Genomic DNA, 72089 nt, shown 5'->3' with positions numbered 1-72089 from the left:
GTGTAATAACAACCCATAATGCAATAAATATCGATATAAAAGCATGATGCAAAATGGACGTATCAAATCCCCCAAGCTTAGACCTCGCTTGTCCTTAAGCGGAAGCCGATATCGAAAAGAATAGCAACATATATATTGTCATATGACTTATTATGCTGAAGTAACAATGTATTCACAATGTAAAGTATGAATCAGAAACTTCATTGAAAAACTAGCAAACTATAATCTCAGTCATTGAAGCAATTGCAATTTATCATAACATCAGAAAGAGTCAATATAAGAGCTTTTCAGCAAGTCCGCATACTCAACTATCATTTAGTCTTTCACAATTGCTAACACTCATGCAATACTTATGGGTATGAATTTTTAATCTGACGCAAAGAAAGATAGGGGCTTATAGTTTTGCCTCCCAACCTTTTACCTCAAGGGTAACGTCAACAATAATGCTTTATGAAAACCCACATCCAATTGGATATATATATATATATCAGGATCTTTCCAACACATAGTGCTTGCCAAAGGATAAAGTTTAAAAAGGAAAGGTGAAGATCACCATGACTCTTGTATAAGGTATAAGATAAAAATAAAAGATAGGCCCTTCACAGAGGGAAGCAGAGGTCGTCATGTGCTTTTATGGTTGGATGCACAAAATCTTAATGCAAAAGAACGTCACTTTATATTGCCACTTGTGATAGGGACCTTTATTATGCAGTCCGTCGCTTTTATTTCTTCCATATCACAAGCTCGTATAAAGCTTATTTTCTCCACACTAATAGATCATACATATTTAGAGAGCAATTTTTATTTCTTGCAACAATGACAACTTACTTGAAGGATCTTACTCAATCCATAGGTAGATATGGTGGACTCTCATGGCAAAACTGGGTTTAAGGATATTTGGAAGCACAAGTAGTATCTCTACTTGGTGCAAAGAATTTGGCTAGAATGACGGGGAAAGGCAAGCTCAAAATTTTGGATGATCCATTACAATATAATTTATTTCGGATATAAGAAAACATAACCCATTACGTTGTATTCCTTGTCCAACACCAACATTTTAGCATGCCATATTTTAATGAGTGCTCACAATCATAAAAGATGTCCAAGATAGTATATTTATATGTGAAAACCTCTCTTTCTTTATTACTTCTTATTAATTGCAACGATGACCAAAACTATATTTGTCAACTCTCAACAACTTTTATTCATCATACTCTTTATATATGAAGTCATTACTCTCCATAAGATCAATATGATATCTTGATTTCTTTTTATTCTTTCTTTTATTTTTATTCCCTCAAGATCATAGCAAGATAACCAAGCCCTCGACTCAAGACTAATCTTTATTATATATAGCTCACGGACTCGATTACATAGATAAGGATCAACACAAAAACTCAAAGCTAGATCATACTAACCTTTATTCTACTAGATCAAGATATAACCAAAAGGATCGAACTAAGAAAAATGGTAAAGATAGAAGTGTGATGCGATACGATACCGGGGCACCTCCCCCAAGCTTGGCAGTTGCCAAGGGGAGTGCCCATACCTATGTATTTTTGTATCTTTCTTAGGAGGTAGTGATGTGATATTCTTGGCGATGATGCCCCTTAGGATATGGTTCTCTTCCTCGAGCTTATTGACTTGCTGCTTAAGATCCATTGTTTCCTTCCGGAGTTTACCCACGACAGCTAAAGCTTATTTCATCCATGGACGTTGCATAGCTGCGGGAGAACAAGTAACACTCTTTTTCATATTTTAATAAGAAAGAAATCTAGCATTGGGAGGGATGACTGAATTTGGAATTGCTGAGCTCTAGAGTTCCTCCATCATAAATCTGGCTTGGAGATGAGAGGTAACTTCTTGATCTTCCTCCATGGCATCTATCCTTTTCACGTCGGCCTCCATCTCTTCCTTAGTTGATGGCCCAAAGTGATTGGCATCGCTATTTGCTTTTGGCCACGGTGTCGGGTGAGATACCCGGCTATCCCCGACTGACTCTTGAGAAGACATCTTGATCTAATCTGCGGCAGAAACAACTCAAAACAAAAACAGAGGATTTTGTCGTGGTACGGTGGTCAAAACCTTCGGGAGATTATATAATGAATTTTTACTGACCAAAAGAAATATCATGCAAGAAAACGGAGTCCGGAGGACACACAAGGTGCCCATGAGGCAGGGGGCGCGCCCAGGGGGGTAGGGCGCGCCCTCCACCCTCGTGGATGCCTCGTGTCCTTTCCAGACTACTTCTTGTTTTCCTATTTTCTTAAGTATTCCAAAACGGAGAAAAATTGATGTTAGAACTATTTTAGAGTCGGCTTACTTACCGTACCACATACCTATTCCTTTTCGGAGTCTGAAACGTTCTGGAAAGTGTCCCTTATGTACTCATCCGGGGTTACGGTGTCAATAACATTGGTTTCAACATTTATGGGATTACCCGAGATATAATGTTTGATTCTTTGACCGTTCACCACCTTCGGATTTGTGCCTTCGAAGTTGTTGATTTTTATGGCACCGGAACGATAGACCTCCTCGATAACGTAAGGGCCTTCCCATTTAGAGAGAAGTTTTCTACAAAAAATCTTAAACAAGAGTTGTATAACAAAACATAATCACCTACATTGAACTCAAGCTTTTGTATCCTTTTGTCATGCCATCTTGTAACTTTTTCTTTAAACAGTTTGGCATTCTCATAGGCCTGGATTCTCCACTCATCAAGTGAGCTAATGTCAAATAGTCTCTTCTCACCGGCAAGTTTGAAATCACAATTGAGCTCTTTAATGACCCAATATGCCTTATGTTCTAGTTCGAGAGGTAAGTGACATGCTTTTCCATAAACCATTTTATACGAAGACATACCCATAGTATTTTTATATGCAGTCCTATAGGCCCATAATGCATCATCAAGTTTCTTGGACCAATTCTTTCAAGATCTATTAACAGACTTTTGCAAAATTAATTTAATCTCTCTATTACTCAGTTCTACTTGACCACTAGACTGTGGGTGGTATGGAGATGCAATTATATGATTAACATCATACTTAGCAAGCATTTTACGAAAAGCACCATGAATAAAATGTGAACCACCATCAGTCATTAAGTATCTAGGGACTCCAAACCTCGAAAAAATAACTTCTTTAAGCATCTTAATAGAGGTGTTATGATCAGCACTACTAGTTGGAATAGCTTCTACCCACTTAGCAACGGAATCAACAACAACTAAAATATGTGTATACCCATTAGAGGAAGGAAACGGTCCCATATAATCAAAGCCCCAAACATCATGGTTCAATAACAAGTGAATAGTTCATAGGCATTTCTTGGCGTCTACTAATATTACCAATTCTTTGACATTCATCAGAAGACAAGACAAACTTACGAGCATCTTTGAAAAGAGTAGGCCAATAAAAACCGGATTGCATACCTTATGTACAATTCTATCTCCAGCATGGTGTCCTCCATAATCCTCGGAGTGACACTTGCGTAGGATCTGTTCCTGTTCATGCTCAGGTACACAATGTCTAATAACACCATCTACCCCTTCTTTATAAAGGTGTGGGTCATCCCAGAAGTAATGTCTCAAATCATAGAAAAACTTTTTCTTTTGCTGGTATGTGAAACTAGGTGGTATAAATTTAGCAACAATGTAATTAGCATAATCAGCATACCATGGAGCAGTACGAGAAGCATTTATGACAGCTAATTGTTCATCATGAAAACTATCATCAATAGGGAGTGGGTCATCAAGAACATTATCTAACCTAGACAAGTTGTCTGCAACGGGGTTCTCAGCTCCCTTCCTATACATAATATGCAATTCAAATTCTTGTAGCAAGAGAACCCATCTAATAAGTCTAGGCTTAGCATCTTTCTTTTCCATAAGGTATTTAATAGCGGCATGATCAGTGTGAATAGTTACTTTAGAATCAACGATATAAGGTCTGAACTTATCACAAGCAAATACAACTGCTAATTGTTTTTCAGTAGTAGCATAATTTCTCTGGGCACTGTCTAGATTTTTACTAGCATATCGGATAACATTTAATTTCTTATCAACTCTTTGTCCAAGAACAGCACCTACAGCATATTCACTAGCATCACACATAATTTCAAAGGGTAAATTCCAATCAGGTGGCTGAACAATAGGTGCAGAAATCAAGGCTTTCTTAAGTATTTCAAATGCTTCTACACAATCATCATCAAAGACAAAAGGAACATCTTTTTGTAAGAGATTAGTAAGAGGCCTAGAAATTTTTGAGAAGTCTTTAATGAACCTCCTATAAAAACCGGCATGACCAAAGAAACTTCTTATACCTTTAATGTTCTTAGGACAGGACATCTTTTCAATAGCATCAACTTTAGCTTTATCAACTTCAATACCTCTTTCAGAAATTGTATGCCCCAGGACAATACCTTCATTAACCGTAAAGTGGCACTTCTCCCAATTCAAGACAAGATTAGTTTCTTCACATCTCTGCAAAACTCGATCAAGGTTTCTTAAGCAATCATCAAAAGAAGTCCCATACACAGAGAAGTCATCCATGAAAACCTCAACAATCTTTTCACAAAAGTCAGAAAATATAGCAGTCATACATCTTTGAAAGGTAGCAGGTGCATTACATAAACCAAAAGGCATACATCTATAAGCAAAGGTACTGAAAGGGCAAGTAAAAGTGGTCTTTTCCTGATCCTCTTTTGACATAGGTATTTGAGAGAAACTAGAATAACTGTCTAGAAAGCAAAAATGTGTATGTTTGGAAAATCTTTCTAGCATTTGATCAATAAAAGGTAAAGGGTAATGATCCTTTCTAGTAGCTTTATTTAATTTGCGGAAATCAATTACCATTCTATAACCTGTAACAATTCTTTGTGGGATCAATTCGTCTTTATCATTAGGAACAACAATAATACCTCCCTTCTTACTTCTTAGGGACACAATGGACAGGACTTACCCACTGACTATCAGCAACAGGATAAATTATACCTGCCTCTAGAAGCTTTAGTATTTCATTTATTACCACTTCTTTCATCTTAGGATTTAACCATCGTTAGTGATCAACAACTGGTTTAGCGTCTTTCTCCAATTTTATTTTGTGCTGGCATAGAGTGGGAATAATGCCCTTAAGATCATCAAGAGTATATCCAATAGCAGCACGGTGCTTCTTCAGAGTTTCCAATAATGTCTCTTCTTCCTGCTCTGAAAGGTTAGCACTAATAGTAACAGGATATATCTTCTTTTCACCAAGATAAGCATATTTAAGAGTATCAGGTAATGGTTTAAGCTCAAACATGGGATCACCCTTGGGTGGAGGAGGATCCCCTAGAATTTCAATAGGCAAGTTGTGTTTCAAAATAGGTCCCTGTTTAAAGAATACTTCATCTATTTCCCTTCTTTCATTCATAAACATATCATTTTCATAGTCTAGAAAATATTGTTCTAAAGGATCATTAGGAGGCACGACAATAGAAGCAAGACCAATAATTTCATCTTTACTAGGCAATTCTTTATCATGGGGTTGTCTACAAAATTTAGCAAAATTGAAATCATGAGACATATCCCCTAAACCAACAGTAACAATATCCTTTTCGCAGTCTATCTTAGCATTAATAGTATTCAAAAGGGGTCTACCAAATATAATGGGACAAAAGTCATCTTGTGGGGAAGCAAGAACAAGAAAATCAGTAGGATATTTAATTTTCCCACACAATACTTCAACATCTCTAACAATCCCAACTGGTGAAATAGTATCTCTATTGGCAAGCTTAGTAGTAACATCAATATCTTCTATCTTAGCAAGTGCAATATCGTGCATAGTTTCTTTATATAAAGTATAAGGTATTGCACTAACACTAGCACCCATATCACATAAGCCATGATAACAGTGATCTCCTATCTTAACAGAAACAACAGGCATGCCAACAACAGGTCTATGTTTATTTTTAGTATCGGGTCTAGCAATTCTAGCAGCTTCATCATAGAAGTAAATAACATGCCCATCAATATTATCGACCAAGAGATCCTTAACCATAGCAATACTAGGTTCAACTTTAATTTGCTCAAAGGGTGTAGGTGTTCTAGCATTACTCTTATGAACCACATTTGAAGCTTTAGCATGATCCTTTATTCTAACAGGGGAAGGTGGTTTCTCAATATAAGCGATAGCAACAATAGGATCAACATTATAAGTGATAGTCTTTTCTTCAACTTTAATAGGTTCGACTACATTTACTTCAATGGAGGATGATATTTAAACCACTTCTCCTTAGGGAGATCAACATGAGTAGCAAATGATTCACTACTATCTCAAAGTCAAGTCCATATTTAGTGCTAAATTCACGAAAAGCATCGGTATCCATAAAAGATTTAACACAATCAAACTTAGGTGTTATACCTAACTCCTTACCTTCGTCGAGTTCCCAATCTTCAGAGTTGCGTCTAATTCTTTCCAATAAATCCCATATGAATTCAATAGTCTTCATCATAAAAGAACCAGTACAAGAAGTATCGAGCATGGAGCGATTATTGAGAGAAAGCCGAGCATAAAAAATTTGAATAATAATTTCTCTTGAGAGCTCATGATTGGGGCATGAATATAACATTGACTTAAGCCTCTCCCAAGCTTGAGCGATACTTTCTCCTTCGCGAGGCCAAAAATTATATATATATATATATATAATTACGATCACGATGAACCAGATGCATAGGATAAAACTTCTGATGAAATTCCAATTTCAATCGGTTGTAGTTCCATGATCCAATATCATCACATAGCCTAAACCATGTCAATGCCTAATACGTCTCCAACGTATCTATAATTTTTTATTGTTCCATGCTATTATATTATCTGTTTTCGATGTTTAATGGGCTTTAATATGCTCTTTTATATTATTTTTGGGACTAACCTATGAACCGGAGGCCTAGTGCCAGTTTCTGGGTTTTTTGCATATTTCAGTGTTTCGCAGAAAAGGAATATCAAACGGAATCCAAACGGAACAAAACCTTCGCGAGGATCTTTCTTGGAACAAACGCAATCCAGGATACTTGGAGTGGAAGTCAGAGACGCAACAAGGTGGCCACGAGGTAGGAGGGCGCGCCCAACGGGGTAGGCACACCCCCCACCCTCGTGGGCCCCTCGTAGCTCCACTGACGTACTTCTTTCACCTATATATACTCTTATACCCTAAAAACATCCAAGGGAGCCACGAAACCACTTTTCCACCGCCGCAACCTTCGGTACCCGTGAGATCCCATCTGGAGCCTTTTTTGGTGATCTGCCGGAGGGGGATTTGATCACGAAGGGCTTCTACATCAACACCATAGCCTCTCCGATGATGTGTGAGTAGTTTACCACAGACCTTCGGGTCCATAGTTATTATCTAGATGGCTTCTTCTCTCTCTTTGGTTCTCAACACAAAGTTCTCCTTGATGTTCTTGGAGATCTATTCTATGTAATATTCTTTTGCGGTGTGTTTGCCGAGATCTGATGAATTGTGAATTTATGATCAAGTTTATCTATGAACAATATTTGGTTCTTCTCTGAATTCTTATATGCATGATTTGATATCTTTGCAAGTCTCTTTGAATTATCGGTTTAGTTTGGCCTACTAGATTGATCATTCTTGCAATGGGAGAAGTGCTTAGCTTTGGGTTCAATCTTGTGGTGTCCTTTCCCAGTGACAATAGGGTCAGCAAGGCACGAATTGTATTGTTGCCACCGAGGATAAAAAGATGGGGTTTATATCATATTGCTTGATTTTATCCCTCTACATCATGTCATCTTGCCTAAAGCATTAATTTGCTCTTATGAACTTAATACTCTAGATGCATGCTCGATAGCGGTCGATGTGTGGAGTAATAGTAGTAGATGCAGAATTGTTTCGGTCTACTTAACACGGACGTGATGCCTATATTTCATAATCATTGCCTAGATATTCTCATAACTATGCGCTTTTCTATCAATTGCTCGGCAGTAATTTGTTCACCCAGCGTAATACATTCTATCATGAGAGGAGCCACTAGTGAAACCTATGGCCCACGGGTCTATTTTATATCATATAAGTTTCCGGTCTACAATTCTAGTTTACTATTTATTTTATTTTGCAATCTTTACTTTTCAATCTATACAACAAAAATACCAAAAATATTTATCTAATTATCTTTATGAGATCTCACTTTTGCAAGTGGCCGTGAAGGGATTGACAACCCCTTTATCGCGTTGGTTGCAAGGTTCTTAATTATTTGTGCAGGTACTAGGCGACTTGTGTGTAGTCTCCTACTGGATTGATACCTTGGTTCTCAAAAACTAAGGGAAATACTTACGCTACTTTGCTGCATCACCCTTTCCTCTTCAAGGGAAAACAAACGCATGCTCAAGAGGTAGCCAGAAGGATTTCTGGCGCCGTTGTTGGGGAGATCTATGCTCAAGTCACGACATACCAAGTACCCATCACAAACTCTTCTCCCTCGCATTACATTATTTGCCATTTGCCTCTTGTTTTCCTCTCCCCCACTACACCTTTGCCGTTTTATTCGCCCATTTTTCCGTTCGCCTCTTTTTGCATCCCTCTTGTGTGTCCGTGTGTTAGATCGTTTGTTTCGTCTTCATGGCGAGCCCTTCATCTCTTCCTTTGTCTCCCGATTTTGAAGTTCTTCACTTCAAACAAAAACAAGGGGAAAACTTAAAAGATACTTGGTACAAGATGATAGAGTCCTATCATAATTGCACTATAGAGGGAGATTTCAAGATTTTACTTCGCAATTTTTATGTTGGGCTAACCATGTCCCATAGACAACTCTTGGATTTTGCCGCTAAAGGGAGTTTTATTGATATTGATCCCAGTATTGCGTATGAGATTATAGAGGGAATAGTAGGAGTACTACCCCCACAAAAGGGACTCCATCATACTCAAGAAGGAACCCAAGTTTTTGAGAAAATATGCGTAGTAACTAAAATTTTGCAAAAATCTCTTGAACCTCTTAAAAATGTTAGTGGGAACCTTCACCGCATGAATATGTTGATCACTATTTGCAATAAGCGGTTGGATGCTCTAGATCTAAAGATCTCCGAGTGTGAAGGGAAACATAAGGAACCTCCCAGATTCGATCATAACCCTATTAAAAAGATAAATACCAAAGATGGCAATACCTAGATCTATTCTTGCTTTTATGCCTAGCTAGGGGTGTTAAACGATAGCGCTCGTTGGGGGCAACCCAATTTTATTTTTGTTCCTTGATTTTTGTTCCTCCTTAGCAATAAATAAATCATCTATACTCTGTTATGATTGTGTTTTTTATGTTTTAATTAGTGTTTGTGCCAAGTAAAGCCTTTAGGATCTTCTTGGGTGATTGTTGTTTGATCTTGCTGAAAAAAACCGAAAGTATGAGCTCACGAGAATAATTTTAGTTTTTTACCAGAGAGCGATAAAATACCAATTCCAACTACAGTAGATCAATATACAGATTATTTAAGTCGTCCTAAGTTTTCAGAATTTTTGGAGTTACAGAAGTATTCGAAAGTTCTAGATTGCTACAGACTGTTCTGTTTTTGACAGATTCTGTTTTTCGTGTGTTGTTTGCTTATTTTGATGAATCTATGGCTAGTATCGGGGGGTGTGAACCATAGAGAATTTGGAATACAGTAGCTTTAACACAAATATAAATAAAGAATGAGTTCATTACAATACCTTAAAGTGGTTGTTTTCTTTCTTATACTAACGGAGCTCATGAGATTTTCTGTTGAGTTTTGTGTTGTGAAGTTTTCAAGTTTTTGGGTAAAGATTTGATGGATTTTGGAACAAGGAGTAGCAAGAGCCTAATCTTGGGGATGCCCAAGGCACCCCAAGGTAAAACTCAAGGACAACCAAAAGCCTAAGCTTGGGGATGCCCCGGAAGGCATCCCCTCTTTCGTCTTCATCTATCGGTAGCTTTACTTGAGGCTATATTTTTATTCACCACATGATATGTGTTTTGCTTGGAGCGTCTTGTATGATTCGAGTATTTGATTTTTAGTTTACCACAATCATCCTTGCTTTACACACCTTTTGGGAGAGACACACATGAATCGAAATTTATTAAAATACTCTATGTGCTTCACTTATATCTTTTGAGCTAGATAATTTTGCTCTAGTGCTTCACTTATATCTTTTTAGAGCACGGTGGTGGTTTTATTTTATAAAAATTATTGATCTCTCATGATTCACTTATATTATTTTGAGAGTCTTTTAGAACAGCATGGTAATTTTCTTTGATTATGAAATTAGTCCTAATATGATAGGCATCCAAAATGGGTATAATAAAAGCTTTCATATAGAGTGCATCGAATACTACGAGAAGTTTGATACTTGATGATTGTTTTGAGATATAAAGATGGTGATATTAGATTCATGCTAGTTGAGTATTTGTGAATTTGAGAAATACTTGTGTTGAGGTTTGCAAGTCCCGTAGCATGCACGTATGGTAACCGTTGTGTAACAAATTTGAAGCATGAGGTGTTTCTTTGATTGTCCTCCTTATGAGTGGCGGTCGAGGACGAGCGATGGTCTTTTCCTACTAATCTATCCACCTAGGAGCATGCGCATAGTGCTTGGTTTTGATGACTTGTAGATTTTTGCAATAAGTATGTGATTTCTTTATGAATAATGTTGAGTCCATGGATTATACGCACTCTCACCCTTCCATCATTGCTAGCCTCTTTGGTACCGTGCATTGCCCTTTCTCACCTCGAGAGTTGGTGCAAACTTCGCCGGTGCATCCAAACCCCGTGATATGATACACTCTATCACACATAAGCCTCCTTATATCTTCCTCAAAACAGCCACCATACCTACCTATTATGGCATTTCCATAGCCATTCCAAGATATATTGCCATGCAACTTTCCACGTTCCGTTTATTATGACACGCTTCATCATTGTCATATTGCCTTGCATGATCATGTAGTTGACATCGTATTTATGGCAAAGCCACCGCTCATAATTATTTATACATGTCACTCTTGAATCATTGCACATTCCGGTACAACGCCGGAGGCATTCATATAGAGTCATATTTTGTTCTAGTATCGAGTTGTAATTTGTGAGTTGTAAATAAATAAAGTGTGATGATCATCATTATTAGAGCATTGTCCCGTCTAAGGAAAAGAAAAGAAAAAAGATAGAAAGGTCAAATAAAAAAAGAGAAGGCCCAAAAAAATGAGAGAAAAATAGAGAAGGGACAATGTTACTATCCTTTTTCCACACTTGTGCTTCAAAGTAGCACCATGATCTTGATGATAGAGAGTCTCTTATTTTGTCACTTTCATATACTAGTGGGAATTTTCATTATTGTAACATCCCAATTTTCAATTTGGATGTTTATAATAGATCATTCATATGCATCCATGATTTATGCATTTTTGCCCCATTTGTTTTATTTGATTTTTGATCCAAGGAACTTTGAGCAACTCAAGGACCAAAAGAGAGAGTTGGAAGTTTCCCCAAAACCCACTTTTGAAATTTCAAAGTTGGGATATGGATCAAATTGGATTTCACCAAAAATTCATTTCCATTATATCAAAAATAAAATAAAGAGAGAAGATAAAATGACTTCTTCAAAATCAGAAAAGAAAATATTGGAAATTGAATTTGGAAACAAAATATTTTTTTGAGTTTTATTTGCAATTTATTTTATTAGCATAGCAAAAAGTTTATTTTTGAAACTTGCATTTTAGGCTAGATAAAAGTTCACTAGGTCATATATAAGACCATATAATTATGTGAATTTTTCTGGCATTTCTAGACTTATATTTATTTGTATTTTCGGTGATTCATTGCTTCTGTAAAAAAAACGTTTTTAAAAAGAACGCAGCCCAGCAGGCCCAGGCCCAGGCGCTATCTCCTTCTTCCTCCTCTCTGTACGTGAACACTGACATAAGGTTCATCCATGGCGCCTCTACCTCTTCCTCCCCTCATCTTCCTCTCCCCCGCTCCAAAACGCATCTGAACGGAACCCCCTCGCCTCCCTCGACCCCTCCCATCCCCTGGTGCGCCTCAAAGACAACCATAATGGCCATCATGAGCGCTTGAAACTGCAGCCATTAACACATCTCGCCCCACCCAACTCTAGACCTCCCCTGCCCTATATAAAGCACCCCTGGGAGCCCCTCTCAACCCTCGTCGGAAGCCCTCTACTTCTGGAGTTTTTGCCCCTCCCTAACGTCGCCAATTGCTCGCCGGAGTTCGTGAATTCCGGCGATCTCTCACCGTGCGTACAGGAAGCAATCTACCACCACAACTTGTTCAAGTGGTTCACCTCATCCTCCTCTACATCGTTCTGCACGCGTCCTTCGACGAAGCACACCGGAGTCACCTTCTTCCTCGTCTCCAGCGACAAGTCCGGTGAGCACCCAGCCAGCGAATCACAGAGCGCCACTTGTCTCTGGCCGATTTTTTTTCTTTTTCAGGAATTTTTCCAAATTTAGATTCTTTACCAAATCTTCTTTCTTGTATATCTTTTAGTCTATAAATCTGATTTAGTTGATTATTTTTCCTACTAGTTCATAGAAATCCCATCTATCCAGAGAACCAAACGAAAAATATTTTTGAAATTTTTAAAATTTGAATTCAAACTTTGTTAGACCATAAATTGAGTTTCGTAACTCAGTTTTAGGTGATTCTTTTTGCAAATCGAAGCCCATAACATGTAATTTCTGTTAGATCCAAACGCACATATTTTTGCTACTGTAAAAATTATGTTATGTACAAAAACTTTATTTGGTTATTTTGGAGTTTTTCGAAGTCTTTCATTTGTTTTCTTTTTGGATCTTTGCTTGTATGCTTATGTATGTTATTGCTTGCTTACGTTCGATCATCTGGAGTGCGAAGCTTGCTACCACGAATCTTTACAGTTCAGTGAACGTCAGCAAGGCAAGTTCACACTTTGATCATATTTTTCAATACCCTGTTTTTACTATGCATTAGTTTCACCCTCAAAGATTGCATGAGTAGGATTGGGGACATGTGGTTATGCTTTGTAGTTCTTGTGGTAGGAACCTATGACCTTTGATCACCCCGGGAATATTCATTATATCATATATTGCTTAGCCATGCTCGTAGACAAGGATTGGTATGTGTGATCCATGCAAGTTGTGAGAGATAATAATTTTGGGACAACATAAGGTGGCAACTTTAATACACATCTGGGTGGATTGTTTGGGGCACCTGGAGTAACCAGTGCTTGCCCAAGGGGAATCCCGGAGTACCCGTGTGATTACCCTAGGTCCGCCACCCAGGCTCAAAGGGATCATAAAATATTTCATGCCTAGAAACTTTCATGTGCAGCCACAAGCCATTATGGGCTCTAGCATAGTTGAGTAAGTTGTGTGACCTCTTTCCGTGGTAGACTAGCTGATGTAGGGGAAAGTAGGTGTACCGGTCTACCCAGGGTTTGGAGGAAATACTTCAGAAAGGCTATGTCTCGATCTTCCGAACATGGAGGTGGTCGAGTCTTGTGGGGAAAAGTGCGCAAACCTCTGCAGAGTGTACAAACTAATCATGATTAGTCGTGTCCCCGGTTATGGACATCTTGAGTATCTAGAAATGAATTATTGGTTGATCTCATCACTCTATTTAATGAAATTATTGGGTTACTAATAACTTGGGAATTTTGGGTTTGAGTTGGAGGAACCTTCTCAGTAATGACATTTTAACTTAGTAGTAATAAAAAATTATTCCTTTGCTGTAGGGTAAAATTTGCTTTATGCAAAAATTAAACTTAGAGCCTCCACCAGCTAAATTTGCATATAGAGATAGTTTTTTTTCATTATTATTCTACAGTGTGAAATTGCCAGCATATTCCATGTGCTAACCTACACGGCTGCAACGTCTCATGTTGCAGACTTTTCCGATGAAGATTAAAGGTGCGATAGGTCGTTGTTCTACACTCAGTTTGCCGTGGAGTTGGATGGACTCATTTACCTTTGAAGCTTCCGTGGTTATTTTTATTGAGATGGCCTTTGGCCATATTATTGTAATAAATACTCTTTTGAGGATCTCGATGTAATAAAGTGTGTGATTGAACTCTATTATAATTCCTCGAGTACTGTGTGTGTCAGCATATCGATCCAGGGATGGCACTTAAGCACAGAGACTTCGATCCATTTTGGGTCGGGTCGCTACAATTATAGAACTTGGCTTGTATATTCCAACAATGGGCTTCCTCAAAATGCCCTAGGTCTTCGTGAGCAAGCAAGTTGGATGCACACCCACTTAGTTTCTTTTGTTGAGCTTTCATACATTTATAGCTCTAGTGCATCCGTTGCATGGCAATCCCTACTCCTTGCATTAACATCAATTGATGGGCATCTCCATAGCCCATTGATTAGCCGCGTCAATGTGAGACTTTCTCCTTTTGTCTTCTCCACACAACCCCCATCATTATATTCTATTCCACCCATAGTGCTATATCCATGGCTCACGCTCATGTATTGCGTGAAAGTTGAAAAAAGTTTGAGATTACTAAAGTATGAAACAATTGCTTGGCTTATCATCGGGGTTGTGCATGATGATAGCATTTTTGTGTGACGAAAATGAAGCATAGCCAAACTATATGATTTTGTAGGGATAACTTTCTTTGACCATGTTATTTTGATAAGACATAATTGCTTAGTTAGTATGCTTGAAGTATTATTATTTTTATGTCAATATTAAACTTTTATCTTGAATCTTTCGGATCTGAACATTCATGCCACAATAAAGAAAATTACATTGAGAATAATGCTAGGTAGCATTCCACATCAAAAATTCTGTTTTTATCATTTACCTACTCGAGTACGAGCATGAATTAAGCTTGGGGATGCTGATACGTCTCCAAGGTATCTACAATTTTTTATTGTTCCATGCTATTATATTATCTATTTTGGATGTTTAATGGGCCTTAATATGCTCTTTTATATTATTTTTGGGACTAACCTATTAACCGGAGGCCCAATGCCAGTTTTTGTTTTTTGCCTATTTCGGTGTTTCACAGAAAAGGAATATCAAACGGAATCCAAACGGAACGAAACCTTCGTGAGGATCTTTCTTGGAACAAACGCAATCCAGGAGACTTGAAGTGGAAGTTAGAGACGCAACAAGGCAGCCACGAGGTAGGAGGGCACGCCCCCACCCTCGTGGGCCCCTCGTAGCTCCACCGACGTACTTCTTTCACCTATATATACTCTTATACCCTAAAAACATCCAGGGGAGCCACGAAACCACTTTTCCACCGCCGCAACCTTCTGTACCCATGAGATCCCATTTGGGGCCTTTTCCGGTGATCTGCCGAAGGGGGATTCAATCACGAAGGGCTTCTACATCAACACCATAGCCTCGATGATGTGTGAGTAGTTTACCACAGACCTTCGGGTCCATAGTTATTAGCTAGATGGCTTCTTCTCTCTCTTTGGTTCTCAATACAAAGTTCTCTTTGATGTTCTTGGAGATCTATTTGATGTAATATTCTTTTGCGGTGTGTTTGCCGAGATCCGATGAATTGTGGATTTATGATCAAGTTTATCTATGAACAATATTTGGTTCTTCTCTGAATTCTTATATGCATGATTTGATATCTTTGCAAGTCTATCTGAATTATCGGTTTAGTTTGGCCTACTAGATTGATCTTTCTTGCAATGGGAGAAGTGCTTAGCTTTGGGTTCAATCTTGCGGTGTCATTTCCCAGTGACAATAGCGGCAACAAGGCACGTATTGTATTGTTGCCATCAAGGATAAAAAGATGGGGTTTATATCATATTGCTTGAGTTTATCCCTCTACATCATGTCATCTTGCCTAAAGCATTACTCTGTTCTTATGAACTTAATACTCTAGATCCATGTTGGATAGCGGTCGATGTGTGGAGTAATAGTAGTAGATGCAGAATCGTTTCGGTCTACTTAACACGGAAGTGATGCCTATATTTCATAATCATTGCCTAGATATTCTCATAACTATGCGCTTTTCTATCAATTGCTCGGCAGTAATTTGTTCACCCACCGTAATACATGCTATCATGAGAGGCGCCACTAGTGAAACCTATGGCCCCCGGGTCTATTTTATATCATATAAGTTTCTGATCTACAATTCTAGTGTACTATTTATTTTATTTTGCAATCTTTACTTTTCAATCTATACAACAAAAATACCAAAAATATTTATCTTATTATCTTTATCAGATCTCACTTTTGCAAGTGTCCGTGAAGGGATTGACAACCCCTTTATCGTGTTGGTTGCAGGTTTCTTGATTGTTTGTGCAGGTAAATGGCAACTTGCATGTAGTCTCCTACTGGATTGATACCTTGGTTCTCAAAAATTGAGGGAAATACTTACGCTACTTTGCTGCATCACCCTTTCCTCTTCAAGTGAAAACGAACACATGCTCAAGAGCTAGCAATGCCTTTCCCTTCAAAGATAAAGGGAAGACCTTCTTCTTGATAACATCCTCGGGCATACCTGCAAGCTTAAATAATCCACAAACTTCATCCACATAGATTAGGTGCATATCGGGATGTAATGGTCCATCTCCTGTAAAAGGATTAGCTTGCAGTTTCTCTATCATGCCCGAAGGAATTTCAAAGTAAACATTTTCAGTAGGTTCAGTAGGTTGAGGAGCAACTCTTTGCTCTACTGGTCGGGGTCAAGATACCCCGAACAAGCCCCTCAAAGGATTATTTTCCATAGTAACAAGTGACAGTAAATTTCAGCACACTATATAAATTTTTCCTTACCAAATTCCACCTACCAAAGGCACTTCACTCCCCTGCAACGACGCCATAAAAGAGTCTTGATGACCCACAAGTATAGGGGATCTATCGTAGTCCTTTCGATAAGTAAGAGTGTCGAACCCAACGAGGAGCAGAAGGAAATGACAAGCAGTTTTCAGTAAGGTATTCTCTGCAAGCACTGAAATTATCGGTAACAGATAGTTTTGTGATAAGGTAATTCGTAACGGGTAACAAGTAACAAAAGTAAACAAGGTGCAGCAAGGTGGCCCAATCCTTTTTGTAGCAAAGGACAAGCCTGGACAAACTCTTATATAAAGGAAAGCGCTCCCGAGGACGCATGGGAATTATCGTCAAGCTAGTTTTCATTATGCTCATATGATTCACGTTCGTTACTTTGATAATTTGTTATGTGGGTGAACCGATGCTTGGGTACTGCCCTTCCTTGGACAAGCATCCCACTTATGATTAAACCCCCTCGCAAGCATCCGCAGCTACGAAAGAAGAATTAAGGTAAACCTAACCATAGCATGAAACATATGGAAGCAAATCAGCCCCTTACGAAGCAGCGCGTAAACTAGGGTTTAAACTTCTGTCACTCTAGCAACCCATCATCTACTTATTACTTCCAAATGCCTTCCCCTAGGCCCAAACGATGGTGAAGTGTCATGTAGTCGATGTTCACATAACACCACTAGAGGAAAGACAACATACATCTCATCAAAATATCAAACGAATACCAAATTCACATGACTACTTATAACAAGACTTCTCCCATGTCCTCGGGAACAAGCGTAACTACTCATGAATCATATTCGTGTTCATAATCAGAGGTGTATTAATGTGCATAAAGGATCTGAACATATAATGTTCCACCGAATAAACCAACTAGCATCAACTACAAGGAGTAATCAACACTACTAGTGTAACGCCCCGAGACCGATGTGCCAGGTGTCCGCCAGTTATTCGCTGTTGTTGCCTTGTCATTTGGCTTGCGTGTTGCATCTTATCATGTCATCATGTGCATTGCATCATCATGTTTTAAAACTTGCATTCGTCCGGGTTCTCCGAGTTCTCTCTGTTGTCCGTTCTGAGCCCAGACACCCTTGCACGCGCCCGCGACATGCCCGAAATATTATTTTATAAGTGGCCAGAAAATGTTCTCGGAATGGGATGAGATTTGACGTGTGGTCTTATTATAGTGTAGACAGACCGCCTGTCAAGTTTCATCGCAATCGGAGTTCGTTTGACGCCCCAACGGATAAATATAGCGGCAATAGTAGCCGGTCAAAACATCGGACGTTTTCGGTCTCCGGAAACCATGCCGGGCTGCATCTCTCCCCTCTTCTCTCAGACCGACCCGCTCTTCACAATCCTCCAGACCCAACCTAATCTCTCTCGTCAGCCCGCAGCCCCCCTCGCGCGCGTCCGAAAGTTGTCCCGAACCCGACCCGGACTGTCGCCACCGTTGTGTCCGGATCATCCCCAAACATCTACAAAACGTCACCGTTTTCTCATTTGGTCTCCCTAGCTTTTATTTCGCGACCGTCCGTTTAAGATCGGAGGGACCAAATGCCCCTATCCAAAAATCCACTTACTTATATATAAGACGCCTCCCCTGTCATTTTTGGCCTCCTACCTACCCCTCCTCCATTTCCGCGTTGCCCCAATCAACAGTCACCGAATCCCCTCCTCCTCGATTTCAGCTACCAACCAACCAGCGCCACCCTCTCGATCCAAGGAGCGAGCTCCCCTGCCTGAGGTCGCCGACTTCGACAGGCCTCGCCCAGGCATCCAGCCTCGTCCCCGCACCGATCTGCCGGAGTGCGCCTCTCCTTGAAGCCGACCCCGCCTCCTCTGCTTGCCCCTCGTCTGCCCGAGCACCGCCGCGCCGGCTGGCGAGCCGACGCAGACGAGCACCAGCAGGACGCCCTCGTCGCCCCTGTCCTCCTTCTTCCCCTTCTCCTTTCCTCCTTCCCTCACATGCCTCTCTCTCTCTCTGTGTGACTTGCCGCAGCAGGGAACCGCCGCCGCCCGAGGCTTCCTCGACCCCGTCACCGACCAGATCCGTGACTGCCTTCGCCGCCGGAGACCAAGCAGCGCCACCCCGCCTTCATCACGCCTCTCCCCATGCCTGGATCCGCCACCGCACGCACCTGGGCCGCCTCCTCTTCCACCGTTGACCGCGGCCCCCGCACCCCCTTGCTCGATCCAGGCGGGATCGAGGAGCGGGACGAGCCCAGGCCTCAACCGCCTCCCAGGCCCAGATCGCGCCGCCCCCGCCTCGGCCTGCCTCCTCTCCACGTCCGGGCCAAGAGCCCAATGGGTGAGCCACACCCCAGCGCCCGCCTCTGTTTTTTTCCCTTCCTGCTGTGGGCTTGCCCCAGATTCGGCCCGATATGTTTTTTCCTCTGTTGCGAATTTAGCTATTATCTAGAGATTGCTAGTTTTACAGATTAGACCCTCATGTTCATGCATTTAATAACTCATGAACCGTGCATCGGATTAAAATGATTTATATAGGAAACTTGCTCAGAATTTTGTGTAGACTAATAATATCAAACTTTCATCCATGTTTAAAATATTTAAAATGTTGTTTGCATTAATTTTCTCCTATGCCATGCTAAAATGATTTAATTCATAACTAATTAACCGTAACTCCGATTTTAATAAACTTTATATGTAAATGGGGTAGAATTTTGCCTAGTTTAACATGTTGGCCTTATTTTGCATGCTTAACAACTCTAAAATTATGTTTAGGGCAGAACAGTACCAAACCTAAAATATGCACATGAGGAGTTTCCGGATTTGTTGTTCGTTGCTTCCGGCCTCATTTAACCTTGACTAGATAGGTAGTTTTCATTTGCTTCACCCTCTTGCCCTGTTTAATAACATTTAATATTGTTGGGTACAAAAACAAGAGAGAACTAAATAATTGATGTGGTGTTTTGTCAATATGCATCCCGATGCATATTGAGCTCCACTTAATTTGTAGGATTGCTTGTGCACTTTGCCATGACATGTATCATTAAACCGGACATGCATCATACTTGTTTGTGCATCATGCCATGTCTATGTGGTGGTTGCTTACCATGATTGTTTGCTTCTTTCTGGTGTTGCTTCTTCGGGTTGGTTCCGGTAACGTCGTGTTGTGAGGATCCGTTCGTCTACGTCCGTTTATCTTCTTCATGGACTCGTTCTTCTTCCTTGCGGGATTTCAGGCAAGATGATCATACCCTTGAAATCACTACTATCTTTGCTATGCTAGTTTGCTCGCTCTCGCTATGCCAATGCTACGATGCCTACCATTTGCTTGTCAGCCTCCCAAGTTGCCATGTCAAACCTCTAACCCACCATGTCCTAGCAAACCGTTGATTGGCTATGTTACCGCTTTGCTCAGCCCCTCTTATAGCGTTGCTAGTTGCAGGTGAAGATTGGAGGCCGTTCCTTGTTGGAACATTTACTTACTTGTTGGGATATCACTATATATCTTATTTAATTAATGCATCTATATACTTGGTAAAGGGTGGAAGGCTCGGCCTTATGCCTGGTGTTTTGTTCCACTCTTGCCGCCCTAGTTTCCGTCATATCGGTGTTATGTTCCCGGATTTTGCGTCCCTTACGCGGTTGGGCTATAATGGGAACCCCTTGACAGTTCGCCTTAAGTAAAGGTTTTCCAGCAATGCCCAACATTGGTTTTACCATTTGCCACCTAGCCTTTTTCCCTTGGGAGTCGCGCATCCCGAGGGTCATCTTTATTTTACCCCCCCGGGCCAGTGCTTGTCTAAGCGTTGGTCCAAACTAGAGCCCCTTGCAGCGCCACCTCGGGGAAACTCGAGGGCTGGTTTTAGTTGTACGGATTGCTTATCCGGTGTTGCCCTGAGAACGAGATATGTGCAGCTCCTATCAGGATGTCGGCACATCGGGCGGTGTTGCTGGTTTAGTTTTACCCTGTCGAAATGTCTTGTTGTACCGGGATACCGAGTCTGATCGGAACGTCTCGGGTGGAGGTCTATTCCTTCGTTGACCGTGAGAGCTTGTGATGGGCTAAGTTGGGACACCCTGCAGGGATTTGAACTTTCGAAAGCCGTGCCCGCGGTTTTGGGCAGATGGGAATTTGTTAACGTCCGGTTGTAGAAAACCTGAAGTCGACCTTAATTAAAATGAATCAACAGCGTGTGTAACCGTGATGGTCTCTTTCCGGCGGAGTCCGGGAAGTGAACACGGTTGTTGGAGTTATGCTTGCCGTAGGTAGTCCACGATCACTTCTTGATCATACTTTTATCGATCGTGCTTTGCCTTCTCTTCTCGCTCTCATTTGCGTATGTTAGCCACCATATGTGCTAGTCGCTTGCTGCAGCTCCACCTCATACCTTTACCTTACCCATAAGCTTAAATAGTCTTGATCGCGAGGGGGCGAGATTGCTGAGTCCCTGTGGCTCACAGATACTTCCAAAACCAGCTTGCAGGTGCCAATGAGTCCGTGCAGATGTCGCAACCAGGCTCAGGTGGAGCTCGATGAAGATCTTGTCCTTTGTGGTGTTTCGTTCTAGTGGATCAGTAGTGGAGCCCAGTTGGGGTCGATCGGGGACCTTTGTCGCATTTGGGGTTCTTCTTTTATTTGGTTCCGTAGTCGGACCATGAGTGTATTTGATTGATGTAATGTTTATTCATGTAATTGTGTGAAGTGGCGATTGTAAGCCAACTATGTATCTCTTTCCTTTATATATTACATGGGTTGTGTGAAGATTACCTCACTTGCGACATATGCCCTCAATGCGATTATGCCTCTAAGTCGTGCCTCGACACGTGGGAGATATAGTCGCATCGAGGGGTTACAACTAGCAACCCACAGGTACCAATCTGAGGTTTTGAGACAAAGATTGGATACAAGAGATGAACTAGGGTTTGAGAGGAGATGGTGCTGGTGAAGGTGTTGATGGGGATTGACCCCATCCCGATGAGAGGTCCATGGTGATGACGATGGTGACGATTTCCCCCTCAGAACAGCTCTGCCGGAGCCCTAGATTGGTTCCGCCTTGAGACAGTGGCACTTCATCCCAAAAGCTTCCTTCTGATTTTTTTTCAGGGCAAAAGACACCTTATACCAGAAGATGGGCATCAGGGGGCTTCCAGGTGGCCCACGAGGACAGTGGGTGCCCCCCTCTGGTGCTTTCTTCGCCCAATATTTTTAATACATTCCAAAACTGACTTTCGTGGAGTTTCAGGACTTTTGGAGTTGTGCAGAATAGGTCTGTAATATTTGCTCCTTTTCCAGCCAGAATTTCAGCTGCCGACATTCTCCCTCTTCATGTAAACCTTGTAAAATAACAGAGAAAAGGCATAAGTATTGTGACATAATGTGTAATAACAGCCCGTAATGCAATAAATATCGATATAAAAGCATGATGCAAAATGGACGTATCAAAATACAGTTTTGACATCCATTTGCTAAATTTCATAATCATAAAATGCGGCAATTGCTAACATGATTCGGACAGACTTAAGCATCGCTATGGGTGAGAAGGTCTCATCATAGTCAACTCCTTGAACATGTCGAAAAAATTCCGCAACAAGTCAAGCTTTGTAGACAGTAACATTACCTTCAGTGTCAGTCTTCTTCTTGAAGATCCATTTATTCTCTATGGCTTGCCGATCATTGGGCAAGTCAACCAAAGTCCACACTTTGTTCTCGTACATGGATCCCATCTCAGATTTCATGGCCTCAAGCCATTTCGCGGAATCTGGGCTCATCATCGCTTCCTCGTAGTTCGTAGGTTCGTCATGGTCAAGTAACATGACTTCCAGAACAGGATTACCGTACCACTCTGGTGCGGAACGTACTCTGGTTGACCTACGATGTTCGTTAGTAACTTGATCTGAAGTTTCATGATCATCATCATTAACTTCCTCGCTAATTGGTGTAGGCATCACTGGAACTGATTTCTGTGATGAACTACTTTCAAATTCGGGAGAAGGTACAATTAACTCATCAAGTTCTACTTTCCTCCCACTCACTTCTTTCGAGAGAAACTCCTTCTCTAGAAAGGACCCATTCTTAGCAACGAATATCTTGCCTTCGGATCTGTGATAGAAGGTGTACCCAACAGTTTCCTTTGGGTATCCTATGAAGACGCATTTTTTTGATTTTGGTTCGAGCTTATTAGGTTGAAGCTTTTTCACATAAGCATCGCACACTACTGTAGGATGCTGCTAATGAGACACTACGATCAGAGATCCTTTGACGAAATTGTGTGCGATGCATTAATCACAAACGGGGGTGTAAAAAAACCGTCAAAAAGGTGCAAAACGTTTGCGATGGAGGATGCATCAAACACGGTTCAGATTTTAGTTGCGAGTGCGATGCAGGGCACACGGTTAACCCATTCGAACTGTTTTCGATGAGGCGGAACAACAGAAACGGGTAACCATATCAACGTGTGTGCGATATACGGCATACAGTTCACTCCGACGAACCATTTTCTATTAGGGAGTGCAACATAAATGGTTAGCCAGATCAAGGTGTGTGTGTGATATAGGGCATGCGGTTCACTCGGACGAACTATTTTTGATTAGCGAACGCAACAAAAACGGTTCAACTTAACAAGATGTGTGTGATACGTGGCAGACAGCCGACTCGGATGAACTGTTTGCGATGAGAATTTACAACACAGACGATTAATACAGTTAGTTCGTTTTTGATTCTGTGTGTACAAAAAACTTTGAAAAATGCATACTAGTTGCTTGCGGTGACTAGGAGTATCGCACACAATGCGTCTACGCGTACTCATGTGTGATGATTAGAAAGTTACACATACATTTCCTTATGTTAACACTTGTGTGATAAATAACACGTGGCAACTACGTGGTCAACCTTCTACCATCAATAAATTTTGACCTTGTTTCTCGTCACATTTCTAATTACAACGCAATAAGTAATTGCAAATTTGTTCACACTTACCAAACTGATATGTGTTCACACTTAGCACCGGGCTATAAAAACTACCCACTCAAAAGTTACTTCACAGTTCCTCTCCTCATCACTCACAAAACTGGTTTTTTCTGTCAAGTCGTTCCGCCATGACCAGTAGGAGGAGTTTAGGGTGGACATATAACCAGGCAGCAAAGACCAAGGCCGCGGAAGCACTACAGAGGTCCCACCGCGAAGCCGCGGCCGTAGCAGAGATGTCCCGGCGCACCGCGGAGCCCTCGAACAAGCTCTCACGGGCACGCGAGGGCTCTCACAAGCGCATTCGCGGCGTCCGCCATCACGACGAGCCGGTGTTCCTAAAGTCCTTCGCCAGCGATGATGACATTCTTGCTGGTGTTACTATGCAGCAGGAGCTGGTCGACGGCTTGGTGAAGCTGCTCAAGATCAGCAATGCCTCAGTTGACAAGGCAACTAGCCTTGTCGAGCAACTCATGGGTGACAATGCGAAGCTCCTCAAGTTGGTCGCCGAGAAGGAGGAGGAGGCCGCCGGCTGGAAGATGCTGCATGAGCAGAGCACTGCCTCGGAGATGACGTTGAAAGCGGTCGTCGAGGAACTGATGGGTGCCTTGAGGAAGCTCCGGATCGAGCGCGAGCAGGAGGTGGAGGAATCCGTGGCTGCTTTCAAGCAAAGTCATGAGGAATTGAAGAAGGAGCTGGAGGATTTCGTCGCCCGGTGATCCATCGATGAGTAGAGACAGTAACGACCCAGATCGTTGTTTGCAATTTCCGTCTTCTCTTGCCCCCGTGTCTTCCGGGCTTTGTTGCATGTGGCATTTTGAATTATCCGGAATATGTAAGACAATTATTATCTGCGCCATTGTAAATTTGTCGTCGTATTATCCGTTGCCATTTTATTTGTGGTCGTATTATCCGTTGCCCTATGTGGCAATTTAAATTAGGGTGGAATACAAGTTGAAAACACGAACAAAGCAAATGCTGCCATGGGATCACAAGCAAACACCCTCCATCTAGGTGCTTTAATTAACCCATTAATGGAGAAGTTGTGAGCGAGGCGGGCGGCGGCTGGTGCATGGAGGTCAAAGAGCTCGCTTCCCGCTGAGCATGGGCGGCCTTGCTGCTCGCATGTGTCTCGTCGAGCCTACGAGGTGGACATGATGCACGCGTCCCGTCGAGCCTGCATGGCGGACTGCTCGCACGCGTCCCGTCGAGCCTACACGGCGGACTTCTCGCACTCGTCCCATCTAATTAAACAGTTGCACCCACGACATTGAGTATGGTTAAATTTTGACATGGTAAATGTAGTACAACAGTTTGCGATATTAACGTGTCAGCTTTTTGTTTCAAAAGGACTTTGTTGGCTACTAATGTGTGCGCCTCTTCTCAAACTGGACGATTTTTTACCATGGCATATATGTGCCATGTCATGAAACCATTCCAAGTTTCTTGTTGGGTGACTTCTTGGTTTACTGGGATTTAAAAACCAAGATTCTCAATGTTTCAGGACGACGACAAGTTTGTTATTCATTCTCATTCCTCAAACGAGACATAAACATGCACCCAATGACACATGTACGTTTTCCCACCCATTTTGCTTCACTAGAGCATGTGGTTGTAGTTCAAATTTGAATTATGGACTATATTAAATGCATAGAAAACTTAGTAATTAGTAATATATATACAATGGCCAAACGAACCCTGAACAGTTCAAATTTCAGCCCGACACTCATGTTATTGTATGTTGCCTGTAGAAAACAAAGTTCAAGGCGAGAAGAGGCAGTGATTATCGTTTAAATTTCAGCAAAGATATCCTGTTTTTCCATGTTGCCCGTAGAAAAAAATACAAGGCGAAAATAGGCAGTAATTACGTTTCACCCACAAGGGGAACATGTTTCCCTATCGGAACCACGAGGCTTCTTTGAGAGAAGCTCCAGTTTTTGTAAGAGGTTTGTAATAAAGCTTGGCCCAAATTGGAAAATGTTTTTACCACGACATATATGCGCCATGACGTGACACCATGCCACCTTTGATAACTTTCTGGTGAGTTTAGGATTTATGGGGACTTAAAAACCGAGATTCGAAATGTTTGAGGACGAGCAATGACACCGGTACGGTTGTAATTCGTTCTCATTCCTGGCATGGGACCTAAACATGCACCCAAGGACACATGTATAATTTTTCTAGCCATTTTGGTGAATTGGAGCAATGTATTTGTAGTTCAGATTTGAATTATGGACATTAAATGCCTAGGAAACTCAATTAGTGTATAAAAAGGCCAAACGAACCCTGAATCAGTTTAAATTTCAGCATGGATATACTGTCGTTCCATGTTGCCCCTGGAAGAAAATACAAGATGAAAAGAGGCAGTGATTACGTTTCGCCCACAAGGGGAACACGTTTCCCTATTGGAACCATGAGGCTTCTTTGACAGAACCTCCAGTTTTTGTAAGAGGTCTGTAATAAAGCTTGGCCCAAATTGGACAATGTTTTTACCATGACATATATGTGCCATGACGTGACATCATGCCACCTTTGATGACTTTCTGGTGAGTTTAGGATTTATGGGGACTTAAAAACCGAGATTAGAAATGTTTGAGGACAAGCCATGACACTGGTACGGTTGTAATTCATTCTCATTCCTGGCATGGGACCTAAACATGCACCCAAGGACACATGTATAATTTTTCTAGCCATTTTGGTGAACTAGAGCATGTATTTGTAGTTAAGATTTGAATTATGGACATTAAATGCCTAGGAAACTCATTTAGTGTATAAAAAGGCCAATAGAACCCTGGATAAGTTTAAATTTCAGCACGGATATCCTGTCGTTCCATGTTGCCCGTAGAAGAAAATACAAGACGAAAAGAGGCAGTGATTATGTTTCGCCCACATGGGGGACACGTTTCCCTATCGGAACCACGAGGCTTCTTTGAGAGAAGCTCCGGTTTGTAAGAGGCTTGTAATAAAACTTGCGCCACAATGGACGAAAAAATTCCTCGACATATAAGTGCCATGTCATGAAACCATGGCAGGTTTCACGATTTTCAGCTTAGTTTTGGATTTGCGGGGATTTAAAAATTGAGATTCTTCTCACGAAACGTTTTCAAATAGCACACGGTTCACTCACGAAAGCCGATATTCAATGAAAACTTCGTGGAAACCATATTTTAAAGTTTCATAAAAAACTGAAAAAATGTGGGATGTTAAGAAGCTGATGTTTTATTACGACACAAAATTTCAAGTTGAAAAACATTACGAGATGTGAGCTATGAAAAAGACAAATTCTACCCTGAATAGTGACATTAATATTTGGCACTATTCAACACTGATTTTGTCTTTTTCATAGCTCACATATTGTAATGTGTTTCAACTTGAAGTTTTGTGTGGCAATAAAACATCATCCTCTTAACATCCCACATTTTTTTGGAATTTTTTTTTGAAACTTCAAAACATTTTTTCTCGTGGGTTTCACCAGTTTCCACCGAATGTTGGTTTCCATATGATATCCCACCCCCCCCCCGCTACGCGCACGATCTGAGTCGTGCGTTCTGACTGGACAGCACCCCCACGGATCATACATGTGCATGTTGGATGCTCCCAGATCGAACTGCAACCCTGAGCCCTTTCGACAGCACATGCAGTACATGGGTAAGCACTGTGAGCATGCGTCGTCTAGCTCACGCTTCCTTCTCTACTAGGTTTTCATTCAAAACAGGCTACCGTTTCTCGCCACTCCTCTCATCGGTTTCCCGCCTCTTCTCCCAGATATGCATGATGTAGATGTTCGTTTAATTCTTGTAGTTCATCTCATCCAAAACAATTAGTTTTATAAAAACTATTTTAAGATTCATGGAATTGTGCATTGTAAAGGTAAAACAAAACGTGACAATTCATTTAGAAAAAAAGGTTTGGGTAATTAAGATATGGAAGATTCTAGAGAACAAAGGATAAGTGCTTGTGTTTTGAGGTTTGTGCATTATGCTTAAGTTCAACCATGGAGTCTTCTAGATTGTACATGTGGCAGAGTCTGGTGGAATGTAGATGATATACAAAGGCCAGTAGTGCTCGGATTTGCCATCTCTATACCGTCGGATTGGCTTCATCCAATGAGCAACTTCCAAAGTTATTCGCACACTATATAGGTGTATAGATATAGATGTATAGATATATATAGATATGTCCCATGCTAGACAAAATAAAGTTTGAGCGCATGCGTGGGATGACCCCCCCCCCCCCCCCCGCCGCCGTCGCCTCGAAGTTGGGAAACTGACATCATAAGTATTGAACCAGGCTTGGAGTCACGTACGGTGTTCGGTTTGTAATGTAGTTGGTGTGGCCCATTGAACTTGTGCATTTGGGATTTAAACACATCATACACCATCGTACCCATACATATTTTCGGGCTACATGCAGTGTATACGGGTCTTCTGATCGACCACATCTCCCTTGTGCGGTTTTTTGCGACGACATGGATATCTGTGGCCTCCCCGAGTGTATATATATCATCCCTTTGACCAATAATGAGGGGTATGTGTTGGCCATGAATGGATTCCTCCTAGTTCGTGTTAGGGTCAGTCACCATCAAATGTCGGTCAACCAAAGCTCGAGCTCATGCGTTGTCAGGATTCCCTCCCAGATGCTCGGATTGCTGGGTTCGACCTGCATCAAACCCTGCGTACGTATCTCGTCCTTAACTACCATGCCTTCATGGTTGTTATCTGTATCGAGAGGTAGGCACCACATCTAAATTGTACATTATTCTATATTGAAAACACACGTCACCCCTTCCCAACGTACATCATTTTGGGCCGCATGCAAGAGGTGCTGGTTTTGTGGTCCCTCTCGTGTGATTTTTATGATGGTTCAATCTATTGGCCCAAGCGGTTTATCGACAACAACAACTGTCATTTGACCAAACGATAGATTCATTGGTCCGTCTTATGGTAGGTCATGGCGACATGCATGTATAACCAAAGTATCGATCATTACGTGCATCTGCCCCACTGACACGAAGTGGGAGGTGGTGGGCCAAGCATCCTAGCTAGGTACGACATTATGTCATTATATATATCCTAGCTACGTGGTTGTTAGGGTGCTTTCGAGTTTGCGAGGCAGGTGCCACCAAAGTTATGCATTGTGTATTTAAATTTTTAAACATCGACAATATTTGTACATATATTTGGCCACTTCCAGGTGGTTCTTGACTTCTGGCCCCTCTCATCGATCTTCAACGACGCGCCCAACCGTGGGCCTGCGGGGTCAAAGTTGTGCATTGAAATTTTGAACATCACAGACCGCCCTTTTCACTCATATATATTTGGGCCACATGCTAGTGTGGCTGTCTTTTGACCCTCTCTAACGTTATTTTTTGCTGCAAAGACTCTGATGACCCTCAACGGACACGGGGTATAATATCTTAACCGTGTGCGATACAAGTGCAATGTGAATCACCACGCCTGCACAAGCGCGAGCAAATTAAGGTGGAGATACTGGCTCAACCGTGTGCGATGCAAGTGCGCTGAAATCACCACGACTATGGAAGCACGAGCAAATTAAGGTGGAGGTACTGGCTCAACCGTGTGCGATGCAAGTGCGCTGAAATCACCACGACCGCGCAAGCGCGAGCAAAGGGTGGAGGTACTGGCTTAACCGTGTGCGATGCAAGTGCGCTGTAAAACCACCACCTATGCAAGCTAAAGGCGGGTAAGTTTATTTGGAAATTAGGACAAACCATGTGCGATAGACCAGCTAGCTAGAAATATAAAAAACAAACTACCCACCTTGAGCGTTGCAAAAATCGGCGGATCCGCGCCACTTTTCCTTATTAGCATACACGCATATTGTTATTGGACCGTGCGCGATCTTGGGCACTCCCACCTGTCGGTGTACTAGAGTAGGGGTACCCTAGTATCCCGAACTTGTGCACGGGCAGTCGCAGCATCCCGCGGCAAGGCTTGCCGGGAGACCGCCAAGGTCCTCCGTGGTTCCTTTGGAGCCATTCAAGAACAAAGTATCCAAGTCAAGGAGACAAGACCCTGGCAAGAGGAGCTTGCCGGGAAGGCCAACCAAGGCATCTCGAGGCCCCAGCAAGAGGAGCTTGCCGGGAAGGCCACCCAAGGCATCTCAAGGAACTTGCCGCGACGCGCCGCGCGTCCCGGCAAGGCCCGGTGAGCGACAAGCTCCCGGACGCGACAAGACAACGACCGCGGCAAGGCGCTTGCCGGCAAGCCACCACTCCTGTGCCCGCGCTCCAGCACATCCACCAACGTGTCGCTCTGGCCCTTCCAGGCGTACGTGGCGGGAGGCTGTGCAGCCAGCGGTGCGGTGGCAAGCGGCGCTGACAAGATTGCCATCGTGGCGAACGGTGGCGTCCTGACGGTCCCTTTTACACTGTTTAGGCGACGCAGACGGGCATTTAAGCCCTTGTCCCCTGCCGTCAGGGTTAGGTATGATACACTGTAGCAGGTAGCTGTACCTACCGCAGCACCTTTCCATTTTTACCCTTTGCTCCGTTGCCACCTGTCGGTGACCCCTTGAGCATATAAAAGGAGGCCCATGCGCAACGTAGAGGGGGTTAGCGGGAACACTCACGCTCGGTCTCGCTAGCTGCTGGTGTGTACTGTAGCACTCCGCGCTCCCGAGCAAGAAATCAATACAAACCACAAAGCAGGAGTAGGGTTTTACGCATCCGTGCGGCCCGAACTGGGTAAATCGCTCGCGTGCATCGCCTCGATTTGCTCTTTGCACGATCTCCGCCCCCGCCGAACCGAAAGGGACCCGGTCCGCCGGTCCCATAGGTGCCCGTGGATCAGTACCCCGGCATCTTTGGCGCGCCAGGTAGGGGGCGTCGAGGTTGTGTGAACCAGATCCGGCGTTCTCGCGAGCTAGATCTTCATCATCTTCATCAACATGCCGCCGAAGAAGAAGGTTTCGGAGGCGGCTGCTCCGTCCGCGCCGAACCCACCACCGCCGGAGCAAACGGCTGATGGGGCAGGCGCCGGCGGAAGAACGGGCGTCGACGAGGGAGCTCACGGTGCTGCCAGGTCCAAGGACAAGGCTGCGCTGCCCATCGGCGGCGTAGCCGGCTCCCACAACGACCGGGCGCACTCCAAGACTCGGGCGTCCGTACAAGCACCGCGCCCATCTCAGGAGGCGCGGGACCGGCAGCGTCATGGTACTCACGGTACCATGCGTTTGCTAGACCAAGATCGAGCTGGTGGATCTCGAAGTGCTCAAGACCACCATGCATGCCAACCTGCTGGCGCGAGCGAGACACGGTCGCCTGGATGGGATACTGCTCCTTCTAACATGGTTAGAAGTCTGAGCATATCCCGCTCCTCGCACCGTTCGCCACCGCCACCCGCCACTGCAGCAGAAGCTTTGGCGCGAGCTCAACTGCTCCTAGACTACCCTCCAACGGCAGACAAGATCGACGACTGGAGGGCCACCATCCAGAGTCTCATCGGCTTCGCCAACGGCGACACTCAGCAGCACCCGAGCACGTCGCAGCCGCACCTAGTCAGCCAGGCACGAGCCGGTGGCGACAAGACCGGTGGGGGTGCAACCTCTGTGCACTCTCCACCCCGAAGGCCAAGATCGCCGACTCGCCGGATCCACCTCGACAGCGACTCCACCGCGTCATCAGATCCACGAGCTCGCCGCGATCAGCACCAAGTTCTTCACGAACGACAGCAAGAGGACGCTCGTACTCGCATCGAGCGCCGAAGAGAAGCGCGACGTCAATCAGACCAGCGCGCTGGGCCCTCTGTCGACATGCATGTGCCAGGGGAACCAGGCGACTTGCCGTATGCGATAGGTTGCCCTGCGTTCACCCGTGAGCTGCGGCAAGTCCAGTGGCCCAGTATGAAGAACTTCAAGCCAGACGTGCCAGAGAAGTACGACGGCAAGTCGCATCCGTCGGAGTTCCTCAGCATCTACACCATCGTGGTGCAGGCTGCCGGGGGACGAGACGACAAGATCCTTGCCAACTACTTCCCGCTGGTGCTCAAGCCCAACGTCAGGTCCTGGCTCATGCACTTGCCGGACAACTCCATATCCTCTTGGGCAGATCTATGTCATCAGTTTGTCGGCGCCTTTACAGGCGGCCACAAACCTCATGGCCAAGAGAGTGACCTTCATCTGCTCGCCCAGAAGGAAGGAGAGCCTCTGCGCAAGTACATTCAGAGATTCAGCCGTCTGCAGCACAACATCCCAGATGTCCACCCTGTCGCGGTTATCAGCGCGTTCCATCAGAACGTGCATAACCGCAGGATGAGGGAGGAGATGGCGATGTGCAAGATCAGGGACGTCAGCGAGCTGTATGCCCTGGCCGACAAGTGTGCACATGCTGAGGAAGGGAGGAAACTCCCCGGAGAGAATGTAGGAGCAGGAGGATCTGACAATGAGGATGCTGCCCCGGCAAAGAAAAACCAGCGGCGGAACAGGAAGAAGAAAAGCAAAGAGGTGCTAGTCGTTGAGCAGTCCGGCAACGAAGGTGGCGCCAAGAAAGCCAAAGTTGGTAGCTCCGGCAAGGAGGTTGCCGCATGCACCAACTGTCAGGCTGTGGCGGTCGCCGACAAACAGGACGGCACCGACAAGCAGTACTGCAAGATTCACCGCACCAAGGGCCATGACCTCCAGAGCTGCAAGAAGGTCGAGCAGCTTGTCCAGCAGCAAAAGGCTGAGTACGAGCGACGAGACAAGGAGAGGGCCCAAGGAGGCGCTAGAGAATCTGGCAAGAAGCGCGCCGGCCGGGGAGGACGCCGCGGCAAAGCCAAGCAGCGGCAAGGAGACAGACCTCCCCGCGGCCGCGACAACGATGAAGACGACGACGACGAAGACATGGATGATGTTGAGACCAGTGAGCAGGAGTTCCAGAAAGCCACAGAGGTATTGTGCGTTGACGGCGGTGCTTCCCTACATACTTCACACCGCCAACTCAAGCAGTGGGTGCGGGAAGTCAATGCAGCGGAACCACCTGTCGAATCGCGCAAGCTTCTGAAATGGTCCAGCACGCCTATCATCTTTGACATTGAGGACCACCCTGATCGCACAACCGCGGTCGGGTGCTTGCCGATGTTGGTTTCACCAACTATCCGCAACCTCAAGGTCACTAAGATGCTAGTTGACGGCGGGGCCGGCTTGAACCTGATCTCCTCTGCTGTACTCTAGAAACTCCAGATCCCTGACAGCGAGCTTGAAGAAACCGGCACATTCCAAGGAATCAACCCGGGAAGGAGAAAGCCGAAGGGGAAGGTCACGTTGCTAGTCACATTTGGCAGCAAGCTGAACTTCAGGACTGAGAGGGTCACTTTTGATGTTGCCGATATTCCATTGCCTTACAATGGGATACTTGGCCGTCCAGCACTCGCCAAGTTCATGGCAGCCTCTCACTACGCATACAACATGCTGAAGATGCCAGGCCCGATAAGCGTCATCTCTGTCCCTGGCGACAAGAAGGATGCTCTTATCTACGCCGACAAGATCTACCGGGAAGCAGCAGCCGCAGCAGATCACAAGTCACTTGCCGCTGAAGCTCCCGGGGGGAAGAAGAAGACCAAGTCTGGCAAGAGTTCTGATGCCCACTCCGGCAAGCGCACCTCTTCGGAGTGCTGCGCTGCCGTCGAGGACGCACCATCGAGCTCCACCGCAAGTGTAAGAAGACAATGGCAGCTCCGCCAGAGACGAAGAAGGTGTCCGCCAAGGAGGACGGCCCTGGTGGTACCTTCACCATCAGTGCCACTCTCGACCCTAAATAGGAAAGCGCGCTCATTGCTTTCCTACGGGCGAATGTCGACGTGTTTGCGTGGCAACCGTCTGACATCCCCGGTGTTCCCAGGAAAGTTATTGAGCACCACCTTGCCGTTTGTCCTCATGCGCGGCCCGTCAAGCAGAAGGTCAGGAAGCAAGCAGTGGAGCACCAAGAATTCATTGCAGAAGAGATCAAGAAGTTGGAAGCAGCAGGCCTTGTCAGAGGAGTACTCCATCCTACGTGGTTGGCCAATCCTGTAGTCGTGTGCAAGGCAAACGGGAAATGGAGACTTTGTATCGATTTTACCGACGTTAACAAAGCTTGTCCCAAAGACCCATTTCCTTTGCCGCGCATTGACCAGATTGTTGAATCCACAGCCGGATGTGATTTGCTTTCATTTCTTGACGCATACTCAGGATACCATCAGATCTTCATGGCAGAAGAGGATGAGGAGAAGACCGCATTTATTACTCCATGTGGCACGTACTGTTTTGTACGAATGCCTTTCGGATTAAAAAATGCAGGTTCAACATTTGCAAGAGTAGTCCATGTCGCTCTTGAGCCACAAATACACAGAAATGTGGAAGCTTACATGGATGACATAGTGGTCAAGAGCAAGGACAGAGCAACTTTGATCCAAGATTTAGACGAAACCTTTGCGAATCTGCGCAAGATCAGCCTCAAGCTCAACCCCGAGAAGTGTGTGTTTGGAGTCCCCTCCGGCAAGCTTCTCGGGTTCTTCGTGTCTCAGCGGGGAATTGAAGCCAATCCCGACAAGATCAAGGCCATTGAGCAGATTGAAGCACCAAGGCGCGTCAAGGATGTGCAAAGACTTGCCGGTTGCGTGGCTGCTCTCAGCAGGTTTATCTCTAGGTCTGCTGAGCGCGCCCTGCCATTTTTCAAATTATTGAAAAAGGCAGGTCCAATGAAATGGACTCCGGAAGCGGAGGCTGCGCTGCAAGACTTGAAGAGATATCTGTCCTCCCCTCCAATACTTGTCGCACCTAAGCCACAAGAGAAGTTGCTGCTGTATATAGCGGCAACCAATCAAGTGGTTAGTGTTGCGTTAGTAGCAGAGAGGGAGGCAGATGACGAGCCAACAACCACGGCAAGCACATCCAGCGACAAGCAGGGAGCTTCTCCGACAAGCTCTGGTCCCGACAAAGATGGATCTGCGCAGATGCATGAGGAGACACAGAAGAAGATGGTGCAGCGCCTAGTTTACTTTGTCAGTTCCCTTCTGCAGGGGGCTAGGTCAAGGTACTCTGGCGTGCAGAAATTGCTTTTCGGCCTTCTCATGGCCTCGAGAAAGCTGCGCCATTACTTCCAAGCACATGAGATCACAGTTGTCACTCGCTTTCCGCTGAAGAGGATACTACAGAATCCAGAAGCAACAGGCAGGATTGTTGAGTGGGCACTGGAACTGTCAAGCTTTGGCCTCAAGTTTGAGAGCACTTCAACTATTTAGAGCAGAGCATTGGCAGAGTTTATAGTAGAATGGACGCCAACACCAGATGAAGAAATTCCAGAAACGAGCATCCCCGACAAGGAAGTAAGCAAAGAATGGCTGATGTACTTTGATGGTGCCTTTTCGCTGCAAGGCGCCGACACTGGCGTGCTGCTTGTCGCACCCACTGGAGAGCACCTCAAGTACGTAGTCCAGATGCACTTTCCCAAGGAGCAAGCAACAAACAATACTGCAGAGTATGAAGGCTTGCTTGCCGGTCTCAGGATCGCGGCAGACCTTGGGATCAAGAAGCTCATTGTCAGGGGTGACTCACAGCTTGTCGTCCGCCAAGTAAACAAGAATTATCAGAGTCCGTTGATGGAAGCTTACGTCGACGAGGTAAGAAAGCTAGAAGAGCACTTTGAAGGCCTACAGATGGAGCACGTTCCAAGAGCCCAGAACGCCATTGCCGATGGCCTATCAAAGTGCGCCGCACTTAAGTTACCTGTGGAACCAGGGATCTTTGTGCTCAAGCTGACTCAACCGTCCGTAACGCCATCAACTGGACAGAGCAAGAAGAGGAAGTTGATTTATGGTGACTATTTGCCGGCAGAGCTTCCCGAAGCCGCCGCCAAGAAGGTCCCCAAGATCAACGCCAAGAGTGCTGAGGAGCAGTCTGCTCCGGCAAGCCCTAGGGTTTGTTCCGTTGTAGCAGAAGCTCCCGACAAGTTTTGTTCCGGCAAGCTTGCCGGGGAACATCAAGCTCCGGCAGAGGCCCAGGTTCTCGCCGTAGAAGCAGACGTTCCCGCAGCCGTAGATTTGCCTTTAGTCCTTGTTGTCGAGCCACAAGCTCCAGCATGGGCACAGCAGATTGTCCATTTCCTTCAAACAGGAGAGCTTCCCGAAGAGCAAGAAGAAGCGGAAAGAGTAGCCCGGCAGTCAAGTATGTACCAGTTTGTCGACAAGACACTGTACAGAAGAAGACTGAACGGTGTGAAATTGAAGTGTATTCCCCGGAAAGACGGACAAAAACTGTTGGCAGAGATACATGGAGGCATATGTGGTCACCACATTGGCGCAAGAGCACTTGTCGGCAAAGCATTCCGGCAAGGTTTCTTTTGGCCGACAGCCCTCCAGGATGCAACTGCACAAGTAACCAAGTGTGAAGCGTGCCAGTTCCATTCCAAGAAGATACACCAACCAGCTCAAGCTCTCCAGACGATCCCTTTATCCTGGCCATTTTCGGTCTGGGGGCTCGACATCCTCGGCCCCTTTCCCCGAGCTGTCGGGGGCTTTGAGTACTTGTACGTTGCAATCGACAAGTTCACAAAGTGGCCGGAAGTGGAACCAGTGAGGAAGGTGACCGCACAGTCAGCAGTCAAGTTCTTCAGGTCGATTGTTTGCCGCTTCGGGATCCCTAACAGGATAATCACCGACAACGGTACACAATTCACGAGCCGCACCTTCATGCAGTACGTCCAAGATCTTGGCGCCAAGGTCTGCTTCGCTTCTGTTGCTCACCCGAGAAGCAACGGTCAAGCGGAGAGGGCAAATGCTGAAGTGCTGCGCGGGCTCAAGACCAGAACTTTCGACAGGCTGCACAAGAGCAGAAGAAACTGGATCGAGGAGCTGCTGGTGGTTCTTTGGTCGATCAGAACGACGCCAAATCGAGCCACTGGCCAGACACCTTTCGCTCTAGTCTACGGAGCAGAGGCAATTATCCCCACGGAACTCGTATACGGGTCACCTCGAGTGCTCGCTTATGATGAGCTCGAGCAAGAGCATCTGCGACAAGATGACGCGCTGCTCCTTGAGGAAGACCGTCTTCAGGCTGCTGTGCGAGCTGCTCGCTACCAGCAAGCTTTGCGCCGCTACCATAGCCGCAAAGTTAATGCCAGAAGTCTCGAGGAAGGCGACCTTGTTCTTCGGCGTGTTCAGTCCGCCAAGAATTCCAACAAGTTGACGCCGAAGTGGGAAGGCCCTTACCGGGTGAAACGAGTCACTAGGCCTGGCGTTGTCCGCCTTGAGACCGAAGATGGCATTCCGGTGAGCAACTCCTGGAACATTGAGCATCTTCGTAAGTTTTACCCGTAAGGCGCGGTTGCCAGAACCTGTTCCGGCAACCACCTTTTGTACAAGTCTTGCCGCTGTTGCATGTAATCCTTTGTACAAAGCCGGGCGCAGACCCCGTGCATAAGTAAAGCTCATGTGCTCCGCACATTTTGTCGACTTCATGCTTTCTATTTTTGGCATATATGATCTGACACTTTGTGCAGCACCTACTCCATGGTAAGCAATAGCGAGCCGTAAAGCTCCATATCTGTATTGTCTCTTCTTTCTTTTGAAAGGAAGGTTCCCCTCGCCCACAAGTTTGCCGGGGGGAAAGGAGAAGACGATGGTATGGACCAAGCGTCGTTCAAGAAAGTTTCGCCTTGCCGGGAAGCAAACAACAGAAAAGCTAAGTTGCCAAAGTTTGAGCAATCAGATTTTTTAAATTTTTAAGTTATCTCCCTTGAACGACCGCACTTTGTATGGAAAACCTGTGCGCGGAGGAACCAACTCGTAGCTAGTTGCGCCCTTACTTTGTTTCAAGTCCGCTCAACAACTTAAGCGAGCTGCGACTAGTTGCGACAAGGTTTCTTGTCGGTAGCGGCACCGCCAGCAGGCTGCTGACGTCCCGCACTCAGCGCTCGCGGCTCAGGTGCCTGCACCGACAAGTTCCCTAAAAGCGTAGGGCAAAGACATACAAAGGGAGAAATCAAGTAAAGGGAATAACATTGCAATCATTCCATAGAACAAAGTTATATTACAAAGATAGCTTGTCGCGGCTCCAATAGATTGTTCTCATAACATGTCAAACAGCGACAAGAAAAGAAGAAATAGGCGGCCTAATCTACGCGATCGCCTTCGATCCTCTTGATCCCGCTCACCTTGTCCACAATGGGTGCGACAAGGGCCTTGAGCGCCTCCAGATCGGCATCTGGCGGCAAGGTCTTGAGGACGTTGGTGAGGTTGAGGCCCGGATTGCGGAAGGCCACCTTCACCAACACTTTCTGGAGGGCTCCTGCGCAGATCTTGCGCGACTCGTCGGCCAGCTGCTTCGGGATCTTCTCCCGGAGCCGCTGGAGGGCCGTCGCCACGCCCTTGAAGAACAAGACGAGCTTGGCGCTGGGTTGGAGCTTCTCGTCGGAGGGATACCCGAGATCCTCCATCCCCAGCTGCGCCAGCTCCTTGTCGATGTCTGTGGCGGCATTCACAAGACTCTCTGTCCAGTGCGTCATAGTCTCCCTGAAAGCGTTCTGGGCGGCGGCAGCACTCTCCAACAGCGCCTTGTCGGCCTTGATTTCCTCCTTCAAGGCCGCCTCCCGCTTCTTGGCGCTGTCCAGAGTCTTGGTCAAAGTGGTTAGCTTCAACTCAAGATCCACGTTCGAGACCTTGGCGGCGCTGAGCTCTCTGCCCTTCTCGGCGAGATCGGCTTCTAGCTGCGCCACCTTCGTCTTCAACTCCTCCTTGGCAGCCTCGGCGGCGGCGGCGGTGTCTTCCGCTTGTTTGAGGGCTCCGCCGAGTTTTTCCTCGCGCGCGGCAAGCTCCTCCTCGTCGGCGTCGAGATTGACCTTCCGCTGCGCCAGCTCGCCCTCCTCCGCGGCTAGCTTCACAGCGGCAAGTCGCTGCCGCTCTTCGACTTCGGCCTTCTCAAGGAGGAAGGCCTTCTGCGCTTCAGCGAGCTGCTCTCGCTCCTCCGCCAGGGATCGGAGGGCTTCCCGATGGAAACCCCCGAGCTCTTCTGCGCGCTTCTCGATATCTTCTCCCGCCTTCGCGACTAGCGCCTCGCGGGACTCCAGCTTGGCTTGCCGCACGCGGTAGAGCGACATCAGTTTCCGCAGCAGCCGCTCCTCCTCAGGCTCGTTGCTGCTGCTTGGCGCGTCAACCACCGTCAACCCAGCGGAGGCGAGCACCTCCCCGTCGAAGGTCTCTCCCTCGACCGGCGCCCTGGAGCTTGACGCCCAGGGGAGGTTGATGAAGACGTCGTCGCCGGCCTTCAAGTAGACGCCCGGCTGGGGATCCTCGGTGCTTGGCGCTGCGGCTTCGGCGGACGGGTCGGCGGTCGGCGTAGCGCCTGGCGCTCCTGCGGCCTCTGGGCCGTCAGTACGATCGCCAGACCCCTCGCCAGTTGCTGCGGCGGCAGCCTTGGCGGCCTCGGCGCCGGCGGGATCACCAGCGCCGGCTGCGTCTTTGGCGGCGACCTCAGTCTCCATCTGCTCCGCAGCAGATGGGTCTGACAGCCGGCAAAGGGGAAGAGTCAAGCAAAAATCCAACAAAAAGAAGATCAAAAGAAGAAGAACCCAAGGGAAGTTTTGGAGCAAGAGGAGTACCTGCACCAGGTTCTGCAGTCGTGGTCTCCGCCGTCGGGGGGCCGCTGGTGCTATCCCTTGCCGGAGAACCCTCCCTTGCCGGAGAATTCTCCCTTGTCGGGGGATTCTCCCTTGGCTCCTGGTGGGGCTGCTCGGCTCCTACACAAGTCAACAAGCAGATATCAGCAAAGACAAGTACCCATGCGTGCCTCACAGCGGAAAGTAAATCATACACTTACGCTGGGGGCTGCTCTGGACAAAATTCGCCGGGTCCAGCAAGGTTGTCTCGGGCGCGCCACCTGCTGTCGCAGTGGGCTCGTCCTCGATGACGATCACCGGGACCTTAGCTCTCTTTGCCGCTCTCTGGGCCAGAGTCCTAAAGAGGAACAAGTTCAGAGAAAAGCAAGTGAGAAACAAGACAAACAACAAGGATTGAAGAACTACAAGTACAGCAAGAGAAGCTTACTCTTCTTCTTCTTCCTCGTCGGAGCTGAACGCGGAGAAGTCGAAGTCTGGCTCACGTCCGGCGCGAGGAGGCGGAGGGGTGGCTTCCCTTGGCCGCTTGGCGGGAGCAGTGGCGGTGGTCTGAGACGACCCCGCTCCAGCTGGAGTAGAAGCGGTGGTCCGGGAGGGCCCCGCTCCAGTTCCCGTTGCAGCGTGAGATGCTCCCGCGGCAGCGGTGCTTGTCGCGGTGGAGCGTGTCGCACGGCGCGGCGGCTGTTCACTCGCCTGCTGCTCCGCCACGTCACCGGCCTTGCGGAGACGCCTTCTTGGTGGAGATGGAGGCTCTGCTTGCGGCGAGCTGCCTGAAGATGAGGAGGAAGAGGAGTTGATTTCCAGCGAGCCGCTCGTGTCCTTGGCGGGCTCGCTCGGCTCAGCGTCACCCCCGGCAAGCTCCTTCTTGCCGGCGGGCTCCCCTCGCTCGGCACGGCTTGCCGCCTCCGCTGCATCTGCCTCCTCCACGGTGAATCCAAACTCGCCCGCGGCTGCAGCTGCCGCTGCCTCTTCCAGCCTAGTGGCAATGAGCGCCATCTCTGCATCGGTGGTGTCGCGGGTGAGGCTATCCTTCTCGTCAGAGCGGATTGGCACTTCCACCAAGTCATCGAAGAACTGTTGCACGACGTCGTCCGCAGGCTCCTACCAAGTTGGCACAATTCCATGCGAGTCGCACTCCGGCATCATTGCACGGATGCGGTCGAGCGCAGAATTGTTGCACAACGGGACGACACCCCCCGGCAACCTGAACACTTCGGGATGTTGGGGGTCATACTTGAAGAGCTCCTGGAGCATCGCGTTGAGCTCCAAAACTGTGAAGTTAAAGATGAGGCCCGGCCGCAGCCTCATGATGTCTGCCGCGTTCTTGAACTCCCAAGTGGGCCTCCCCCGTTCCTGCAGGGGGGCGATGCGGCGGTGAAGGAAGTCCGCGCCAACAGCGCCTACAGTGAGCCCGGCAAGCCTGAGGCGCAGGATCCTGGTGACGGCAATCTTCAGCCTATCGTCTTCCGGGGCCACGTCACTCCAATCGCTGCCGCGTGCTACTGGGGTTTGGCGCCGGGTGGTGAATGGCTGCGGGTTCTCCTTGTCAATCCAGCACCAATCTGCTCTCCACTCCTCCCACTTGCCGTGGAACTCTCCCTCCAGATAGGTTTCTTTCTTGCCGGCCCTTGAGATCCAGGCGATTCCGCCGGATAGAGGCTCTCCCCTCTCTACTCGGGGTATGAAGAAGTGGTGGAAGAGGGCTACGTTGGGAAGGACTCCGACAAAGTTTTCACAGAGATGTGCGAAAACTGCCATTGTCAGGACGGCATTGGGGGTGAAGTCAAGGAGGTGGAATCCGTAGGTATTCATGATATCGCAGAAGAATTCAGAGAAAGGTGGGCAGAGCCCGCAGTAGAAGAACAGAGCAAAGAAGGGGTATCCATTTGGAGCCTTCTTCCAAGCGGCGGCGGGGAGTACCTTCGTGCGCGGATGCGCCCGCGTCTCCGCCGACCAGAAAAGGTAGTAGTTCTCCCTCAGCTCCTTCACGCCAAGCTTGGGAGGGAAGACAGCCCGCTCCTTCCACAGCGCCGCGAGCCGCTGCGCCTCGGTCGACTTCACGACCTTCCCCTTGTCGGCTTTCGGAGCCATGGCGGAAGCAGTGGACGAGGTTGACGGCGTTGGTGGTGCTGGTGGCGATGGGGGGCGGAGCGTTGCTCTCTCTCTCTCAGCTTTGGGAAGGCGAGGGAGCGGCGGAGATTTCTGAGGTTGGAACAGCAACGGGCGAGTGGGCGAACTGCCCCTGTTTCCCCTGCTTATAAAGAGGGAGGGGGCGGACGTTCCGCATTTCCGAATAAAGTAACCACCCACGACCTCTCCCACGACGCCGCATTCAACGCGTGTCGTTCGGGGAGGGTGCGGTGGATACGGAGTGAGATACGGCGTAACCTAGGCCGCGCGTGCCCGTGCCCTGTTTTGGGCCTGGCCCAACAGCGCTCGGCACCGTGTATGGCCCAGGCCCGGGGGCTCCTGTCGGTGTACTAGAGTAGGGGTACCCTAGTATCCCGAACTTGTGCACGGGCAGTCGCAGCATCCCGCGGCAAGGCTTGCCGGGAGACCGCCAAGGTCCTCCGTGGTTCCTTTGGAGCCATTCAAGAACAAAGTATCCAAGTCAAGGAGACAAGACCCTGGCAAGAGGAGCTTGCCAGGAAGGCCAACCAAGGCATCTCGAGGCCCCGGCAAGAGGAGCTTGCCGGGAAGGCCACCCAAGGCATCTCAAGGAACTTGCCGCGACGCGCCGCGCGTCCCGGCAAGGCCCGGTGAGCGACAAGCTCCCGGACGCGACAAGACAACGACCGCGGCAAGGCGCTTGCCGCGACAAGCTACCTCTCCGTGCCCGCGCTCCAGCACATCCACCAACGTGTCGCTCTGGGGCCCTTCCAGGCGTACGTGGCGGGAGGCTGTGTAGCCAGCGGCGTGCGGTGGCAAGCGGCGCTGACAAGTTTGCCATCGTGGCGAACGGTGGCGTCCCTGACGGTCCCTTTTACACTGTTTAGGCGACGCAGACGGGCATTTAAGGCCCTTGTCCCCTGCCGTCAGGGTTAGGTATGATACACTGTAACAGGTAGCTATGCCTACCGCAGCACCTTTCCATTTTTACCCTTTGCCTCCGTTGCCACCTGTTGGTGACCCCTTGAGCATATAAAAGGAGGCCCATGCGCAACGTAGAGGGGGGTTAGCTGGTTCAGATACACTCACGCTCGGTCTCGCTAGCTGCTGGTGTGTACTGTAGCACTCCGCGCTCCCGAGCAAGAAAGCAATACAAACCACAAAGCAGGAGTAGGGTTTTACGCATCCGTGCGGCCCGAACCTGGGTAAATCACTCGCGTGCATCGCCTCGATTTGCTCTTTCCACGATCTCCGCCCCCGCCGAACCGAAAGGGACTCGGCCCGCCGGTCCCATAGGTGCCCGTGGATCAGTACCCTGGCACCACCCCGCGTCAATTCCTTTACCAAAATTTTAGTAGCCATCGTACTTCAACCGTCGCCCACACTCCTCCAGCACCGACCTTATAGTAAAATTGCAGTAGCCGAGGCATTTGAACCGTCGCCCTCCCTCGTCCACCACCATCTCCACCCACCATGACTAAAATTTTCAGTAGCCGTGGCGTATCCTCAAACACCCCCCTCCATAGTCCCCCACCCGCCCCCTCCCCCCTCGAACCCTAGCTCACGGCTGCCGTCGACGCCGCCGCCAACCCTTGCCGGTTTGCCCATTCTTCCTAGCTTAGATAATAAAGTTCAGGTTACCCAGCGATCCCCATACCGTCGCCCCACTCCCCTGAGTTTTTAGATGAGGCATGCGGTGTCCCTCCCCGCCAGATCCACATCCCCTGCTCCAGAATGTCGTAGCCTAAGCTGACCACGTATCCCAAGGAGCCCGACGAGCGTTCGGCCAATAAGAGGTTTATCATGGCCTCTCCGGCGGATGTAGGCGAGGTGGCTGCCGTTCGCCCCGACCTATCGATCCCGGAGCAACACATTGCTGCGGAAGCTGGCGAAGACGTTGACTACGTTGCCATGCCGAAGGCTTCATCTCAGCGGGCTAGAGTATTACTGTATCTCGGGAAAGCTGGCTACGACATCAAGCTCGTCCACACCGACGGCTTCACGCGGGCCATGTCATAGGTTAAGTGGTACATCCCAACCCCTCTAGTTCAACCTCCGTCGATCTCTTCGACGGCCCTGCCGCTGATCTCCTCCGCCAAGTAGTCAAGGATTTGCGAGCTTTATATGCCATCGAGCCCATTTTGTCACTTGTGAAGGACACGTTCTACGGCGGCGGCTTGGGATCCTCAATTGCCAAGTCAGATCTCATCGACCACAACCACGACCATGAGGAGGGCACCCACAAAGGTTCTTCCAAGGTGAAACAGCCCATCTGTGACATTAGAGAGCGCACCATGGGTCTGTGCTCTTCCAACTGGAAGGATCCCGTCCATGAAATGTGAGGCAACATTCTATCAGCAAATCTTACCTTTTCTAGCTTGCCAACTCGTACCCTTTGTTGTAGCAGCATTTGTCGTGCGGTGCTTTAACTATGCCGTGTTTAATTATTTCAGTTACGCAAAAATTTATTGTTCAATAGGTCTATGTGATGTTTAAGTATGAATTGTCCACTTCAGTTTCATGAATGGCTATATTTGGTTGTCTATAGTGAGTAGATGCCTTGCTTATCTGTATTTGGTTGTTAGGTTGGTTGGAGTGAGCATTTTTCCAGTTATTGAACATATGCCTTGTTTATCTGTATTTGGTTCTTAGTTTGGCTGCAGTGAGTATTTGTCCAGTTATCAAGCAGATGCCTTGTTTATCTGTATTTGGTTGTTAGCTTGCTTTTTTTAGCATTTTTCCAGTTATCAAGCAGATGCCTTGTTTATCTTTATCTGCTTGTTAGGTTGGTTGCAGTGAGCATTTGTCCAGTTTTCAAGCATATGCCCTGTTTATCTGTATTTTCTTGTTAGGTTGGTTGCAGTGAGACTCTGTCCAGTTTCCAATGGCTATATTTGGTTGTTATACTGGTCATTTATGCCTTGTTTATTTCAGTCATTCACAATGTGTTGTTCATTATGTGCAAGTCGGAACTGTGCCGCTCGACTACATCAATACCAGTTTGAACGGCTATATTTGGCTCCAGTTATTCCTGGTGTAGTTAACACATGCCCTTTATTTCAGTTTTACACATTTATCTAGTGTGATGTTTAAGCATTACCTTCCTTCTATTCATTTTCAACAATACCAGTTTGAATTGCAATATTTGATGGTTGTTAAGCCTGTTGTCGGTAACATTGACTTCCATTTTATATCTGCTTTAACAGCATGTTGAAACCAACACATTCAAGCTATCATTTGGAGATGATGTTGTTTACCTTTGCTATATTTGTTTGATGTTAAGATTGATGTACTTATCATGCCTTTCCACTACTTATGCAGGACAACAACGGGAGTGGCCACCATTTTCCGCCGAGGTTAGCTTCATCCCTCGGCTTGTACTCCCCCCATCGTTCCATAATGTAGTGCATATAGATCCAGGCCTGGACACTAGTTAGCTTCTAATATTGACTTGTTGCTTGTAGGTACATATGCCCTTGGCAAGGATCCATGCATCGACCCTTTTTGCGTATGGGGCAATGAGATATTGATGAACAAGAATCAAGTGAGGAAACTAATAAGGATTATTAGAAAAAAGATACGAATGTGGCAAGCAAATTATTTGTTTATGCTCTATCCAACACAACAGTGAGCTGTGGGATGGTAACTACAATGTCTGAATCTTTTTCGTTCCCAGTGGTTCCCGAAGCAGTTCACTCAAGATTACCTTGCAAAGTACATGATTGGTGGACACGCAATGAAGGTTAAAGTATTTCATCTAGACTATAATGAGCATCGAGAAGTCCTAATGAAGACAGTGGAGGATGGACGGGCAGCCATCACAAGGGGTTGGCCTAGAGTCGTGCACGCATTACGCATGGAGGAGGGCACAATATGGGCATTCCGCTTCACCTTCTCCAGCAACAAGAATGTCTTTCGCCTCTCTCTTTACATTCTTTAGTACAACTATGGTTCATCATTCTTTACTTGGTGCTTCTGTAGTTCTTCAGTATATGTACATGTGCATCGAATTATGGATTCGTGGTTGAACCTATATTTGTAATAAACATGGTTGGATATGAAATAAGTGATTGCCTGCTTTCAAATTCAAAACATGTGATTTTTAAATTAGGGATTAATTAGGGATTACACTGCACACAGTTTGCGAAAGAGAAATTTCTGCGATATACGTGGAGATCAGAAACGTTTCTATGATCCACTACGGGTGCGATCAATCTCCACTGCACACACGACTTTCTCTTGAGAACTATTTGCATTAGGCCACCTTGTGCAAACGTTTACCACATAAAAAGTGTGTGTGATGGATAGCCTTTGCCACACAGTTTCTTCTACGCACCGTGTGTGATGCATTCAATAACGCAAATGATAAAATTATTAATATCGTGTGCAATGGCAACACTACCACAAACGATTTAACGGGAAAAATTGTGTGTGATTTACCTGTGAACGGAAACATTTTCCTTGGAGCGGATGTGTGGGATGTACATACGGACGGAAACATTTGGCGGGGACTGACTGTGTGGGATGTACTTGCGACCGGAAACAATTTCACCGTATAATTGTATTTTTTAGCTCTACTATACGTATTTCCGTATTTGAGCACTCGTCGGTCGCACATGACCTCATTTTTCCGAGCGTGTGTGCCAGGAGGGCATCCCCGACGGTTTCTGGTTCGTGTGGGAAGGACCCCCTATCGCCAAAACTCACTTGGCGATGGTTCCAAATGCCGTTGCGGAAAGGGGTTAAAAACCGTTTGTTTAGGACCGACGCGCACCAGTGGCAGCCCCAAACTTTAAGAAATGACAGCTTAGGTTTGTTGGCAAACCATAGTTCATATGGTGTCGTCTCAACGGATTTAGATGGTGCCCTATTTAACATGAATGCAGTCGTCTCTAAAGCATAACCCCAAAATGATAGTGGTAAATCGATAAGAGACATCATAGATCGCACCATATCTAATAAAGTACGGTTACGACATTCGGACACACCATTACGCTGTGGTGTTCCAAGTGGCGTGAGTTACGAAACTATTCCACATTGTTTCAAATGAAGACCAAACTCGTAACTCAAATATTCTCCTCCACGATCAGATCAGAGAAACTTTATTTTCTTTTTACGATGATTTTCCACTTCACTCTAAAATTCTTTGAACTTTCCAAATGTTTCAGACTTATGTTTCAATAAGTAGATATACCCATATCTGCTCAAATCATCTGTGAAGGTTAGAAAATAACGATACCCACTGCGAGCCTCAACACTCATCGGACCGCATACATCAATATGAATTATTTCCAATAAGTCAGTGGCTTGCTCCATTGTTCCGGAGAACGGAGTCTTAGTCATCTTTCCCATGAGGCATGGTTCGTAAGCATCAAGTGATTCCAAAAGCCCATCAGCATGGAGTTTCTTCATGCGCTTTACACCAATATGACCTAAATGGCAGTGCCACAAATAATTGCACTATCATTATTAACTTTGCATCTTTTGGCTTCAATATTATGAATATGTGTATCACTACAATCGAGATTCAACAAAAACAGACCACTCATCAAGGGTGCATGACCATACAAGATATTACTCATATAAATAGAACAACCATTATTCTTTGATTTAAATGAATAACCATCTCGCATCAAACAAGATCCAGATATAATGTTCATGCTCAACGTTGGCACCAAATAACAATTATTCAGGTCTAAAACTAATCCTGATGGTAGATGTAGAGGTAGCGTGCCGACGGCGATCACATCAACCTTGGAACCATTTCCGATGCGCATTGTCACCTTGTCCTTAGCCAATCTTTGTTTAATTCGTAGCCCCTGTTTCGAGTTGCAAATATGAGCAATAGAACCAGTATCAAATACCCAGGCGCTACTACGAGCATTAGTAAGGTACACAACAATAACATGTATATCAAATATACCTTTCACTTTGCCATCCTTCTTATCCGCCAAATACTTGGGGCAATTCTGCTTCTAGTGACCAGTCCCTTTACAGTAGAAGCACTCAGTTTCAGGCTAAGGTCCAAACTTGGGCTTCTTCCCTTGAGCAGCAACTTGCTTGCTATTCTTCTTGAAGTTCCCCTTCTTCCCTTTGCCCTTTTTCTTGAAACTAGTGGTCTTGTTAACCATCAACACTTGATGCTCCTTCTTGATTTCTACCTCCGCAGCCTTTAGCATCGCGAAGAGCTCGAGAATTGTATTTTCCATCCCTTGCATATTATAGTTCATCATGGAGCCTTTATAGCTTGGTGGCAGTGATAGAAGAACTCTGTCAATGACACTATCATCAGGAAGATTAACTCCCAGCTGAGTCAAGTGGTTATGGTACCCAGACATTCTGAGTATGTGTTCATTGACAGAACTATTATCCTCCATCTTGCGGTTGTAGAACTTGTTGGAGACTTCATATCTCTCAACTCGGGCATTTGCTTGAAATATTAATTTCAACTCCTGGAACATCTCATATGCTCCATGACATTCAAAATGTCTTTGAAGTCCTGATTCTAAGCCGTAAAGCATGGCACACTGAACTATCGAGTAGTCATCATCTTTAGTCTGCTAGACGTTCATAACGTCCGGAGTTGCTCCTGCAGCGGGTCTTGCACCTAGCGGTGCTTCCAGGACATAATTCTTTTGTGCGGCAATGAGGATAATCCTCAAGTTATGGACCCAGTCCGTGTAGTTGCTACCATCATCTTTCAACTTAGCTTTCTCTAGGAACGCATTAAAATTCAAGGGAACGGTAGCACAGGCCATTGATCAACAACATAGATATGCAAAAACTATTAGGACTAAGTTCATGATAATTAAAGTTCAATTAATCATATTAGTTAAGAAATCCCACTTAGATAGACATCCCTCTAGTCATCTAAATGATCATGTGATCCATATCAACTAAACCATGTCTGATCATCACGTGAGATGGAGTTTCAATGGTGAACATCTCTATGTTAATCATCTACTATATGATTCACGTTCAACCTTTCGGTCTCAGTGTTTCGAGGCCATATCTGCATATGCTAGGCTCGTCAAGTTTAACCCGAGTATTCTGCACGTGCAAAACTGGCTTGCACCTGTTGTATGTGAACGTAGAGCTTATCACACCCGATCATCACGTGGTGTCTCGGCACGACGAACTATAGCAACGGTGCATACTCAGGGAGAACACTTATACCTTGAAATTTAGTGAGGGATCATCCTATAATGCTACCACCGTACTAAGCAAAATAAGATGCATAAAAGATAAACATCACATGCAATCAAAATATGTGACATGATATGTCCATCATCATCTTGTGCCTTTGATCTCCATCTCCAAAGCACCGTCATGATCTCCATCGTCACCGGTTTGACACCTTGATCTCCATCGTAGAGTCGTTGTCATCTCGCTAACTATTGCTTCTACGACTATCGCTACCGCTTGTTGATAAAGTAAAGCAATTACATGGCGATTGCATTTCATACAATAAAGCGATAGCCATAAGGCTCCTGCCAGTTGCTGATAACTTTTACAAAACATGATCATCTAATACAACAATTTATATCTCATCACGTCTTGACCATGTCACATCACAACATGCCCTGCAAAAACAAGTTAGATGCCCTCTACTTTGTTGTTGCAAGTTTTACGTGGCTGCTACGGGCTTCTAGAAAGAACCATTCTTACCTACGCATCAAAACCACAACGATTTTTCATCAAGTGTGCTGTTTTAACCTTCAACAAGGACCGGACGTAGTCAAACTCGATTCAACTAAAGTTGGAGAAACAGACACCCGCCAGCCACCTGTGTGCAAAGCACGTCGGTAGAACCGGTCTCATGAACGTGGTCATGTAATGTTGGTTCGGGCCGCTTTATCCAACAATACCGCCAAATCAAAGTAAGACATTGGTGGTAAGCAGTATGACTATTATCGCCCACGACTCTTTGTGTTCTACTCGTGCATATCATCTACGCATAGACCTGGCTCAGATGCCACTATTGGGGAACGTAGCATGCAATTTCAGAAAATTTCCTACGATCATGCAAGATCTATCTAGGAGATGCATAGTAACAAGACGGGGAGAGTGTGTCCATGTACCCTCGTAGACCAAAAGCGGAAGCGTTAGGTTAACGCGGTTGATGTAGTCGAACGTCTTCACGATCCAACCGATCCAAGTACTGAACGTACGGAACCTCCGTGTTCAGCACACGTTCAGCTCGATGACATCCCTCGAACTCTTGGTCCAGTAGAGGGTTGAGGGAGAGTTCCGTCAGCACGACGGTGTGGTGACGGTGATGGTGATGTGATCCGCGCAGGGCTTCGCCTAAGCACTACGACGCTATGACCGAAGGAGTAAACTGTGGAGGGGGCACCGCACATGGATAAGAGAACAATTGATGTGCCTTTGGGGTGCCCCCCGCCCCCGTATATAAAGGAGGGGAGGAGGTGGCCGGCGCTAGGTGTGGAGCGCCATGGGGGGAGTCCTACTAGGACTCCACTCCTAGTAGGATTCGCCCCCTTCCTTCCAACGGAGAGGGGAAGGGGAAAGAGGGGAGAGAGAGAAGGAAAGGGGGGCGCCCCCACCCCTTGTACAATCCGGATTGGGTAGGGGGGAGGCACGCGCCTCCTCTTGTGGCCTTCCTCCCTCTCTCCACTATGGCCCAAGAGGCCCATTAACTTTCCCGCGGGGTTTCGGTAACCTCCCGGTACTCCGAAAAATCCCCGAACCTCTTCGGAACCATTCCGGTGTCCGTATATAACCTTCCAATATATGAATCTTTACCTCTCAATTATTTCGAGACTCCTCATCATGTCCGTGATATCATCCGGGACTCCGAGCAAACTTTGATCACCAAAACACATAACTCATAATACAAATCGTCATCGAACGTTAAGTGTGCGGACCCTACGGGTTCGAGAACTATGTAGACATGACCGAGACACATCTCCGGTCAATAACCAATAGCGGAAACTGGATGCTCATATTGGTTCCTACATATTCTACGAAGATCTTTATCGGTCAAACCGCATAACAACATACGTCATTCCCTTTGTCATCGGTATATATGTTACTTGCCCGAGATTCGATAGTTGGTATCATCATAGCTAGTTCAATCTCGTTGACGGCAAGTCTCTTTACTTGTTCCATAATGCATCATCCTGCAACTAACTCATTAGTCACATTTCTTGCAAGGCTTATAGTGATGTGCATTATCGAGAGGGCCCAGAGATACCTCTCCGATACACGAAGTGACAAATCCTAATCTTGATATATGCCAACCCAACAAACACCTTCGGATACATCTATAGAGCATCGTTATAATCACCCAGTTACGTTGTGACATTTGATAGCACAAAGGTGTTCCTCTGGTATTCGGGAGTTGCATAATCTCATAGTCAGAGGAATATGTATAAGTCATGAAGAAAGCAATAGCAATAAAACTAAATGATCATAATGCAAAGCTAACGGATAGGTCTTGTCCATCACATCATTCTCTAATGATGTGATCCCATTCATAAAATGACAACACATGTCTATGGTCAGGAAACTTAACCATCTTTGATTAACGAGCTAGTCAAGTAGAGGCATACTAGGGACACTCTATTTGTCTATGTATTCACACATGTACTAAGTTTCCCGTTAATACAATTCTAGCATGAATAATAAACATTTATCATGATATAAGGAAATATAAATAACAACTTTATTATTTCCTCTATGGCATATTTCCTTCATCTAGTTGGCCAAACTAAACCGATAGTTCGAAGAGAATTACAAAGATATCAAATCATGCACATAAGAATTCGGAGAAGATTCAAATAATATTCATATATTATCTGATCATAAATCCACAATTCATCGGATCTCGACAGACACACCGCAAAAGAAGATTACATCGGATAGATCTCCAAGAACATCGAGGAGAACATGGTATTGAGAATCAAAGAGAGAGAGAGAGGAAGCCATCTAGCTACTAGCTATGGACCCGTAGGTCTGAGGTAAATTACTCACGCTTCATCGGAAGGGCAATAGAGTTGATGTCGATGCCCTTCATGATCGAATCCCCCTCCAGCAGGATGCCAGAAAAGGCCCCAAGATGGGATCTCACGGGAACAGAAGATTGCGATGATGGAAAAGTGTTTTCGTGGATGCCTCTGGCGGTTCGGGAATATATGTGAATATACAGGAGGAAGAACTAGGTCAGGGGAGTCAGGAGGGGCCCACAAGGTAGGGGTGCGCCCTCCACCCTTGTCGCCGCCTCGTGGCTCTTCTGACTTGAACTCCAAGTCTCATGGGTGTCTTTTGCTCCAAGAAAAATCACCACGAAAGTTTTATTCCGTTTGGACTCCGTTTGATATTCCTTTTCCGCGAAGCTAAAAAACAAGGAAAAAAACAAAAGCTGGCACTAGGCTCTGGGTTAATAGGTTAGTCCCAAAAATAATACTCCCTCCGTTCGGAATTACTTGTCTCGGAAATGGATGTATCTAGAACTGAAATACGTCTAGATACATCCATTTCTGCGACAAGTAATTTCAAACAGAGGGAGTATAAAATAGCATATTAATGCATATAAAACATCCAAAACAGATAATATAATAGCATGGATCAATCCAAAATTATAGATACGTTGGAGACGTACCAAGCATCCCCAAGCTTAATTCCTGCTCGTCCTCATGTAGGTAAATGGTAAAAATGGAATTTTTGATGTGGAATGCTACCTAACATATTTATCCATGTAATTTTATTTATTGTGGCATGAATGTTCAGATCCATAAGATTCAAGAAAAAAGTTTAATATTGACATAAAAACAATAATACTTCAAGCATACTAACAAGGCAATTATGTCTTCTCAAAATAACATGGCCAAAGAAAGTTATCCCTACCAAATCATATAGTCTGGCTATGCTCCATCTTCATCACACAAAATATTAAATTATGCACAACCCTGATGACAAGCCAGACAATTGTTTCATACTTTTGGTGTTCTCAAACCTTTTCAACTTTCACGTAACACATGAGAGTGAGCCATGGACATAGCACTATAGGTGGAATAGAATATGGTGGTTGTGGAGAAGACAAAAACAAGGAGATAGTCTCACATCAACTAGGCGTATCAAGGGGCTATGGAGGTGACCATCAATAGATATCAATGTGAGTGAGTAGGGATTGACATGCAACGGATGCACTAGAGTTATAAGTGTATGAAAGCTCAAAAAGAAACTAAGTGGGTGTGCATCCAACTTGCTTGCTCACGAAGACCTAGGGCAATTTGCGGAAGCCTATCATTGTAATATACAAGTCAAGTTCTATAATGAAAAATTCCCACTAGTATATGAAAGTGACAACATAGGAGACTCTCTATCATGAAGATCATGGTGCTACTTTGAAGCACAAGTGTGGAAAAAGGATAGTAACATTGCCCCTTCTCTCTTTTATCTCAATTTTTTTGTGTGGGCTTCTTTGGCCTCTTTTATTTTTTGTAAAGTCTGGAGACTCATCCAAACTTGTGAGAAAATGATAGCTTCCATCATCCTTTCCTCACATGGGACAATGCTCTAATAATGATGATCATCACACTTTTATTTACTTACAACTCAAGAATTACAACTCGATACTTAGAACAAAATATGACTCTATATGAATGCCTCCGACGGTGTACCGGGATGTGCAAGGACTCAAGAGCGACATGTATAAAAAATGATGAATGGTGGCTTTGCCACAAATATGATGTCAACTACATGATCATGCAAAGCAATATGACAATGATGAAGTGTGTCATAATAAACGGAACGGTGGAAAGTTGCATGGCAATATATCTCGGAATGGCTATGTAGCGACCAGACCTCAAACGGTCCGATCTCTGTGCTCCAGTGTCATCGCTGGATCAGAAATGCTGGCACGGCACAGTACTTGAAGGATTTATAACAGAGTAGCAATCACACACTTATTACATCGAGTGTCTCAAGAGAGAACTTATTACAATAAATATGGCTTAAGGCCATCTAATAACGATAACAGCGCAAGGCTTGGAAGATAAGTGAGTCCATCAACTCCAACGGCATCACTGAGTATAGAACCACGACCTAAGGCACCTTACTCGTCGTCTGAAAAGTCTGCAACATGAACGTTGCAGCCCGAAATGGGTCAGCACATGGAATATGCTGGCAATGTAACACATAGAGAGCAATGAAAGAATAAGGCTATACTACATGCATATTTGGCTGGTGGAAAGCTCTATGGTTACAGTTTTGCGTAAAGCCAATTTTTCCCTACTGCAAAGGAATAAATTTTATTTAACTATCATGGTAGTTGTTAACCATTGAGAGTGTAGACACCCTCTCAATCCCAATTAAGCATCATCATTAAAAACCCAACAATTTAAATAGAGTAACATGATGAGATTCACATGATATTCCAAGTACTAGGTACTCAAGATGTCCATAACCAGGGACACGGCTAACCATGATTAGTTTATACACTCTGCAGAGGTTTGCGCACTTTTCCCCACAAGACTCGATCTACTCCGTTGGGATTCTCGCACTACATGGTGTTTGAGAAACGGATGACCGAGACATAGTCTTTCAGAAGCGCTAGCACCTTACGATCGGGTAGACCGTTACACATACTTTCCCCTACATCTGCTAGTCTACCACTGTAAGAGTTCGCACGACTTAATCAACTATGCTAGAGCCCATAGTAGCTTGTGGCTGCACACGGAAGTTTCTAGTATGAATAATCTCATGATCCCTTTGAGCCTGGGTGGCGGTCCAAAATAAAAACAGGCAATCGCTGGAATACCCAGGTGCCTCAATCCACCTAGATGTGTGTTTAAGTTGCCACCTTAAGTAAACCATTAATTTAACAATCTCACATCTGTCATGGAAACACTCACCCAATCCACGTCTACTAGCATAGCATGGCAATATAAGCAAACGTAGAAGTAACTCCCAAAGGTTTGATAATAAAACAGGTAGTAGGTACTACCTCATCTACTTCCCAAAACCCACAATTTAATTAGATCCTAAGCATGCAATGTTTGAGGATTGATCTAATGCAATAAAAACTAGGTAGTAGGAGGTATGATCAAAGTGTTACTTGCCTTGCTGATGATCCACGAAACCTAGCGATTCGAAGTAGCAAGCGACGCACTCCGGGTACTCTATCGCAAACAAACAAGCATACAATAAGTACTCATCTAATGCACAGGTAAAACTCAAATAAGAGATCTAACCAGAAAGTTTAACTTAAGAACACTCCGGTTGGCAAAAAGAAACAAATCGAACGAAGCAACGAAAGACAAACGGCAAAAGAAACAAGCTTCATTTACTATTCTGGATCTAGGTCAAATTTTACAGAAGCAAAAACTTGTTTGAGTTGGTTAAACGGAAAGAGGGTTTTGAGATGAAACTCCAGGCGCTTGAATCGCCTGATTCCGATAAAACGAGCGAAAAGTTATACTAGAATGAAAATCGGATTAGAAATCGTGATCAGAAATAATCGCGGATTAATCCGAGAAAAAGAAAAATGACGAACAGATTAACGAACGAACGTTCGTTATCGGAATCTAAATGATGAACGTGTTCGTTAAAACGAACGAACGAGCGAACGCTCACTAAATAAACTAAACCGGAAAAAACCCGATCTATCTAAAAAAACAGATCTAAAAAAATCGACCAAAAACCGACGAAAAACCGAACGGTTTTTCTAAAAAAACGGCGGCGGCGGGGTCAACCTCGGCGCGCGGGGCGGCGGGATCCGGCGTTGGCGGCGGGGTGGGGCGCGGCGGGATCCGGCGTCGGCGGCGGCGTGGGGCGCGGCGCCGCTAGGGTTCCTGGCGGCGGCGGCTTGGGCTTTGGCGGCCCGGGCGGCGCTATTTAAAGGGGTCCGGCCGAAGGAGTCCCGGCCGATCCCGGCCCGAATTCGGTTCGTTTTTTTTAAATAATTACGCGCAGAAAAACAAACAAAAGAAATACTAAACGGACTCCAAAAATCCCGAAATAAATTTTCCCCGGCTTCTAAAATCAAGCCGCACAGGATGAACATTTATTTGGGGCCTAAATGCAATTTGGAAAAATGCACATTTTTCCTAAATTCAAATAAAATAGCAAATAAAACCAAAATAAAATCTTGTTTGATTTTATTATTAAATCCTCAATATTTATTTATTTTGGGAAATTCATTTTATTCCCTCTCTCATATTTTTATGATAGAAATAAATTAAAGATAAAATAAATAAAATGAAATGATCCTATTTTCAAAATTTGAGAAAACTCAAATATGAAAATAACAAAATCCCCAACTCTCTCCAAGGGTCCTTGAGTTGCGTGAAATTTCTAGGATCAACCAAAATGCAATAAAATATGATATGCAATGATGATCTAATGTATAACATTCCAAATTAAAAATTTGGGATGTTACAAACCTACCCCCCTTAAGATGAATCTCGCCCTCGAGATTCGGGTTGGCTAGAAAATAGGTGAGGGTGGTCCTTCAGCAGATCTTCCTCTCGCTCCCAGGTGGCTTCATCCTCGGTGTGGTGGCTCCACTGAACTTTACAAAACTTGATAACCTTGCTGCGGGTGACTCGGCTGGCATAATCGAGAATCTTAACTGGTTTCTCCTCATTGGTCAAATCACTATCCAACTGAATCGCTTCCAGCGGCACTGTATCTCTTAGCGGTATATCAGCCATCTCGGCATGGCACTTTTCAACTGGGAAACGTGGAACACATCGTGAACTCCTGACAATCCTTCGGGCAACTCCAATTTGTAAGCAACTTCTCCCATACGCTCCAAAACCTTGTATGGTCCTACAAAATGTGGCGCTAACTTTCCCTTAACTCCAAAGCGCTTAACTCCTCGAAGTGGAGATACTCGAAGATAAACTCGGTCTCCGACTTCGTAAACTCTCTCCTTGTGTTTCGAATCTGTGTAGCTCTTCTGCCTAGACTGGGCTACCTTGAGCCTATCGCGAATCAATTTCACCTTCTGTTCAGACTCCTTAATCAGATCCGGTCCAAACAACTGGCGATCTCCAACTTCATCCCACAACAATGGGGTCCTGCACCTCCTTCCGTACAAGGCTTCGAAAGGGGCCATCTTCAAACTGGATTGATAACTGTTGTTGTAAGCGAACTTTGTGTACAGCAAATTGTCGTCCCAACTAGATCCATAATCTAGCGCACAAGCTCTCAGCATATCTTCCAAAATCTGATTGACTCTCTCGGTCTGGCCATATGTCTGCGGATGGAAAGATGTACTGAACTCTAGCCTGATACCCAAGGTTTCGTGCAACTGATTCCAGAACTTTGAGGTAAACTGGGTTCCTCTATCTGATACAATGCTCCTTGGAACTCCATGCAGACAGACGATCCTGGTCATGTATATCTTTGCCAACTTAGCACTGGTGTAGGTAGTCTTCACTGGGATGAAATGAGCTACCTTTGTCAAATGATCGACTACTACCCAAATCGAGTCATAGCCTGAACGAGTTCTGGGTAATCCTGTAATAAAATCCATGCCTAACTTATCCCACTTCCATTCGGGTATTGGCAATGGTTGTAACAATCCTGCTGGCTTCTGATGCTCTACCTTTACTCTTTGACATACATCACAAACTGCTACATACTCCGCAATATCTTTCTTCATTCCGGTCCACCAGAAAGTATCCTTCAAATCCAAATACATTTTGGTATTTCCTGGGTGAATCGAATATGGTGAATCATGGGCCTCTTGCAGAATTAACTTCCTGATCTCCGGGTCGTTGGGCACATAAACACGGTCTTCAAACCATAAGGTATCGTGCTCATCCTCACGAAATCCTTTAGCTTTTCCTTTGCTCATTTTCTCCTTAATAGAAGCAATCTCCTTATCAGTCTTCTGAGCTTCTCTGATCTTATTCATCGAAGTAGACTGAATCTCCAATGCTGCTACATAGCCTCTCGGGACTATCTCCAAACATAGATCATGAAGATCCTCGGCTAACTCCCTTGGTAAATCTCCTATCATTAGGGTGTTGACATGGCTCTTACGGCTCAATGCGTCAGCTACTACGTTAGCCTTCCCGGGATGATAATGCCATCTCATATCATAATCCTTGATGAGCTCCAACCATCTCCTTTGCCTGAGATTCAACTCCTTCTGCATGAAAATATACTTCAAACTCTTGTGATCCATGTACACCGCACAATGGTTTCCAGTGAGAAAATGTCTCCAAGTCTTTAATGCATGCACTATGGCTGCTAACTCCAAATCATGTGTGGCATAATTCAACTCATGTGGCTTAAGTTGTCGTGAAGCATACAAAACAACTCTTCCTTCCTGCATAAGCACTGCTCCAAGTCCTCGACGTGAAGCGTCACAATACACCTCATAATCCTTGTTCTGATCCGGCAAAATCAACACTGGTGATGTAACCAAACGTTTCTTCAACTCTTGGAAACTGGTCTCACATTCCTCAGTCCATTTGAACTTGGTATCCTTCTTCAACAACTCCGTCATAAGTTTTGCAATCTTTGAGAAATTTTCAATGAATCTCCGGTAGTATCCTGCGAGTCCAAGAAAACTCTGGATCTCTCCAACTGTTGTTGGTGCTTCCCAATTTGTCACAGTGTCAACCTTGGTGGGATCTACTGCTATGCCTTCTCCGGATATAACGTGTCCGAGGAATCCAACTTCCTTCAACAAAAATTCACATTTGCTAAACTTGGCATATAACTGATGTTCTCTGAGCTTCTCAAGTACCAAACGCAAATGCTCCTTATGCTCCTCTTCATTCTTCGAGTAAACTAGAATATCATCAATGAATACTACGACGAACTTATCCAAAAACTCCATAAATACTTTGTTCATCATGTTCATAAAATATGCAGGTGCGTTAGTCAGTCCAAATGACATAACGGTGTACTCGTACAGCCCATACCTGGTGGTAAAAGCTGTCTTAGGTATATCCTGTTCTCGAATCTTCAACTGATGGTATCCTGATCGCAGATCGATCTTGGAAAATACCTTAGCTCCTTGTAATCGGTCAAACAGATCATTGATCATCGGTAGTGGGTACTTGTTCTTGATTGTTACTTCGTTCAATCCTCGATAATCAACAACCATCCTTAACGATCCATCCTTTTTCTCCACTAGAAGTAATGGCGATCCCCAAGGCGAAGAACTTGGCGAATATAACCTTTATCTAGTAACTCCTTAATCTGCTTCTTAATCTCCTCCAAATATTTTGCGGGCATCCTGTATGGTCTCTTAGATATTGGCCCTGTGCCTGGCAAAAGCTCAATTAAAAACTCAATGTCTCTATCCGGTGGCATGCCTGGCAATTCCTCTAGAAACACATCAGGGAAATCCTTTACTACTAGTACTTCCTCTTGCACAACTCCTGTTAACGAATTTACTTGAGTCCTCTTCGGCACATGCCGGGATACATACTTGATCCTTCTTCCTTCTGGGGTGGTGAGCAAAATCAACTTACTAACGCAATCGATGTTTCCTCCATACATCGACAGCCAATCCATACCCAGAATTACATCAAAATCTTGCGATTCCAAAATGATTAAATCCGAGGGAAACACATGCCTACCTATACTCAATGGCACTTGAAAACATCCTTTACTGGCCATATACTCCGCTCCTGATGAGCTTACTAACATAGGTGTTCTAAGAACTTTGGTGGGCAGGTTATACTTATCCACGAATCCCCTTGATATGTATGAATGCGATGCACCCGTATCAAAAAGAACGATTGCAGTAAATGACTTAACCAAAAACTTACCGATTACTACATCCGGTTGCTCTTCAACCTCCTCCACGTTAACGTGGTTCACCTGTCCCCTATTGAAAGGGTTCGGCTTCTTCCCAGAGCTTCCATTGCCATTTCCATTCTGGGCTTCAGGACATTCATTGGCATAATGTCCATTCTACTGGTGTAGGGCCTCCCATGAATATTCCGATCTTCTTGATCAGGTCGTCATTCTTCTCCACTAATACTTCGATTTCCTCCTCATAATCTTCACGTGTATCCTTGAGTTCTTCCTCCAGTTCTGTGATTCTTGTCCTCGCCTTCTTCAGATCTATCATGTCTGCGCACATCTGGTTCTCCTGTCATCGAATGTGCTAGTTTAACTCCTGGATGAAAGCTGCGATTGATCTATCCTTCTTGGTGCTGATCATCTCCCAGTGCTCATCTCGGCGCCCACAAATCTGGTAGATAGTATCCTTGAGATCATTGCGGTAAACTTCTCCAATGTGTCCCATGGCGATGTGAGCTGCCATGCTCTTTCCTAGACTCCAAGTTGGTGCATCAAAGGAAAACTCTATGGGCTCAGTGACTGGCATGAACGTCCTTCCTGGAACTTGAACTTGAATCATCCAGCGCTCTTCTTCAGGTAAAGTGGCGTTGTAAGTCCCGGTGAAGCTTGGTACTCCTATGTTCAGATATCTAGTGACTTCCTTCAAATGATGTCCAAAGGGTGTATCTTCATCCGGTTGCGTGAACTTGTTCCTTGCATCCGCCATCCTAAAAGAGTAGAAAAGATGAGAAGTCAGAATGAGAAGAGAGTAGTGATCTAGGGATTTAGCTTAGTGGTCGTGTCCTACAGTCAGCGTGTGCTCTGATACCATCTTGTAGCGACCAGACCTCAAACGGTCCAATCTCTATGCTCCGGTGTCATCCCTGGATCAGTAATGCTGACACCACACAGTACTTGAAGGATTTATAACAGAGTAGCAATCACACACTTATTACATCGAGTGTCTCAAGAGAGAACTTATTACAATAAATATGGCTTAAGGCCATCTAATGACGATAACAACGGAAGGCTTGGAAGGTAAGTAAGTCCATCAACTCCAACAGCATCACTGAGTATAGAACCACGACCTAAGGCACCTTACTCGTCGTCTGAAAAGTCTGCAACATGAACGTTGCAGCCCGAAACGGGTCAGCACATGGAATATGCTGGCAATGTAACACATAGAGAGCAATGAAAGAATAAGGCTATACTACATGCATATTTGGCTGGTGAAAAGCTCTATGGTTACAGTTTTGCGTAAAGCCAATTTTTCCCTACTGCAAAGGAATAAATTTTATTTAACTATCATGGTAGTTGTTAACCATTGAGAGTGTAGACACCCTCTCAATCCCAATTAAGCATCATCATTAAAAACCCAACAATTTAATTAGAGTAACATGATGAGATTCACATGATAATCCAAGTACTAGATACTCAAGATGTCCATAACCGGGGACATGGCTAACCATGATTAGTTTATACACTCTACAGAGGTTTGCACACTTTTCCCCACAAGACTCGATCTACTCCGTTGGGATTCTCGCACTACATGGTGTTTGAGAAACGGATGACCGAGACATAGTCTTTCAGAAGCGCTAATATCTTACGATAGGGTAGACCGTTACACCTACTCCCCCCTACATCTGCTAGTCTACCACTGTAAGAGTTCGCACGACTTAATCAACTATGCTAGAGCCCATAGTAGCTTGTGGCTGCACACGGAAGTTTCTACTATGAATAATCTCATGATCCCTTTGAGTCTGGGTGGCAGTCCAAAATAAAAACAGGCAATCGCTGGAATACCCAGGTGCCTCAATCCACCCAGATGTGTGTTTAAGTTGCCACCTTAAGTAAACCATTGATTTAACAATCTCACATGTGTCATGGAAACACTCACCCAATCCACGTCTACTAGCATAGCATGGCAATATAAGCAAACGTAGAAGTAAGTCCCAAAGGTTTGATAATAAAACAGGTAATAGGTACTACCTCATCTACTTCCCAAAACCCACAATTTAATTAGATCCTAATCATGCAATGTTTGAGTATTGATCTAATGCAATAAAAACTAGATAGTAGGAGGTATGATCAAAGTATTACTTGCATTGCTGATGATTCGCGAAACCTAGCGATTCGAAGTAGCAAGCAGCGCACTCCGGGTACTCTATCGCAAACAAACAAGCATACAATAAGTACTCATCTAATGCACAGGTAAAACTCAAATAAGAGATCTAACCAGAAAGTTCAACTTAAGAACTCCGGTTGGCAAAAAGAAACAAATCGAACGAAGCAACGAAAGATAAACGGCAAAAGAAACAAGCTTCGTTTACTATTCTGGATCTAGGTCAAATTTTACAGAAGCAAAAACTTGTTTCAGTTGGTTAAACGGAAAGAGGGTTTCGAGACGAAACTCTAGGCGCTTGAATCGCCTGATTCCGATAAACGAGCGAAAAGTTATACTAGAACGAAAATCGGATCAGAAATAATCACAGATTAATCCGAGAAAAAGAAAAACGACGAACAGATTAACGAACGAACGTTCCTTATCGGGATCTAAACAATGAACGTGTTCGTTAAAACGAACGAACGAGCGAACGCTCGCTAAATAAACTAAACCAAAAAAACCGATCTATCTCAAAAAACGGATCTAAAAAAATCGACGGAAAAACCGAACGGTTTTTCTAAAAAAAAAGGCGGCGGGGGGGTCAACCTTGGCGTGCGGGGCGGCGGGATCCGGCATCGGCGGCGGCGTGGGGCGGCATGGGGCACGGCGCGACTGGGGTTCCTGGCGGCGGTGGCAGCTTGGGCTTTGGCGGCCCGGGGCGGCGCTATTTAAAGGGGCCCGACCGGAGGAGTCCCGGCCGATCCCGGCCCAAAGTCGATTCATTTTTTTAAATAATTACGCGCAGAAAAACAAACAAAAGAAATACTAAACGGACTTCAAAAATCCCGAAATAAATTTTCCCCGGCTTCTAAAATCAAGCCGCACAGGATGAACATTTATTTGGGGCCTAAATGCAATTTTTAAAAAACACGCATTTTTCCTAAATTCAAATAAAATAGTAAATAAAACCAAAATAAAATATTATTTGATTTTATTATTAATTCCTCAATATTTCTTTATTTTGGGAAAGTCATTTTATTCCCTCTCTCGTAAATAAAATCAAATGATCCTATTTTCAAATTTTGAGAAAACTCAAATATGAAAATAACGAAATCCCCAACTCTCTCCGAGGGTCCTTGAGTTGCGTGAAATTTCTAGGATCAACCAAAATGCAATAAAATATGATATGCAATGATGATCTAATGCATAACATTCCAAATTGAAAATTTGGGATGTTACAGGCTATGGAAATGCCATAATAGGTCTGTATGGTGGCTATTTTGAGGAAGGTATATGGTGGGTGTAAGGTACAGGCGAAAGTTGCGCGGTACTAGAAAGTCTAGCAATGGTGGAAGGGTGAGAGTGCGTATAATCCATGGACCCAACATTAGTCATAAAGAACTCACATACTTATTGCAAAAATCTATTAGTTATCGAAACAGATTACTACGTGAATGCTCCTAGGGGGGTAGATTGGTAGGAAAATACCATTGCTCGTCCCCAACTGCCACTCATAAGGAAGACAATCAATAATTAAATCATGCTCCGACTTCATCACATAACGGTTCACCATATGTGCATGCTACGGGAATCACGAACTTTAACACAGTATTTCTCCAATCCCTAGTTACTCACTAGCATGACTCTAATATCACCATCTTTATATCTCAAAACAATCATAAGGAATCAAACTTCTCATAGTATTCAATGCACTTTATATGAAAGTTTTTATTATATCCCTCTTGGATGCCTATCATATTAGGACTAAATTCATAACCAAAGCAAATTACCATGCTATTTAAAGAGTCTCTCAGAATAATATAAGTGAAGCATGAGAGTTAAAGAATTTCTATAAAATAAAACCACCACTGTGCTCTAAAAAGATATAAGTGAAGCACTAGAGCAAAATTGCCTAGATCAAAAGATATAAGTGAAGCACATAGAGTATTCTAATAAATCAAGATTCATGTGTGTCCCTCTCAAAAGGTGTGTACAGCAAGGATGATTGTGGAAAACTAAAAAGCAAAGACTCATATCATACAAGACGCTCCAAGCAAAACACATATTATGTGGTGAATAAAAATATAGCCTCAAGTAAAGTTACTGATAGACGAAGACGAAAGAAAGCTTAGGCTCTTGGTTGTCCTTGAATATTACCTTGGGGTGCCTTGGGCATCCCCAATCTTAGGCTCTTGCCACTCCTTATTCCATAGTCCATCAAATCTTTACCCAAAAGTTGGAAACTTCACAACAGAAAACTCAACAGAAAATCTCATGAGATCCGTTAGTATAAGAAAATAAATCACCACATATGGTACTGTTGTGAACTAATTCTTTATTTATATTGGCGTAATATCTACTGTATTCCAACTTCTTCATGGTTCATACCCCCTCGATACTAAATAAGCAAACAACACAAAGAAAATAGAATCTGTGAAAAACAGAACGTTTGTAGCAATCTGTAACTCTCGAATACTTTTGTAACTCCAAAAGTTCTAAAAATTTAGGAAAACATAGTAAATTTCTATATTAATCTTCTGCAAAAAGAATCAGTATTTTATCACACTTCTACTAAAAATTAGAATTGTTTTCCTGAGCGCAAAAGTTTCTGTTTTTCAGCAAGATCAAATCAACTATCACCGTAAGCTATCCCAAAGGTCTTACTTGGCACAAACACTAATTAAAACACAAAAACACATATAACTAGAGGCTAGATGAATTATTTATTGCAAAACAGGACCCAAAAAAGCAAGAACAGAAATAAAATTGGGTTGCCTCCCACCAAGCACTATTGTTTAACGCCCTTAGCTAGGCATAAAAACGTAGATCTAGGTATTGTCATCTTTGGTATGCAATCCATAAGTAGCTCTCATAATAGATTCATATGGCAACTTAATTTTCTTTATAGGAAAGTGTTCCACACCCTTCCTTAATGGAAATTGAAATCCAATGTTTCCTTCTTTCATATCAATAATGGCACCAATCGTTCTAAGAAAAGGTCTACCAAGAATAATAGGACATGTAGGATTGCAATCTATATCAAGAACAATGAAATCTACGGGCACATAATTCCTATTTGCAACAATAAGAATATCATTAATCCTTCTCATAGGTTTCTTAATAGTGGAATCCACAAGATGCAAATTTAAAGAACGATCATCAAATTCACGGAAACCTAACACATCACATAGAGTTTTTGGAATTGTGAAAACGCTAGCACCCGAATCACACAAAGCATGGCACTCATAATCTTTAATCTTAATCTTAATAGTAGGTTCCCACTCATCATAAAGTTTTCTAGGAATATAAACTTCTAATTCAAGCTTTTCTTCAAAAGATTTCATCATAGCATCAACAATATGTTTAGTAAAAGATTTATTTTGATTATAAGCATGAGGAGAATTCAACATGGATTGCAACAACGAAATACAATCTATTAAAGAACAATTATCATAATTAAATTCCTTGAAATCCAAAAGAGTGGGTTCATTGCTACTTAAAGTTTTGACTTCTCCAATCCCACTTTTATCAAATTTTGCATCAAGATCTATAAACTCCGAATCACTAGGACGCCTTCTACCTAAAGTTGACTCATCTCCAGTCCCATATTTATCAAGATTTATTTTAGAAAATAAAGATTCAATAGGAGTCACATCAATCACTTTAAGATCTTCATCATTATTTTCACAAAAACTAGAAGAACACGCTTTTACAAACCAATCTCGCTTAGCACACATCTTAGCGGTTCTTTCTTTAGACTCATCAATGGAAATTCTCATAGCTTTAAGAGACTCATTAATATCATGCTTGGATGGAATAGATCTAAGTTTCAAAGAATCAATCTCAAGAGAAATTATATCCACGCTCCTAGCCAAATCATCAATCTTAAGCATTTTTCTTCAACCATAGCATTGAAATTCTTTTGCGAACTCATAAATTATTTAATACTACTCTCAAGATCAGAGGGCATCTTATTATAATTTCCATAAGAATTTTTGTAGGAATTACCATAATTATTAGAGGAATTACTAGGAAACGGCCTAGGATTAAAATTACCTCTATACGCGTTGTTACCAAAATTGTTCCTACCAACAAAATTCACATCCATAGATTCATTATTATTCTCAATCAAAGTGGAAAAAGGTATATCATTAGGATCAATAGAAGGACTCTTTCTAGCAAATAATTTCATAAGTTCATCCATCTTTCCACTCAAAACATTAATCTCTTCAATCGCATGCACTTTTTACTAGTGGAAGATCTTTCAGTATGCCATTGAGAATAATTAACCATAATATTATCTAGGAGTTTAGTAGCTTCTCCTCAAGTAGTTTCCGTAAAAGTACCCCCGCGGCCGAATCTAAAAGATTTCTAGAAGCAAAATTCAATCTGGCGTAAAAAAATTGTATATTCATCCACAAATTCAAACCATGAGTAGGGCAATTATGTATCATCAATTTCATCCTCTCCCAAGATTGTGTAACATGTTCATGATCAAGTTTCTTAAAATTCATAATATTGTTCCTAAGGGAGATGATCTTAGCGGGAGGAAAATACTTGGAAATAAAAGCATCTTTACACTTATTCCATGAGTCAATACTATTTTTAGGCAGAGATGAAAACCAAGTTTTAGCACGATATCGAAGTGAAAACGGAAATAGCTTCAATTTAACAATATCATTATCCACATCTTTCTTCTTTTGCATATCACACAATTCAACGAAATTATTCAGATGGGATGCGACATCTTCACTAGGAAGGCCGGAAAATTTATCTTTCATAACAAGATTCAGCAAAGCGGCATTAATTTCATAAGATTACATACTCGTGGCAGGAGCAATCAGAATACTAATAAAATCATTATTATTAGTCTTGGAAAAGTCACACAATTTGGTATTCTCTTGAGCCATCATGACAAAGCAAGCAATCCAACACACAAGCAAGCAAAACGCAAACAAAAAGATGAACGGAAGAAGGGCAAATCTTTTAGAAAATCGTTTTAGAAGTGGGGGAGAGGAAAACGAGAGGAAAATGGCGAATAGTGTAATGCAAGAGATGAGAGTTTATGATGGGTACTTGGTAGGCTTGACTTGGCGTAGATCTTCCCGGCAACGGTGCCAGAAATTCTTCCTACCACTTCTTGAGCTTGCGTTGGTTTTTCCCTTGAAGAGGAAAGGGTGATGCAGCATAGTAGAGATAAGTATTTCCCTCAGTTAAGAACCAATGTATCAATCCAGTAGGAGAAGAACGTGCAAATCACCAATACCTGCACAAACAACCAAACACTTGCACCCTACGCGATAAAGGGGTTGTCAATCCCTTCACGATCACTTGCAAAGGTGAGATCCGATAGAGATAGATAAATAAAACTAAACATAATATAAAATATTTTTTGGTTTTTTGGTTTATAGATTTGAAAATAAAATATTGCAAAATAGTAGATCGGAAACTAATATGATGGAAAATAGACCCGGGGGCCATAGGTTTCACTAGAGACTTCTCTCCTGAAGGCAAATAATACGGTGGGTGAACAAATTACTGTCCAGCAATTGATAGAAAAGCGCAAAGTTATGATGATATCCAAGGCAATGATTATGTAATATAGGCATCATGTCTGTGTCAACTAGACTGACTCCTGCCTGCATCTACTACTATTACTCCACACATCGACCGACTCCTGCCTACATCTAGAGTATTAAGTTCATGAAGAACAGAGTAACGCTTTAAGTAAGATGACATGATGTAGAGGAATAAACTCAAGCAATATGATGTAAACCCCATCTTTTTATCATCGATGGCAACAATACAATACGTGCCTCGCTACCCCTACTTTGTCACTGGGTGAGGACACCGCAAGATTGAACCCAAAGCTAAGCACTTCTCCCATTGTAAGAAAAACCAATCTAGTTGGCCAAACTAAACTAATAGTTTGAAGAGAATTACAAAGATATCAAATCATGCACATAAGAATTCAGAGAAGATTCAAATAATATTCATAAATAATCTGGTCATGAATCCACAATTCATCGGATCTCGACAAACACGCCGCAAAATAAGATTACATCGGATAGATCTCCAAGAACATCGAGGAGAACATGGTATTGAGAATCAAAGAGAGAGAAGAAGCCATCTAGCTACTAGCTATGGACCCATAGGTCTGAGGTAAACTACTCACGCTTCATCGGAAGGGCAATAGAGTTGATGTAGATGCCCTCCGTGATCGAATCCCCCTCCGGCAGGATGCCGGAAAAGGCCCCAAGATAGGATCTCATGGGAACAGAAGGTTGCGGCGGTGGAAAAGTGTTTTCGTGGATGCCTCTGGAGGTTCGGGAATATATGTGAATATATAGGAGGAGGAACTAGGTCAGGGGAGTCACGAGGGGCCCACAAGGTAGGGGCGCACCCTCCACCCTTGTTGTCACCTCGTGGTTCTTCTGACTTGAACTCCAAGTCTCCTGGGTGTCTTTTGGTCCAAGAAAAATCATCGCGAAAGTTTTATTCCGTTTGGACTCCGTTTGATATTGCTTTTCCGTGAAGCTAAAAAACAAGGAAAAACATAAACTGGCACTAGGCTCTAGGTTAATAGGTTAGTCCCAAAAATAATATAAAATAGCATATTAATGCATATAAAACATCCAAAATAGATAATATAATAGCATGGGACAATCAAAAATTATAGATACGTTGGCTTCATAAGCACTTGCATCGGATGACGAGACAACTCATGTTCTTCATATATTTTCTTTGCTTCTTCATGGGTGGATCAACTGGCAGAGCACGAAGAAGTTCGTCAACATGTGCTTTGTAATGAGTGTCTTCACTCATCCAGTCCAGAGACCATGTTGCAATGTCGTCAACATTTCCTGAGAAATGCACTATAGTTTAGAATTGAAGAGTAAGCTCTTCATTCCAACCGCAGATGCCAGAGCAGAAGTTGATTAATCCAGCATCGTGAAGAACAACCAATACAGGCTGGAAGCAGGGAATAGACTGCATGTCCACATGAGGAATATGGCGACGCGGAAAGACTTTGTTCTTGTCAAACAACAGAGAGGCATAGTAGTTCATTTGTGTTTTTGTCCAGAAGCGCAGACACCTAATCTTGGCTGAGTCATATAGAGGCTCACCAACGAAGACATTCTTCTCTTCGAAGAATTTGGCATTGTCGAATTGCGGTCGTCTGAGGCTTCTGCCAATCTTGGGCATGACAGGAACAGGTTTAAGATTTTGCTTCTTAGGTCATACATCAAATACTAGTCTTGGATACCCAGTAGAATCTTGAGGATCAGTCACGACAAGAGATTTTGCAATTTCCTCAACAGTGACAGTTGGAACAGTGTCTGTATCTGCTGAAGGAATTGAATCTGCGCGCGGAGGAGATGTATTGATCACATCGACCATCTAGTTATCTTGAGCAATTTCATCAGCTGATGCAGCTGGAGTTTCTTCATTTATGGTCTGAAGAGAAGGTAGCCTATCCTTAGAGCCAGTATGAATTTCTTCAGTGCGCCTAGGCGACTGAGCCACTTGAGTGAGGGGAGTGGTGATGGGTGAATTAGGGTGAGCTACTTCCCAAAATTTATCATGAAGTACGGGTGTTGTAGCACTGTCAGTATCCATGTCCTCTTAAGTTGCTTCACTACTTCCAGATGAAGTAGCAACATTTTCTTCAGTCAATGGAGCTTGTGAGGGCTTCCGTGACGATACTTGGTGAAGTGAAGCATCGACTTCAACTTCAATTTCCTCATCCACCTGCTCTATGGTAGCAGCAAAGTGGTCATCATTCTCTTCTTCATCATCATCTTGAGGAATTTCATATTTCACCCCATAAGGAACCATCTAGCGGTCATCATTGAAACGAGCCGGGGGCGCTGATGAAATGGGAATTGCATCAATGGGAATAACTGAAGACAATGGTGTTGTCTTCAATTTCTTCATAAATTTAGGAGCAGAGGGAGGATCTGATGATTTTATTTTCTTTGTTTCCTTCTCAACAACCTTGGTCTTCTTCACTTTTGATGCAGAAGGGAGGGTAATGTTCTTCAAAGATGAAGTCGTTGGCGGAACTGCTACTGAGGAACTTGATGGTTCAGTTTCTTCAGGCACGAGTGATGCAGTCACCCTGGCAGATTCTTCAGGCGCAACTTCGTCAGTTGCCCTAGCAGTCTCTTGTGGAGGAGATGGAGGCGCAGTCTCACTGGCCTATGCAATTGGTGGAGGAGCTAAAGAACTTGAAGGGGGCGCCATGCTAAACTTGGCTGCCTCACGATTATATTCTTCAAACAGCTGTTGAATCTCAGATTCAAGAGTGACTATGCACGTCAAATGAAGATGTCCGGACCCGGGGAGGACATTCGATGCTTAGGGTTGGATGCCCCCTATATGCTGTCCGCGGACACGTCTAGGCGTGTCCATAGACATTTGGGGTGTCCGTTTTGATGGAAGGCATTGGAGATGCCCTTACACTACATTTGATTCCTATTTTGCGTAGAAGAAGTCATTTTATGTTGTATACCTATTAAATAGGAGGGCGAACCAGTTATAAAAAAACTAGGAGGGCGAACCACACCATTATGCACGGATATATTTGCTACAAGATCAACACATTTTTCTTCAAAGTGTTTATGTTTTCAGTTCTGCTAGTCTATTGCCTGATTTTTTGTTCGCGTCAAACAATTTATGTGAAGGTACGAGATCGAGCATCGCGGCGCCGCAACGAGCACCAGTGAGGCGCGGGGACGCTGTCGAGGCATTTGTCAGGAGCGACCCAGAGTCAGCAACGATGCGCCAACGACGTCGCATGTGGAAGGAAGTTTGACGGTTGACTAATAAAATGGTTATTATTATTTTTCCTTGTTTGTGATAATTGTCTATTGTTCATGTTGTAATTGTATTAACCGGAAACCGTAATACATGTGTGAATACATAGATTGTAATATGTCCCTAGTAAGCCTCTAGGTGACTAGCTCGTTGATCAATAGATGGTCATGGTTTCTTGACCATGGACATTGGATGTCATTGATAACGGGATCACATCATTAGGAGAATGATGTGATGGACAAGACCCAATCTTAAGCGTAGCACAAGATCATGTAGTTTGTTTGCTAAAGCTTTTCTAATGTCAAGTATCATTTCCTTAGACCATGAGATTGTGCAACTCCCGGATACCGTAGGAATGCTTTGGGTGTACCAAATGTCACAACATAACTGGGTGGCTATAAAGGTGCACTACAGGTATCTCCGAAAGTGTCTGTTGGGTTGGCACGAATCGAGACTGGGATTTGTCACTCCGTATGACAGAGAGGTATCTCTGGGCCCACTCGGTAATGCATCATCATAATGAGCTCAATGTGATCAAGCAGTTGGTCACGGGATCATGCATTATGGAACGAGTAAAGGGACTTGCCGGTAACGAGATCGAACGAGGTATGGGGATACCCGCGATCGAATCTCGGGCAAGTAACATACCGATAGGCAAAGGGAATTGCATACGGGATTGATTGAATCCTTGACATCGTGGTTCATCCGATGAGATCATCATGGAACATGTAGGAGCCAACATGGGTATCCAGATCCTGTTGTTGGTTATTAGCCGGAGAGATGTCTCGGTCATGTCTACATGGTTCCCGAACCTGTAGGGTCTACACACTTAAGGTTCGGTGACGCTAGAGTTGTTATGGGAAATAGTATGTGGTTACCGAAGGTTGTTCGGAGTCCCAGATGAGATCTCGGACGTAACGAGGAGTTCCGGAATGGTCCAGAGGTGAAGATCGATATATTGGACGAAGGGTATTGGAGTCCAAAATTGTTCCAGGGGTACCGGGTGACGACCAGCATGTCCGAAAGGGGTTTCGGAGGCCCCGACAAGCGTTGGGGGGCCTTATGGGCCAAGGGGATGGGGCACATCATCCCACTAAGGGGCTGAGCGCCCCTCCCACCCCATCTCATGTAACCTAGAGAGGTGGGGTGTGACGCCCTCGATTCAATCGTACACTAATCATACACGCAAATGTGTACGATCAAGATCAAGGACTCACGGGAAGATATCACAACACAACTCTAGACACAAATTAAAATAATACAAGCTTTATATTACAAGCCAGGGGCCTCAAGGGCTCGAATACATAATCTTGAAAACACATGAGTCAGCGGAAGCAACAATATCTGAGTACATACATGAGTTAAACAAGTTTGCCTTAAGAAGGCTAGCACAAAAGCAACATCGATCGAAAAGGCAAGGCAAGGCCTCCTGCCTGGGAGCCTCCTAACTACTCCAGGTCGTCAGTGGTCTTCACGTAGTAGTAGGCACCCTCGGGGTAGTAGTAATCATCAGTGGTGTCGTCTGGCTCCTGGGATCTGTCATCTGGTCGCAACAATCGGGTATGGGGGAAAAAGAGGTAGCAAAGCAACCGTGAGCACTCATCCAAAGTACTCGCAAGACTTACATCAGATCTAAACTAAATATGCATCTGTATCAAAGGAAATGGGTTGTATCTGTGGACTAAACTGCAGAATGCCAGAAGAGAAGGGGGAAAGCCTAGCCTATCGAAGACTAGCATCTTCTGGAACCCACCATCTTGCAGCAACAGGAGGGAGTGGAGTAGCATAAAGTAAAGTAGTAGAAGTGCTATCAACCTCGTCCAGAGATCCTTCCTTGACTCCCTGCGAGAAAGCAATCCCAGAGCCATACTATCCATTTCTCATCACAAGTATCCAGTTCTAGTTGTATCGATCAGGATACAACTCCAAGTGTCCGTTACCGTAGGACAGGCTATCGATAGATGTTTTCTTCCCTACAGGGGTGCACCAACTTACCCACCACGCTCGATT

This window comes from Triticum urartu, chromosome 5 (assembly GCF_003073215.2).
Source record: "Triticum urartu cultivar G1812 chromosome 5, Tu2.1, whole genome shotgun sequence".
NCBI classification, from domain to species: domain Eukaryota; kingdom Viridiplantae; phylum Streptophyta; class Magnoliopsida; order Poales; family Poaceae; genus Triticum; species Triticum urartu.
Note: the sequence above shows the minus strand (reverse complement) of the source record.